Source organism: Ursus americanus, chromosome 24, assembly GCF_024610735.1.
Source record: "Ursus americanus isolate L20-20 chromosome 24, mUrsAme1.1.p, whole genome shotgun sequence".
NCBI lineage: Eukaryota > Metazoa > Chordata > Mammalia > Carnivora > Ursidae > Ursus > Ursus americanus.
In genome coordinates this window covers 46,348,114-46,409,061 of record NC_142150.1, presented here as the reverse complement: position 1 = coordinate 46,409,061, position 60,948 = coordinate 46,348,114, and the positions used below count along the sequence as shown (strand labels likewise).

Here is a 60,948-nt window from a genome sequence, read left to right as displayed (position 1 = left end):
AGCAGCAGAGGCCCATTCTGAGCTCTCACTAAGGTTGCCACCAGCCACGTGGGGCTGTTTATATTCAAATTGATGAAACATCACAGGACTAACGTGCTTCGGCCCCTCAGCACACGGGCCTGTTTCAAGTATGCAGTGGCCTCTTGTGGTCAGTGGTTGGCTTACAGGACAGCACACAGCACATTTCCATCAAAAAGCAGAAAGCTCTGTGGGCAGCTCTGGTAGGAATAGGAAAGAGCAGCATCCCAGGTGCGTCACCCAGACCCGACAGCTGGGGTCCATCCATAATTTCTCGATGTAAGTATCAGGTAGGTGGGTATGCTTGCTGTAGCAAATTACGTCACACTGGGGGCTGAAAACAAGAGGATTCATTCTCTCACACTTTCGGAGGCCAGATCCTAAATGGAGGTATTAGAACCACACTCCCCGGGTGTCTTTAGGGGAGAATCTGTTCTTTGTCCTCTTCCAGCAACTGGTGGCATCTTCAGCTTATGCTCATCTCACTCCAAACACCGTCTTTGGTCACACTGCTGCCTCCTGTTCTGTCTGTCTCTCTGCCTCACTCTTATAAGGACGCCTGATGGCATCTACATCTCACCTGTAATCTGGGCAACGCCCCCCCCCCCCCCAGATCCTTAACTTAGTTATATCTGCAAAGACCCTTTATCAAAATAAGATAACATTCCTTCTTTTGTCACATAAGGGAGCATTCACAGATTTGTTTGGGGGGCCACCCTTCAGCCCACTACAGTCTGCCTGCGGGCCCCACACATCTGCATTTGTCCCATGTGCAGGATACACTCACCGCATCCTAACTACCCAGCCCATTACAGCATCAGATCGTGTTAAACACCATTTGCTCAGAAGTCCCAAATCCCATCATTGAATCATCTGAACCAAGTATGGGTGATACTCTGGATATGATACACCCTGGGACAAATTTCCTCTTCATTTAAGGGCCGGGGAAACTAGAACGTACGTTATCTGCTTCCAAAGTACAGTGTGTGTGTGTGTGTGGGGGGGGCAATGCATATGTTCACAGGTACAGGCATCCTCGTTCCCAGAGGAAAAAAGGGAAGGAATGAGCAGGTCGTCAGTCCCAGGAAGGCTTGAAATCCAGCAGGGCAGGTCCCACCAGGGGCCTGGGAATACATGGGTGACCACACAACGCATCGTACAAACCCAAGGGCACCTACAAAATGTAACTTTTGTTTTGAAACGTTCAGGACTCACAAGAAATGCAAAGACCTCTCAGAGTTCCTCTGTACCCCTCACCCAGCTGCCTCCAATGATAGTATTTTTTTATTGTAAAATACACAGAACACAAAACGTACGGTCTTCACCACCTCTACGCCCACAGCTCAGGGCACCAGGTACATTCATGCTGTGCAGCCGTCCCCACCGTCCATCTCCAGAACTTTCCCTCTTCCCAAGTAGAAACTCTGTCCCCCGAGACACTGATGCCCCCACCTTCTCTGCTCGATTATAATCTCTTTCTTCACCATAGTACATTGTCAAACGGGAGAAGTCGACACCAGCACAGCACAGTGAACTCAGGCACGACTTCCTTGGGTCCCACCAGTTTCTACCTAGTCACGCATGGTCTGTGAAGCTGTATCACACTGAGCCTTCAGAGAAGCGTTACCACAGCCAAGACTCCTCACTGTCCCATCACCCTAAAAACACTCCCTCATTCATCCCTTGATAGTCCCGCCCTCCCCACAGTCCTGAGCCCTGGCCACCCCGGGAGTGACTCTGCCGGGGTCGTGTCGCATGGAGAGTGTTAGGTAAACATAACAGCACAGCATGTAACTCTGTGTGGGTGACTTCTTTCCCCCTTGGGCTAACACACTTGAGATCCCTCCACGTTGTAATGTGTATCAGAGCCGGGCTCCCTTTTATTGTTGAGTTGTCTTCTACTGTATGCATACATGAGGGTTTCGTTTGTTTGGTTTTGCCTCTCAGCCCTGCAAGGACAGGATGGACCTTCACGCAGACTTCAGTTTAGATGTCAAGACAGATGAAGCCACACACATGAAGACCAGCGTGTGGCTGCTATGGTGTATTGGCATACTGACAGGACACGACATGTATTACTCACATAAGGAGGCTTTCTGGGGAGAGCAGCATGGCTCCCAAGCAGGCTGGAAATGCTCTGAGACAGCAGGGCAAGGAGATGGTGTGGGGTTTTCAGGTGGTGAAGGGGCAAGGACAGGGGCAGGCTGGGAGTGCCCAGGGATGCTGGTGTGCACCGTAGTGGGGGGCACCATGCTTTCCTATCAGCTTGTCCAGATTTGGGGCAGAAGAGGAAGAGGAAGGGGCGGGTCTACAAGTTGTCAGCATCAAACGCCAAAGATGAAGTTACGCCCCTTACAGCTTGTTTGTCTGTTAACTCACGGAAGGGCATGTAGGCTGTCTCCAGTTTTTGACTCTTATACATTAAGCTTCATTATGCATATGTGTATGGATTTTTGTGTACACGCGTGTTTTTATTTCCTCTGGGATGAATATTCAGAATGCGGTCACTGGATTGTACAGTAGTGTTTATTTCACTTATAGGCAACACCAAACTGTCTTCCAGAGTGACTGCCCCATTCTGCATCCCTGCCAGTGATGCATAATAGACCTGTTTTTTTTCCATCCTCACCAACCCTTGGCATTTTCAGTAACTTTACGTCACTCTTGCAGGTGTGTGGTGGCCTCTGATTGTGCCTTTAATTTGTGTTTTCTTTTCTTTTCTTCTTCTTCTTTTTTTAAATTTTATTTATTTGACAGAGAGAGACAGAGAGCGCACAGGCAGAGAGAGAGGGAGAAGCAGACTGCCCACTGAGCTGGGAGCCTGATGCAGGGCTCAGTCCCGGGACCCTGATATCATGACCTGAGCTGAAGGCAGACAGACCCTTAACCAACTGAGCCACCCTGGTGCCCCTAATTTGTGTTTTCTAATGGTCAAGATGCTGAACATCTTTTCAAGTGAGTCCTGGCCATTCACACAGCTTCTTCATTGAAAAGCCTTTTTGTATCTTTTGCCCATTTTTAAATTAGGGTGTTTTTCTCACTGTTGCATTTGGAGAAGTCTCTATATATTCCACAGCCAAACTGTCACATTTTTGGTTTTCAAATATTTTTTCCCTATGTGTGTTTGTTTTTCCACCCTCTTAATGAGAGTTCCACAGAGCAACACCTTTTAATTTTGATGAAGTCCAATTCATCAGGTTGTTTTTTTGTGGATTGTGTCTTCAGTGCTACATCTAAGAATGCCTTCTCTGTCTAACCCTAGAACATGAACATTTTTCTCTGTTTTCTTCGAGACATTTTATAGCTTTGTGGTTTACATCCTATGATCTGTTTGGAGTTAATATTTAATAAAATATGAAGTTTGGGTCAAGGTTCTTTCTCCCTTACAAATGCCTAATTATTCCAATGCTATTCATTGAAAAGTCTATCCTTCTACCATTGAATTGGTTTTCTATCTTTGTCAAAAACCAGCTGGCCCCACCTGTGTGTGTCTATTTCTGTATTCTCTATTCTGTTGCATTCTATTCTCTATTTGTTACATTCTTTTTTTTAATTAAAACATTTTATTTATTGATTTAACAGAGAGAGAGAGAGAGCACACAAGCAGGGGGAGGGCAGGCAGAGGGAGAAGCAGGCTCCCTGCTGAGCAGAGAGCCCAAAGCAGGACTTTATCCCGGGACCCTGGAATCATGACCTGAGCCAAAGGCAGATGCTTAACCCACTGAGCCACCCTGGTGCCCCTTTATTCATTACATTCTAATCTCTATTCTGTTGCATTCTATTCTCTATTTGTTACATTCTATTCTCTATCCTGTTACATCGATCTATGTGCCTTTCCTTTCCTGATGCCACACACTGTCTTGGTTTTTGTAGCCATATAGTAAGCCTTAAAATCAAGTAGTGCTATTCCTTTAACTATATTCTTTTTCAAAATTGCTTTGACTATTTTAATTTCTTTATAAATTTTGAAATCAGCTTGTCTATATCTACAAAGAATCCTGCTGAGATTTTGATGGAAATTTCTCTTTAACTGTAGATCAGTGTGAGAGAATTCATATCTTAGGTATGTCGACTTTTCCAATCCATGAACATAGTGTATCTCCCTGTTTATATAGATCTTTTTTGGTTTCCTTCATTAGCAGTTTGTAGTTTTCAGTACACTGAGTCTATATTTTTTGTTGCATTTATGTTCATGCATTTTATTTTTTGGAGCAACTGTAAATGACATTGTGCTTTAAATTTGGTTTCCAATTCTTCATTGCTATCGAATAGACATATGATTGATTTTTGTGTGTTGACCTTGTATCCTATGACTTTACTAGACTCAGAACGCATTTATTAGACTCCAAGAGTTTGTGTTTGTTGTTTGTAGATTCCTGAGGATTTTCTACACACTCACGTCCTCCTGTGCATACAGTCCAGCAAAGCTCAGCTCCCCACAGGCTCCCAGGTCACTGGGCTTCCTTAGAGCTGCTCACCTCTGTGGTCCCCCATGACAGCTCCTGCTTCTTCTCCTTTTTCATCATCCCCAGATACTCATGCTCCCCAGGGCTCTGTCCTCAACTGCTCTTTTCTATACCCTCTAATTGACCTTAAGGCTGATGTTATCTGGCCTTGTTCATTCCTGGTTTTGCTGCCACTTTCAGTGTTGATAGCTTCCGGATCTGCACACAGACCCTGAACTCCAGGCCTGCTCATCTGACCATACTTGGGACGCCTCTGTTTTGATGTCCAGTGGACACTGTGAATGTGACCTGTCCCATTCTCCCTGAAACTTGTCTTTCCTCCTGTGAGAGGCAGAAGTATAAATGATGCTCCATGACCCTTGCCTTGTCTAATCTCCTCTTCAGCATGGATGGAACCTGTGCTTAGGGTGAGATATCAGCTTTGTGTTTTGTTCTACTATATGGCAAAACTAATGTTCACGGATGAGATCAGGGCTCCTAATCAGCCAAGTTCATCAAACAGAAGATCGTCCTGGGTGGGCCTGCCCTAATCAGTGAGTTCTTAGAAAGGGAGTCTAGATGCTGAGACAGAAGTCAGAGACGCACCTCCTGTTGGCCTGGGAGCCAAACAACCACGATGTGACATCTATGGGGGACCCGGGGCAAGGGACCATGGTTGGCCTCTAGTGGCCAAGTGCCATGGGCACACAGCTCAGAAGGAAAAGAGGACCTCAGTCCTGCAATCACAAGGAACACACTGAGCAGGCTTGGGAGTTCCAGAAGGGAACCCAGTGTAGCTGACATCCACACTGGCCTCATGAGAACCTGAGGAGAGGACCCAGCTTTGCTGTGCTTGGACACCAGGCCTTAGGAAACTGAGGTAATAAATGTGTGTTGGTTGAAGCCTCACAGTTTGTTGTAGTCTGTTACACAGCAACTGGAAACGAATACACCTCCTCTTAGCATTGAGTCTCCATTCAACCCCCGGGAGCCCCATCCTCATCTCCACACTGCCTTCATCTGACCAAACGCCAGTCCTATAATGTCGACCCCTCAGCATCTATTTGCTCTGCTGCTCTGCCTGCGAGTTCAGGCATCTGTGACCCCCACCTCCTGAACAAACTTACAGAAATCCCAGACATCAGCGGCCCCCACCTCCTGAACGAACTTACAGAAATCCCGGACACCCCCGCCCTGCAACCAGCTGCTGACTCTTTAACACCCAGTGAAAGGATCAAGCTCCCTGGTTGGGTCTCAACACTCTCCCCAATCCTGTCTGTACCCCTCCATGAACGGGTGAGCACTTTGCATGGACTGAACACTGTCTTCACCTCAACGTTTTGAGGCAGATACCCACTCACTCCATTTTACAGATGAGGAAACTGAGGCACCAGGAGGACACGTCACTTGCCAAAGGTCACAGAGCATCTGACACTGACTACCCAGCCTGTGCCCTTCCCACAGTCCCATGTGCCAGGGGGCATGCGTCTGTGCCCTCAGACATGTTCCCCTTGAGCCCCACATGACGTCACCAAATTCCTTTTTAAAAATAACGATTTATTTATTCATTTGAGAGAGAGAGAGAATGCACACAAGCAGAGGGAGGGAGAGGGACAAGCAGACTCTGTCCTGAGTGTAGAGCCCGACACAGGGCCCCATCACAGGACACTGAGATCATGATCGCAGCCAAAATCAAGTGTTGGACGCTTAACCGACTGCGCCACTCAGGTGCCCCTTCACCGAATTCTTTATCTGAGGAAACCATTTGCCCCACTTAGGGTCCTGCATTGGGTCCTGCACTCCCTCCTCTGCAGGAGTGAGTGGGCCAGAGCAAGACACTCAGGGGAGGAGTGATCAGGGTGGAGGTGAAGAGCCAGAGAAAACTTCACCATGAGAAAGTATCTTGTGCAGGATTTCACAATGTCTGGTTTGGACCAAAAGTGCAAGAAGAACAGCAGAAGGGACCACGGACTTGCAGGTGCTCAGGGAGACACCGGTTTGAGGGGTCCCGGGAGGTTCGGGGCTCAAGCTCCAAGAAGTTGCAAGGGTAGAGAAGGAGGAACATGGGGCTCATCTCCAGGTGGTGCTGGAGGTGGGGGATGCTGGCTTTCCATTAGGAGGTGATGGGCATGAGATTAATCCCCTCCCTATCCGCCTTCATCTGTAGCCAGACTGCCCAGCTGTGGAAACTGAGGAAAGAAAACTCCGGAGGATATGACAGTGTTACAGCTTTAGGACTACAACATGCATCCTGAGAGATCTGAAAATGAGTGAATTACCTGAGCCTGTGGCCAGTGTCTCAAATCTTGCACTGGCAGCAAACGGGGACACAGCAGCTGGACTGGGAGCAGCAGGGTTTACAGCAACTGGACTGGGAGCAGCAGGGTTTACAGCAGCTGGACTGGGAGCAGCAGGGTTTACAGCAGCTGGACTGGGAGCAGCAGGGGACACAGCAGCTGGACTGGGAGCAGCAGGGTTTACAGCAGCTGGACTGGGAGCAGCAGGGTTTGCAGCAGCTGGACTGGGAGCAGCCACAGGAGCCACAGCCCCCCTTGGAGCCCCCACATGAGCCACAGCCCCCACAGCTGGAGCAGGAACAGGCTGGCACACAGCAGCACACGGGCTTGCAGCAGCAGACGGGCACACAGCAGCTGGAGCCACAGCCCCCACAGCCGGAGCCACAGCCCCCACAGCCCCCACAGCCGGAGCCACAGCCTCCGGAACAGCCACAGCAGCTCATGGTTCTGGTGGGTTGAGGGTGGAGCAGGTCAGAGGAGCAGGTGCAGAGGACAGGTGTGCAGGTGTGGAGCCTCCTGGGCCGGGAGCCCTTTATATACCTGCCCAGGTGTCACATGGTCACTTCCCTGTTGCTATTAATGTACTTTCTGCAGGGAAATTCTGCTTTTTGCCTCCATGTTTAAAACAATCACACAAACATTTGTTTATATGCATTTTTTATGTTTACCCTTTTCCTTGCTTTCGTCAAACACTGGCCACATCACGAGCTGCCGTGTTTCCACTCTCGAGGGCTCGGAAGCTAGGAGAGATGTGACTGGCTCGCTTCCAGGTGGCAGGCTCCCATGGCTGCAGGGAAGGCTCATTCTGTTGGGTCCACCCATGGGGACTGTAGTCCCTCGTCTGCTCCTCTCTGACACTGAGCTGTGGCTGTGGTCCCTGCTCCTCTCTTGCACCTTGTCCCATTTGAGCCACCTGCTGTCTAGAGCTGCTCTTCTAGACAAGAATGGGGCCCCTCTCTGTCCACAGGCCCAGAGACCCGGGAGCTATGTGGGAGGCGCCTACGCTCTCCGTGGAGACACGGAAGTTCCGGGGGTGCATTGGCATTCCAGGAAGCCAGTGTGCAGAGCGGGGGGGGGGGGCAGAAGTGGTGATTAGAGGGTACCTCCTCCACCCAGTAAGACTGCTGACGCAGCCCCTCCCCAGTGAAGCCCCTCCAGCTGCCCGGTGCCCTACCAGCTCATTCCTCTCCTGGTTGTGGTAACCAGCCACATGGGAAACCTGGCAAAGGCAGGGATTCAGAGCCAGACGCCCGCAGCTGGACACTGGCTCTGCCCCTTTCAGGAGTGGACCCTTGAGCACGTCTGCCCTGCCTTGTTCTGCTCCTTTGTACACACAGATGGTAATGGCTCCTACCCCTGCAGGGAAGGTGGGGTTCACCGAGGGCCCCGACTGTGCATGGACAGTGCACATGGACAGTGGATCCCATTGTCCCACCCATGTGACCATAGTGTGCTCCAGGGGTTCAAGTTGGACTGGGTTATGTCTGACATTTACACACTCTGAGGTCCTGCCCAGGAAGCCCTCGGCTCGCCAGAGTCAGGACTGACCCTCTGGAGGCTGGGGGAGAAGGGCGCCCCGGACCAAGGGCAGGCCTCGAGCAAAGCAGGCAGCTTTGGGCATGGGAGCAGCTGACAGGGCCAGGGTTTTGGGGCTTCAAGTGCTGAACTTTGGTCCCAAGGATCGGCCTGCAGCTGGTGGGACCACGGGAGGGTTGCAGGGGGGGCGTCGGTGAGGGCAGGCAGGAGACTGACCTTCAGGCAGGATGGATGTGATGGTCCAGGGGCCGCAGGAGGCCTGACCCGGGTACCAGCCATGGGGTGGGGCAGGTGGGTTTCGCAGCTCTCGAAATGAGATCCCCGGGGAAAAGGATCCATCACTGTGTCCTATGGGTCATCGCCACTGTTCCAATGAACACATGGGCACCCACGCCCACCCACCCATGTAGCCGGGCACTCACGCACACTCACACCCACCCTCACACGTGCACGCTGCCTGACACAGGGGAGGGCCCGTTGACTCGTCTCTCTTTCAGGGTGCGTATCCACCTGGTCTCGCCTGAATGCCTCCCTTGGGTCCCAGAAGCCACACGGCGCCCTGGGGTTTTGTCACGACAGTAGATCGATCCTTGCTGGTGTTGGGTACACGGCTCCAGAGCCCATATTTCAAAGGAAGTTTCCAGCAGCAGCCCCGGCACTTGGAATTGGTAAGCTACAAGATGGGACACATCGAGTTTTTTTTTTTTAATTTTAATTTTTTTAAATTTTAATGTTTTTTTATTATATTATGTTAGTCACCATACAGTACATCCCCGGTTTCCGATGTAAGGCTCGATGATTCATTAGTTGTGTGTAACACCCAGTGCACCATGCAATACGTGCCCTCCTCACTACCCATCACCAGTCTATCCCATTCCCCCACCCCCGTCCCCTCTGAGGCCCTCAGTTTGTTTCTCATAGTCCATAGTCTCTCATGCTTCATTCCCCCCTCTGATTACCCCCCCTTTCTTTATCTCTTTCTTCCCCTACCGATCATCTGAGTTCTTATGTTCCATAGATGAGAGAAATCATATGATAGTTGTCTTTCTCTGCTTGACTTATTTCACTTAGCATTATCTCCTCCAGTGCCGTCCATGTTGCTGCAAATGTTGAGAACTCGTTCTTTCTGAAAGCTGAGTAATAGTCCATTGTATATATGGACCACAACTTCTTAATCCAGTCATCTGTTGAAGGGCATCTCGGCTCCTTCCACGATTTAGCTATTGTGGACATTGCTGCTATGAACATTGGGGTGCATATGGCCCTTCTCTTCACTACGTCGGGACACATCGAGTTTTTAAAACTTGTTTGGAGGGACGGCTGGGTGGCTCAGTCGGTGAAGCATCTGCCTTCAGCTCAGGTCATGATCCTGGGGCGCTGGGACCGAGCTCCACGCTGAGTGGGGGGTCTGCTTCAGGATTCCCTCTCCCTGTGCCCCTTCCCCCACTCGCACATGTGTGCACTCTCTCTCCCTCCCTCTCAAATATATAAATAAATCTTTAAAAAAGGGGGGGCGCCTGGGTGGCTCAGTTGGTTAGGCATCTGCTTTTGGCTCGGGTCGTGATCTCAGGGTCCTGGGATCGAGCCCCATGTTGGGCTCTCAGCAGGGAGTCTGCTTCTCCCTCTGCCCTCCCCTCCACTGCTCGTTCTCTCTCTCAAATAAATAAATAAAATCTTTAAAAAAATAAGAATTTATTTGGAGAAAATGGGACTGATTTTGCTTCGTATAACCTTGCTCTGTAAGGTCTTCCCACAGGAAATCTGAAAAAGACCCCATTTGTGTGACAGAGGAATGTCCTGTGTGTCCTGACCTGCACAGTCCAGACGAGCCGGGTAGAGGGGGTTCTTGAGTCCGGCTGCTCCCGCCACCTCACCTGGGTGAGGGTGAGATATGAAGTCAAGAGGTCCCCGTGCAGCAGGAGCCTCTCGGGTGTGGTCAGCACAAGGACAAGCCCAGGGCGCTGGACATGAAGGGGGTCTTCACTGCAGCCCAGGGGTGATCCAGCTTGGCTCGTGCAGTTTGCAAGAGGACAGTCCATCTGCACGTTCAGCTGTTCCTTCCCCTCCTCCCCAGCCATGCAAGCACCACGGGTCAAGACCCCATAGCAGCCCCCAAGGACAGTCCAGGAGCAGCTGGGTGCTGGTGTTCTGGTTGTGTGTGCATATTTTGTGTTTTTTTGTTTTTATCTCTAAAGCACTACTGTCCCATGGTGTGGGGGCATCTTGATTCGCTTACCCCGAGGTGGCCCCTGGTGCTTTCCCAGGGGACGCAGCGCCAGCCGCGGTCCATGGCCTCAGCCTCTGCTGCTCCCCCATGGAGAGATGCCCGCCAGCGCCCTGTATCCTGCTGAAACAGGGTGCATTCCAAGTCCAAACGTCCCCCCGCCAAACACGGTGGAGAACCCCTCCTCGTTCTCGAGGGTGAGGTGACAAGGAAACGGCGTTGCAGGTGTTTCCAGGGGGAAGCCGGGGCTCCAGGGGCCCCAGTGCGATGGGGCACAGAGGACGGGGTGGCAGCCACTTTATTCACTCGGAATTTGCTCCTGACAGACGTCTGCTTGTCCACAATTGTTTGTGCACGTTCGAACAAACAGGGTGGCCGATGATAACAGGAGCTGCCCAGGCCTGGCTTCTGTCTGCCCGCCGCCCAGCCGGGTGCCCAGGAGAATGTTCCCAGGAAGGAGGAGTGTGCAGTGGGTCCTGGCCCGCAGCCTGCCTCCACCGGGGCCCCTCATGGCACCCTACGCCCACGTGCTCCACGGCTGTGTGCTCTGTCCCTCTCTCCCTTCGTGTCTCTCTGTCTCACTCTCCCTGTCTCTGTGTCTCTCAATATGGACTCTGCTTGTTGCTTTTTCTGTTGTTTTTGTTCATGTTTACGGGTTTGCAGGTGTTCTTTATGTAAAGGGGATGCCAGCCTAAGTTCTGCAGTGCTGGACCACCCCCCAGACCTTCGTCTCTCTTGTTCCCTCAACGCTTCCCGATCTGGGCTGATGTCCCCCGAAAAGCTGTTTTCTGTGCCTTTCCCCTACAATCCACCCTTCCTGCCCCTGGGAACTCGCATGAGTGTGCATGTTTGCAGGTGCAGTGACCGGCTAGGGCAACAGTTCCACGTGATTCCTGCCTCTCCCCCCATCCCTCTGCTCCCCACCCGCTTCCTTAATCTCACAGGGTGACCAGCTTTGGGACTTTGTGTGTTGTTTGTTTCCTGTTTGTTTCTCCACCTGGGATGTAAAACCCACAGGGCTGTGCCCGGGGCAGGGGTGCGGGTGGAGAGGGAGGGCAGCCAACACCCCTCCCCCAGGACGGTGCATCTCCCAGGCCGGCGTCTCCCCCTGCACCCTGGGCCTCCACCCCAGCCTGGTTTCAAGTCTCTGTGGTCTAGGAAAGTAAACAACACAGCTGGCTAGAGTCCTTAATAAGTGGTTACAATGGCGCCCAATAAACTCTGATGGGATCGAGCGAGGGCTTGGATTGTGTCCCCCAGAATGTATGCTTCAGTCCTAACCCCTGGCGCCCGGGTGTGTGACCTTAGTTGGAAATAGGGTCTTTGCGGATATAATCGAATGAAGACAAGGCCACTAGGTGGGCCCTGATCTGACAGGACTGGTGTCCTTCTAGGAAGAGGAGAGATGGACACACAGGGGGCCAGGTGACCACAGAGTAGAGACAGGAGCGACGTGGCCACCAGCCTGGACGCCTGGAGCCCCAGGAGCTGCAGGAGGCAGGAAGCACCCTCTCCCAGAGCCTCCGGAGCTCGGCCCACACCTGCTGTCGGACTTCGGCCTCCAGACGGGAAAGATCACACTGTCGTCTCAGGCCGGCAGTGACGGCAGCCCCAGGAAGGGACGGTCGTGTATTACTGAACGTGAGCCTGTCCTCTGCACCGTGGCTGCGTGCGGCCCCGTAACGTGGCAGCGGGGGGAACAGGCACCGAGGAAGGTGCCCAGGCTTTGGCTGGTCACTGTGCGGCATGGGGTCTCTGCACTCTGATGGAGGATGGAAGACACAGGCCAACACAGAGGAGGAAAACCATGTGCAAGGGCCCGGGCGGGGCCGGCATGAAGAGGGAGGTGAGGAGGAGGACGGGGCCGACTCCGCCACGGGAGGCTTTGTCCGGGGGAGCACACGAGGGGGGACCTGGGGGGAACCCGGGCCTCTGCCCAGCACATGGCCCTCTGCTCTCCCTGCTGAGGCCCCTCCCGGCCCCGGTTTGGGTGCCTGTGACCCACAGCACCCGTCACCCCTAATTCCGTAGCACCTGCCTGCCCTCTTTATGGATGTGGCGCTCTCAGAAATACGTCGGGGACGCTGTTTTAAAGTTTCCTTCTAGCTGGCGGGCTGACCATCTTCTGCTGCAGTTCTTCGCTCAGCCGGTCCCGCTGCTGCTTTTCCAGGTTGTTCCATGACTCCAAGAGAGCTGACCTGTCACAGCTTTGGGCTCTCGGTCGGCTTCTCCTGGCCCCATGTGGGGGAGAGGCCGTGATGCCATTTCCCAAGGTCATACAGTAGCCCGGTGGTGGGTCCGACACAACTCCAGGCCTCTGGCTCCAGAACCCACCGTCCTCACCACTGTCCCAGTGTTTCTCAAACTGGGGTCCCTGACACCCCACCAGGGTGTCAGGAAGTCAACACTATCTTCACAATTACAACTGGACACTGGTTTCCCTTTCCCTCTGTCTTTTGTGAGTGAATGGAGGAATGTTCTGGAAGTTACATGACGGGTGGTATGGGCACACAATGACGACGACAGAGGCAGATGAGGGCCAGCTGTCCACCATTATGCCCTCTTACCACTGTTTCGGGGGGAGGAGGAGGCCGTGACTTCAAAACATGTGTCACGTGTGTTTACAGGCCATGGGCTTACTCATGTTCTTTTATTGATTTTTTATTTTTTCAAGGTTACCCTTTTATTATCAGGAAATAAACTCCCTGCTTGTGAAATTTAATTTTACTTCCCCCAAGTTACACCGAGCCGTAACTGACGCATAGCGCTGATCCGGGTACGTTGTGAAATAATCGCTGCAATGAGTTTGGTTCACATCGGTCACCATGGCGGCTGCACTCTCTTCCCCGTGAGGAGACCGGTTCCCATCCGCTCCCAGCAACTTCGCTACACACGGCACTGCGTAGGGAACGATTGCGGCCCTGCTGTGAGCCGCGTCCCCTAGACGTGGTTGTCTCGTAGCTGGAATCTGCCCTTTCCGACCACCTGATCAGCGTTACCAGAAACGCACTTGTGAACGAATATTCTAACACTTGGCCAGTGCTCATTCCCGCTGTCCTACCACACACTGACCCACACAAACAAAAGGGGCCCCGACAAGGGTAAGGGGGTGGTGCCGTGGGCCCCAGGTGACTGGAGACCACGCTTCGCCCCGTGTGGTCACAGTGTTCAGGTCCTGCTGGCCTTGGTGGAAATTATCTCCCAGTAACAGTGAGACACAGGTTTTCCACCTTGAAACCTTCCCTTTCTCGAACAGACACTCCAGACAATAGGGCAGCCTCCCGATATTTCTGGGGGGTCATGAAGTGTCTCAGATGTTGTCACGAATCGTTTGGGTCTTAGCTAGCTGCCAGGTGCTCTCGCCAACCCCTGCGCACTGTGTCATGCCACCGCCACTTATAACCCAGGAGAGACCAGCAGGGCCACTGCCCGCCTCTGCTGTGGGGCCGTGTCTGTGCCCAGACAAGCGCAATCAATCAGATACGTGTGTGTAAAGAGGTTTATGTTGAGGAATTAACTCATATGGTTGTGGGGGCTGGAAAGCCCTGAACGCGTAGGGCAGGCGGCAGGCATGCAGCTCAGGCAAGGTCTCCAAGTCACTGTCTTGAGCGAGTCCTTCCTTCTCAGGAAACCTCAGTCTTTACTCTCAGAGCCTTCACCTGATTGCACGAGGCCCACCCACGTTATGGAAGGTGATCAGTTTTACTCAAAGTCCAGTGATTTCAGGGTTGATCGCATCTACAAAATATCTTCACAACAATTTGACCAAACAAAACTGGGTACCGTGACCCACTCCCAGGTCCCTTTGAGACATAACTCTGCTGTCCCACAGTAGGGTGTCTGGACCAGGAAGTTTACTGAGGTTTACAGGGTTTACTGAGACTGAGCTTTTTGTCCATATAGTCTGTCTGCCGCCTTTTCTCCCAGGTGTTTGGGCCAAGAGGATAGGCTGGGTGGACCCTGACCTTGGCCGGCAGAGCAGACGCTTTCCCTCAAGGATGGCTGCTTCTCAGGGCTCCCGGGCCTCCTTCAACACCAGGGGAAATACCCATGTGCGTCCAGATCCTTTTTGCAAGAGGTCCCTCAACATCACGCTACTGGGAGTACGCAGATACCCGGAGGAGGGCTTGGGCCACCGTAGAGGCAGCCAAAGGCCGAAGCCCAATGAGGCAGCTTTCAGGAGGCCGCCCTGTGCCCACCAGAGACAGAAGAACCAAGAGCGCAGAGGGACTGAGGGCGGGCGCGTTTATTTGGAGGGACCCAGAGTCCAGCTGGGTCGTAGCAGATCACGAACAGCAAAGGCAACGCGCAGAGGCGCCGATGGACCGGACAGCTCCTGAGTGCTGGCGGAAGTTGGACCTCATAGGAGAGGCACTCAGGTCTGGGGTGCACCTGTGCCCGCTGCCCCCAGGCCTCTGAGCTGGACGCGGCCCTCCTCGGGTGGGGCTTGGAGGGCCAGCATCGTCTGGGTCCCTGCTAGTGGTGTGGCCGTTGTGACAGCAGAGGAGGAACGACCCATCCTCAGGATCCTGTGGGGGGGAGGGGCAAAAGCAGAGGTGCGTGGGGAGCAGATTGCTAGGGTGAAGCCAGGAGTAGGAGTGGGGGGCTCCGTGTCTGGGCCAAGAGCTGCAGACCGTCCTACTCCAGGGGGTTGCAGGCTGAGAACCGGGCTCCGGGGGCCTGGGGCTGAGCGTGGCCATTGCCTGGGGAATGCAGCGGATTTGCTGGCCACCTGAGGTCCATGGCCATTATATCAGCTCCTGCCCTGGCGGCAGCAGGGGACACAGCAGCTGGACTGGGAGCAGCCACAGCCCCCACAGCCAGAGCCACAGCTTCCGGAACAGCCACAGCAGCTCATGGTTCTGGTGGGTTGAGGACGGAGCAGGTCAGAGGAGCAGGTGCAGAGCACAGGTGTGCAGGTGTGGAGCCTCCTGGGCCGGGAGCCCTTTATATACCTGCCCAGGGTCAGCTGAGATGCTGGGCACACGGTCACTTCATGGTCCCTGTTTGTACCACTAAAACATCCACTGTTCTTCTGTGTTGTTTTGTACTTTTCTTCCGAGTTCTGCGTCTTGCCCTGACTGGTGCCAGGCCGCCTGCCACGGGGGAGATGGACCAGGGCCCTTGAGATTCAGCCGGAGGCCTGTGTGGCTCCTGCCACATCCATTCCCATGGTCGTAGTCCTAACCGGACTCCAGGCCGTCGGGGATGGTCTCAGGGGATCCAGAGCGAGGGTGAGGTGGACCCTGGGGAGCAGGAGAGCTTGATGGGTGGAGAGAGCTGGACCATCTTTCCATAACTCAGCAGTGCTCCGCTGAGCTGGGCGTGCACCTGGCCCAGACCTGCTCCCCATCTCGGCTTTAGGGGGACGGGTTCCAGGCACACATGCTTCTAAAGGGTTTGTAGCTGGAGCTGCAAGGGCAGGCGGGGTCAGGGCAGGGCAGCCTGAGCGTTCCCTCCTGCTCTTCTGCTCGCCCCCCCGGCCCCCACCACCCCTGCCCAGACCTTTGCAGGTTTGCGCAGACCTGAATTTGCACTTAAATTGCTTCGGAGCGTCAGTTAGTGCGTGGACAGGATCCCATCATTCAGGGGCACAGCGCACCGTCCCCTGCCACCTCCCCCTGCTCCCGCTGCCCCCATGCCCCCCTCGGGAGGGAGGCACCAACTCTGGGCCCCAAAAGCCTGTTCTGTTTCCTGCGCTGGAGACTTGTGGGAGGAGGGGCTTCGCGCACCTACGTGGCCGGTTCAGGAGGCGCTGCTATGCACGCGGTTTGTCGGGAGGTGGCGCCCTTGCACCATCCATGAGGCCGGCCCGAGGCTTGGCCGCCACTTTGTTGAGGTCTTCGGCTGGGGCCTGGGGCAGCGGCCTTCCTGTGACCACCTGACACCCACCGGGGCGGCCGCTCCGGGAGGGGGGCAGCGCAGACCCAGCCCTTGGCCTTGTTAGCTAAGCTCACCCCCACAGCCCTGGGGGAGGAAGGCTTTGCGCAGCCCACTTTACAGGTGAGGCACAGAGCCCGGGATGCCCAGGCGACAAGCGTAGGAGCCGGGTCTCAGGGGCAGGGTGCCTGGTGTGCGGACTGTGCTCCTAACTGCTCCTGCGTCTGCGCGGCCTCGGGGGGAGACGGGCCCCTGGGCCGTGATGTGAGACCTGAAGGGAACCCACCCCACCGAGCTCCTGAGGATTTTCTTGCCGTCAGCTGCCGGTCTGGTCTGGTGTCCCTCTGAGGCCACGAACAGTAGGCAGCCAGAGTGTGTCCCTCTTTGCCCTGGTAGCCAGGAAGCTCAGGATGCTGTTGTGGGAAACGCAGCGAGTCTCAAACCTTTCGGCTTTGGTTTTCGAACCTGACCTGTCCACGGACAAGCTGGCAGATGCATCCCAGCCAGTGCAGGGCTGGTCCAGCCGGAGAAGGTGACCCGAGGGCAGGGTCATGGGACCCTCACAGGCGGTGGGCTGTGTGTGTGGGCAGGGGTGTGGGGGGGGACCAGGATGAACAGGAACTTTACGGCACATGTGAAAGCATCCGATGTGGCTCTGGCAGCTGGGGGCCGATGGTGTCCCCGGGTCTGCACGGGGCAGTTCCAGGGGGCAGCTGTCGTTCTGGTAGGGGCTGCAGGGCCAGAGCCACAGTGGGGACAGGGCTCGGTGGAGAGCTCTTTGCTGAGAGTGGTCTCGGGCTGGTAGGGACGTGGGCCGGGGTCCAGCTTGGTTGTCACCTGCATAAGCTTGACCCTGTGCCACCAAGTCCGGCCAGGCTGCCCCGTGGTAGCAGCTTGCTGGGACCAGGCGGTCGGTTCACTCGGGGGGACGGGAGCCTCAGCTGTGCCCAGAGGGGACAGAGGTGGCTGCCTGGCTGCGGGGCGCCCCATGGGCCTGGCGGGGGAGCAGGACAACAGTGAGGGCAGCTGTCGGTTACGGACGAGGCCCTGGCTGTGGGGGCCAGGGTTACAGCTGGGGTCCGGGACTTCTTGCGGGGGCCACGGGCCTGCCTCATGCACGCCGGACACTCAGGCAGCAGGTGGCGCCCGCGGGGACTGTGGATGGTGGCCGGTGTCCCAGGCCGCTCGCTGCAGGGAGGTTGACAATCCCCGTGTCACCGGGGCCTGGACGTCTGTTTGGACGTTCTTGTCCAGCATTTGATCCCTTTCAGATGTTTTTGAAATCTTGCCGTTGCAACAATGCAGATGGACCTTGAGGGCATTGGACGGAGTGAGACAGGCCAGACAGAGACTAATACCTCCTGACGGCTCCTCCGTGTGGAATCCCCAGGGAGAGATAAACTCAGGGACGCCGCGGGCCGACTGCGGGCTCCAGAGGCGGGGGCGGGGGGACGTGGCCAAGGTGGTCAGAGGGTACCAACTGCCAGTCATGAGGGAAATAAAGCAAAAGAAAGTTCTCGTGTGCTTGTATTTAGAGGTGAAATAATGCCGGAGGCTTACAGGGAAAGCAGGCACTTAGCTCACCCTCCCTCAGCCTCCAGGCCCCACGCAGAGATCTCTTTCTGTCTCTTTCTCGGGCTGTCTTTCTGTCTCTCTGTCTCTCTCTGTCTCCGTCTCCGTCTCTGTCTCTCTGTCTTTGCCTGTCTCTGTGTCTCTCTATCTCTGTCTCTGCCCATCTCTCTGGCTCTATCTCTCTGTCTCTCTGTGTCTGTTCTGTCTCTCTGTCTCTTTCTGTTTCTCTGTCTCTCTGTGTCTGTCTCTTTCTGTCTCTGTGTCTCTCTGTCTCTGTCTTTCTCTGTCTCCCTATCTCTCTCTGTCTCTCTGTGTCACCCTGGCTCTGTCTCTCTGTCTCTCTCTGTCTCTGTCTCTGTGTTTGTGTCTCTCTGTCTGTCTCTCTCTGGCTCTGTGTCTCTCCGTCTCTCCCTGACTCTGTGTCTCTCTGTCTCTGTCTCTAGCTCTGGCTCTCCTTGGCTCTCTCTGTCTCTGTCTGTCTCTCTGCCTCTGTCTCTCTCTCTCTCTCTGTCTGTCTCTGTCTCTCTCGCTCCGTCTGTCCTCTATCTGGATCCCCCCTTGTCCAGCACCCTCCACTTGGAAAGCAGTTATGTCTCTTGTGATGATTCCAGTGGACGTGCACTTGCCACCCCTGAGACCCTCCAGTCACCTCCGAGAGAAGCTGAGGCCTCTGTGGTTCCCTGCGTGTGGCACCTGGTATCACTTGCATTATTCTGCTGGGGGGACCATGACAAACACCGTGGACGGGGCTCACACAGCAGGATGCTCTGTCCCCTGTCCTGGAGGCTGGAAGCCCGAGATGCAGGCCTGGGCAGGGCAGGTCCCCCTGAGGCCTCTCTCCTCGTGTGTGGACGGCTGTGCTCCCTCTGGGTCCTCACGGGTCGTCCCTCCGTGCGTGTCTGTGTCCTGATGCCCTTTTCTCATCAGGACCCCAGTTCCACAGGATCAGGGCCCCCCTGGTGGCCCCATGTTCCCTCCAGCACCTCTGTAAAGCCCTTGTCTCTAGCGGCGGTCCCATTCTGAGGTCCAGGGTGTAGGACTCCAGCTTATGACTTTGGGGGACATGGTTCAGTGGTAACAGCACTTTGAACATCCCTCCTTTTGGGGTGTATTTCCCCCCATTCTGCCTCCCAGAAAGCCGCACCAGCAACGGCTCTGAAGGGCTCTGGGTCCTGCTTTTGTGTGAAACCCTGCCTGACTTCTTAGCTGCCTCCCCAGGAAGCCCTCAGCAGAGCCCCAGGAACGGGCCGGGGTTACGGGGCAGCGAGTGCAGGGGCTGGCCCCTCGCCATCACAGGGGAGCAGCCTTGCATATGCCTGTATGGGGCCCCAGCGGGGAGGCATCCGCATCAGGACAAAGGGAGTTGGCACAGGAGGGTCCGGTGACCAGAGCCACGGGGAGGGGGCAGGAGCTCCCCCTCTGTGTAGCTGCAGAGTGAGAGACGGGCATGTGGCTGGACAGTACGTTCGCTCACAGGGGCCCTGGAGTCCAGCTGGGACCCTCCCAGAATCAGGCCTGGTGCCTTGGGTGCAGGCGCCCGTGGGAGAGGCTGGGCCTCTGCCCCCTGGAGGTCCCGGAGCGCAGTGACCTCCCGGGGCCCCGGAGCCGGCCTCCGAGGGTGGGCGGCATGGGGAAGGGGCGCCGGGGTCAGGTGGACCCCACCAGGCCGTAGGGGAGGCAGGAGAGCTGGGGCCAGGCGGGACGCCGGCCGGGGTGGGGATGGCGGCAGGGCCTCGGCAGGGCCAGGAGGGGACATTTGTTCCCCCCGCTGCTTTCCGGGTGACCTCCTCTTGCACTTTCTACATCCTGTGCGAAGGCCCCTGGCCTGTCCTCTCATGCAAACGCGCAGGCCGTGAATTCTCCGCGAGTCTGTACTACTTCAGGCCCGTCTCCCTGGTTTTGATGCAAAATCTTTTCTAAATATTGTCTAATTGCCGGAATTATTTCTTTAATCTATGCATTATGGGGAGGTATGTTTTTGAATTTCCAGAAATGTGGGGCTTTTCCAGTTATCTTTTTGATGTTGATTTTCAAAAGTCATTGAGGGGCTGGAGAACATTCCCTCCAGCTGTGCTGAGGTTAGCCTTATCGCGAGTAAGCGGACAGCTGTCCCGGCTTAAAAATGCCCGTTTCAACAACGGAATGTAGAGTCTGTACACACCCAGCATCTTTAACCTACTAATTGTGTGCTTCAAACGTTCTGCAAACTCGCTGACCTTACTGGCCATTGAATCCAACGGTAACTGAGATGTGCTGAAGGTTCTGCAAACGGACCCGCTGAACTCCCGCGAAGTCTCTCGGCAGGCCTCTGCCTCAGGGCCTTTGCGCTAGCTGGCCGAGAAAGCCCTTCACTGGGTCACCGTATGGGTCACAGCTTTGCCAAGTCTTTGCTGACGGACACCTTCCCCAGGAGCCCCCACCCTTTAGAACGGACCATCTTTCCTTTGGGAAGTCCTTTCCCCTTCCTGTTTTGTTTTCTTTCTTGGAACGCACTAATATAATTTAACGATCGAATTTGCTTTTTGTCTGTCTCTCCCCATAGAATGTCAGCCCAAGACTGGAATTTCTGTTGTCTGTGTTCACCTCTGCGTCACTAGCCCCTTGATGGTGCCAGGCACAGAGCAGATGGCCTGTCAGGGCTGCTCGGAAGGACGGCTTTACTGTGCCGACTGTGTGGGTTTCTATAGATCCTGTTTGGGACCCAGAAAGCTCAGTATTAGCATTTCTCGTAAATTCTGGAAAATTCTCCCACGTTATCTCTTTGAACGTCACCCCATCTGGAGGCCTGGCAGTCTGTGTCAGGCTTCCTCCCTCGCACATCCCCCTGCGTCTGTGTTCCCGTGTGGAATTGCAGATAAAGTATCGGTGTTTACGCTCCTGTGCACGAATTCTCTTTGCATCTGGCCCGGCCAGACCCAGCGAGACTGAAAATTCAATTAGTTTGGGTTTCCTTTGTAGAATTTCTGTGTTCGCTGCCCCAGTGTGCTTGATAGCGCTTGTGTTCAGCTCCCTCCTGCTCCCGCTTCCAAACGAGTTTTATTTTCTTTAGTTATTTCTAAAGCACTTATTTTGCACGGAGTCTGATAGTCTCAGGGTCCGGAGCCTGGGCTTGACAGAGCCTCCTCTCTGTGGCTGTTGCTGGCTGTCCCACGAGGCCCGTGTGTGTGTGTGTTTTGTGATTTTTTTTTTTAAAGATTTTATTTATTTATTTGACAGAGATAGAGACAGCCAGCGAGAGAGGGAACACAAGCAGGGGGAGTGGGAGAGGAAGAAGCAGGCTCATAACGGAGGAGCCTGATGTGGGACTCGATCCCAGAACGCTGGGATCACGCCCTGAGCCGAAGGCAGACGCTTAACCGCTGTGCCACCCAGGCGCCCCATGTTTTGTGATTTTTGAGTTGTGAGTTGTGAGTTTTGGCTCCGGGGACTGTCATCTGTGGGGATCGGTGACATCTGCCTAAGGGCACGTTTCTTCATGGGCTCAGTGCTTCCATATCTTCTCCCCTAGAACATCCCAACCTGGGCTGACTTTACACGAAATCTCGCAGCTGAGGTTTTCAGGAGACACTTGCAGGGCCGGCTTCGGATGACACGTTTCGGGGGGGACGCCTCCTGGCTTCCACCCTGGCCAGGGCCGGTCCCGGCGAGCTCCCCGGTATTGCTGTCGCCTGCTTCCAGGCCGTGTGGAGGCCAGGGGCACTGGTTCGCCTTCCTCTGTGGCCGCAAACTCCCTCAGCATGTGGCTCTGAGGATTCTTCACTCTTTGAGCCACGCAGTGACCCTTCCAAATGGCATTTTGGGACCCAGCTCTTTTAGACGTTTCTCGTGGGACGGCCGTGGTTGGCGTCTGGTGAACCGTGATTACTGAACCAACTGAACTATAACTGAAACTCAGAAGAATGTTTAGAAATTTCCACATTGTTGGGTGGACGAGCGCTGGTCGTGGCCGTCAGAGGGCCTGCCCTCAGAGCGGCCTCCAGGCCTGTGTGGGGCCGGGCTCCTGGGGTGGGGGGCTCCAGCCATGCAGTCCCCCCCCAGTGTCTGTCTGCCTTGCCCAACGAGACCCCAGTGTGTGTGAGCTCCTGTGAGGACTGTTCTCACACGTGGACGCGGGGCCTTCTGTGGAACGGGGCCGTGCGACATCATTAGTTAGGAGGAAGTCGAACTGCCGTAGGGAGCCCCTGACCCAACAGGACTGGCGTCCTTATAAAAGGGGAACTTGGACACAGAGACGAGCTATGCACGGAGGGACGACCCCGTGAGGACACAGGGAGAGCACGGCCATCTGCACATGAGGAGAGAGGCCTCAGGAGGACCCGCCCTGCCCTCGCCTGGACCTCGGCCTCCAGGACCGGGGGACAGAGAGTGTCTGAGGCATGAGCCATGGTTTGTCATGCTTTGTTAAGGACTCCCGAGCAAACTCATACAGTAGGGACCATGTGGGGCAGGGGCGTTGGTCCCAAAAGTATGAGGCGGGGGTTATGTTAAAGTTATACATATTTTTACTCCTGTAGAAGCTGAAACAAGGACTCACAGAGTAAACTCTTGGGAGGCACGGGTTGTGTTTATCGAGAAGGTTCAGACTGAACCCTTACCAAAGGGAGGATCCCAGAGACAGGCAAAGGACCTGATCTGTGACCAAGAAGGAAGGGCAGGGCTTGGAGACCCCCTTGGTCAGGGAGGACCCCAGGGACTGATGCCGCTGTGCCCTCTGGCTAGAGCTCAAGGGCCATCCAGGTTCGGGCCACCCAAGTGGTTTGGAGAAGGAGGGACGTGGGGGCCGGAAGAAGGCAGGGGTGGGGGGCGGGGAGCAAGGGCCCTGGTCAGAGGACATGCAGCTCAGGCTGCTCCCAGTGAGCTCACTGGAGGTGCCAAGGGGGCTCGCAGCCCTGAGAGGTTTGAGTGGTGAGCCCCGGAATGCTGGCAGAGGGGACAGGGGCCTGCGGGCGCTCATGACCTGAGGGTCTCGGGAGCTGAGTACCAAGGTCTGGCCACTAGGCTGCCACAGTCCAGAGGACGATGGACCCAAGGTTGTGCAACAGGAGTTTAGGACACACTGGTCATTCCAGGAGAGCCCCGACCTGTAGGAGCCAGAGCTCTGCTCTGCGGGTCTAGGATGCAGCCCTGGTCACTGCCTGGAGGGCCCGGGTGCGCAGGGGCCACCAGAGGCCTGTGGCCAGCACCTCAGATCTTGCACTGGCAGCAAGTGGGCACACAGCAGCTGGACTGGGAGCAGCCACAGCCCCCACAGCCGGAGCCACAGCCTCCGGAACAGCCACAGCAGCCCATGGTTCTGGCGGGTTGAGGGTGGAGCAGGTCAGAGCACAGGTGTGCAGGTGTGGAGCCTCCTGGGCCGGGAGCCCTTTATATACCTGCCCAGGTGTTTACACTCAAGACATGATTACTTCCTGTTACGTGTTTACACTATTTCGTATGGACAAGTGTTATGTTTTAAACCTCGCAATCCCATGAACTGCCAAGAGCTCAAGCCAAGTCAACTTTCTTTGGTCCCCAACTCTGGCTTCTTCCTCAGGAGTGTTTTTCTTTAGAGACAGAGACCGCGCTCGGTCCTCAGGGGAGGGGTCAGCGGCGGGTGGGCTGGGCGGGGGCTGCCATCCTTGGCTTCCCCAGTTCGGCTCTTTGGTACGGATCCTCTGTCCCCCTGACCCTGGGCACTGGTGTTTATACCCCTACTTACAAATCAGTTGCTGCTTATTTTTGTAAATAAGAGTCTCAAGTACAAAGACAGTAGTTACACCGCCCCAAATGCTCCGCACAGATACTGTTAAATTGGTAAAACAAGATCTCGAAGCACTGAGCTTTTCGTGCACCCCCCGTCATTCCTCTTTCTTCCTCGCTGGGCTCCCCGTCCCTGTCTGGCCAGCCCCTGACACCAGCCAGGCCCGACATTCTCTTCAGGAGACCCAGTTCACAAATTCCTGCTACCGTGCCGATGCTTCGGGAAAACCCCACACGTCCGCTAAAAACATAATTCAGATTCATTGTCTTGGAAGGCTACGCCGGTTTACCAAGTGGGTGGGCCGCAATTTGGTCAGCCGTCCTCTCTGGAGGACTTCCATTGTCTAGAAGATTCGTTTGAATTTGTTTTATTGAGTTAAAATTTACATCCCGTGAAATGCCCGTATTCTCAGTTCGGCTCAGCGTGTTGCTGATGGAGCCGCTGCCCATCTGGGTAGACCCCTCCGCTGTCTAGAAGGCTCCATCTCTTCGGCCTGCTCCTCGTAGCTGGTGTCAGACACCGTCCCCGTTCCGCACGGTAGGCGTCCTCGTGCAGAGAACCGGCCCCATGCCGACCTTGATTTGTGGACTAATGTTGTCCAGCATCTTTTCAAATGCTTGTTGGTCACGGACATGTCCTTCCTGGGAAAATGTTCAATTTTTTGTCCCTTTTTATTGTGGTTTTCTCGTGTCTCTCTGTTCTCGTCTGTTGGAGCTCCTCACGGATGGTGGCTACATGCAGGGCTGGACGTACACGCAAGCATCACGTACAACAAGTATCATTGCAGATAGTATGCACGATTCCACAGTTATCTTCACAGTTATCATCCTCGGAGAGGGAAACGTGGAAGGTGAACGTGTTACTCCGACCGCTCTGAAAACTCGGGGTTTTCTTCCCGGAGCGATGGGGGTATTTTTGTGCTTATTTCTCTGGTGGACCTTGGACTAATTTTTGGACGCACTGTGAGGCAAGAGTTCTTCATTCAGCGCATTGGAGCAGCCCTTGCGGAAGCAGGCGGGGGCGGACATGCAGGCACGGGACAGGTGAGGAGGGGACACACAGGGATGGACGCCAAGGGACAGGACGCGACAGGCGGGGGGTAAAGTGTGCTGTCAGGCGGGTGAGCTGTTCCAGTGGGAAGTGATGTTAGACGTGTCAGCTCGTCTGTGACTATTTTCTTTCTTTCTTTTTTTTTTTTTAAGATTTTATTTATTTATTGGAGAGAGAGGGGGAGAGCCAGAGAGAGAGCACGAGTGGAGGGGAAGAACAGAGGGAGAGGGAGAAACAGACTCCCTGCTGAGCAGGGAGCCTGACGTGGGACTCGATCCCAGGATCCCGGGATCACGAACTGAGCGGAAGGCAGACGCCCAACCGCCTGAGCCCCCCAGGCGCCCTTCATCTGTGGCTATGTTTAAGACATGATGGCCTTTCCCGGCTCCTGGGGACGTGGGTCTGGGGTGCTGGGATAACGAGGGCCGGCCTTGACTGGACCTGGCGTCTGGGCTGGGCCGTGAGTTGGACAGTGAGCAAGTGTGTTTTTTCTTGAGGAAACCTCCAAGTGGTGGAGGGGCCGTCCTGAAGCCAGGCGACGACGCAGGGATGGAGCTGGGGCGGCCGCTGTGGCTTCTGCTTTTGGAACCCAGGTGGGATCTGTCTAGTACCGCTCTCACCGCCACCCCGGAGCGCGCGGGGCATTTCTCGCACGCCAGTCACCCGGCCGCGCTCTTTGGAAGCAGCGGCTTCAGGGACTCAGCATTTTAGCCTCTTATTTGGGGATGACTTCAGGTTCCTGGCCTGTGGCCTCACGGAGTGGTACCTTCAAGGTGGGTACGTTTTAACTTGACTTTCAACCATTCTTGGCTGCTCAGGACCCTCTGAGGGTTACCGCTGAGCAGTGGGGGGTGAGAATTCTGTAGCTGCTCCGGTTTCTGGGCCGACTCCATCCCTTCCCTCTGGCTTGCACACCAGCCAGTTCTTGCAGCTGACCTCCGTCTCGTAATGCTCTGCAAGATGTGGCCACAGTGACCGACCGACACAGAGGCAGCCCTGAGCTTCCTGAGTTTCCCCTCCAGAGATACACGATCTGGGACGGCGATATCAGCCCCATAATAGCCATCTTTCCAGCCTCTGAAAACAATTTCCTTTCCACTCCCGCCCTGGCCACTGAACCAAGGCCACAGCTCTCTGCTTTCATTATATTACCTTTCTGGGTCAGGCAGGGTGGGTCAACCAATTATGCCGCTGAGCCAGCTCAGTTCAGCTGAGCCCCCACGGTTCAGTGCTTATTTCGGGCTTGTCCTACACGCCACCGCAGGCCAGCTCCCAGCTCAGTGCACTTCCTCCCCTGGGACTCGGGCTGCCGCAGCCTCCGCACTGGGAACGCTAACGAACTGCAGGAAGGAAAAGCGTACGTGGGAAACTACACTGAAGTTTCTGCTCACGGGCTCATGCAAATCACATGACCACGTCCAGCTGCTGGGGGGTGGGGGGTGGGGGCTTGCCACCTGCCATCTGACCCTGTCCCCAGGAAAGGAGGGACAAGGGACCTGCAAATAGCCCGAATTCAGTGTTCCATGTGGCAGCTCTGTCCACACTTTACGTGGTTTTAGCTAATGATCTCAAGCCTATCTTTTCAAATACGCATTTAAAGCTAGAAGCTTTCTCTCAGCCTGATTGCATCGTGCTCAGTAAATTTAATAGGTAATGATTCACTATCATCACCCACACTGCTTTTTTCCCACTGGGGTTACACAGCGGGGGGTTTCTGATCCTGTGGGTCCTCACTGACAAGCTGGAGTTGGTCCTCTCGCCATCCACCTGCCATACAGTGCAGTCCGGGTATCAAACGCAGGAAAAAACACGACGCTTTCCCTTATTTCCCCCTTGTTCAGAATAACAGATTGCTTCCCAACGTCCTCCAGAGGCAACTGAGGACCTTGCCTATTTTTTCCCGCTTTACGGAGGGGTGACTGATAAATGAAGGCTGCACGAACGTAGTCCGTGCCCTGCGACTTGGGATGTAAGCACACACTGTGAAGGGACTGCCACGATCCAGGTAATCTCCATGTCCTCACATACTTGCCCTCCCCCTTTCTGTAGTGAGAACACTTAAGACCTGCTCTCTTAAACTTCCAGGTGCACAACACAGCATTGTCAGTGACAGCCCCGCGGCGTGCGTCACATCCTGGGGACTGCTGGTCCTACAGCGGGAAGTTGGAACCCCTTGACCGACATCTTCACTGCTGTGTGATTTATTGCCGTGAGTTCAGTGCTGTTAAATCCCATCTGTAAGTGAGATTATGCAGTATTTGTCCTTCTGGGTCTGGCTCCTTTCACTGAGCGTAACGTCCTCCACCTTCATCCATGCTGTCACGAATGGCAGGATTTCCTTCTTTTTAAATATTGTGTAATGGTTCATTGTACATACAAATGCACCTTCTTTATCCATTCATCTGTTGACAGACACTTAGGATGCTTCCATAACTCGACTACTGTGAATAATGCTGCAGTGAACATGGGGGTGCAGGGACCTCTTCAAGCAAGTGTTTTCATTTCCTTTGAGTCAATACCCAGAAGTGGGTTTACTGCCTCACAGGGCAGCTCTATTTTTAACTTTTGGAGGAACCTCCATACTGTTTTCCAGAGTGGCTGCACCAGCTTGCATTCCCACCAGCCGTGCACGAGGGCTCCCCTTTCTCCTCATCCTCGCCAACACCTGTTGTTTCTTGCCTTTTTGATACCAGCCATTCTGACTGGGGTGAGGAGATATTTCACTGTGGTTTTGGTTTGCATTTCCCTGATGATGAGTGATGTTGAGCACTTTTTCATGTACTTGTTGGCCGTTGTATGCTTTCTTTGGAAAAATGTCTATTTGGGCCCTTTGCCCATTTCTTAATAGAGTTATTTGTTTTTCTACTATGGAGTTATATGAGTTCCTTATATGTTTTGGATATTAACCCCTTAATAGATATATGGTTTACAAATATTTTCTCTCATCCTGTAGGTTGCATGTTGACTCTGTTGATGGTTTTTTGTTTTTGTTTTTGTTTTGTTTTTGCTGTGCAGAAACTTTTTAGTTTGATGTGGTCCCACTTGTTTATTTTGCTTCTGTTTTCTGTGAAAGCAGTCTGTCCTGGGCTTTTCTTTGCTGGGAGGTTTTTGATTTAGTCTCCTTACTGGCTATTGGTCTGTTCAGATTTTCTGATTCATTCCTTCTTCCCTAACCTATCTTCCTTCCTCCCTATCTCTCTCTCTCTTCCTTTTTTGAGAGAGAGGGAGAGCAGGCACAAGCAGGGGTGGGGGAAGGGCAGAGGGAGAGAGAGATTCTTAAGCAGGCTCCACACCCAGTGTGGAGCCAGACTTGGGGCTTGATCTCATGACCCTGAGATCATGACCTGAGCCAAAATCAAAAGTCAGATGCTCAACCGACTGAGCCACCCAGGCGCCCCCAGACTTTCTATTTCTTGATGATTCAGTCTTGGTCAATTGTATGTTTCCAGGAATTCATCCCTTTCTTCTAGGTCATTGTTGTATGATAAGAAATATATACGGTCGTTGTCTCCGGTTTCTGGCAAGAAGCTCCTAAAAACCTTAGAATTTCCTGAGTGATAGCAATGTCTTTTGTCACTTATTAGGACTCTCAAAAGAGAACACACCTAGGTATATCCTGATGAGGTGACTCAGAGTGGGACTTGGAGCTTTCAGCCTCACCCACCCACCTCTGGGAAGGAGAGGGGGGGCCCTGCAGATTAGGTTCTATAAAACTCTTGAACACTGAGACTTGATGAGATTCCAGGTTCGCAAACATGGGGAGACTTGGGGGAGGGTGGTGTGCTCGTCAGCACAGAAACTCCACACCCTTTCCCCATACCTGCTCCCTGCATCTCTTCCATCCACCTGTACCTGAGTTTATCCTTTTATAATCAACCATTAATCTAGGAGGTGACATGTTTCTGTGAGTTCTGTGGGTGGCTCCAGCAAATCAGTCAAACCCAAGGAGGGGTTGTTGGAACCCTGGATCTCTCACTGGTCAGTTAGAAGCACAGGTGACCCCTGGGCTTGCAACTAGCATCAGAAATTGTGGGGCAGGGGTAGGGGTTCCTGTGGGACTGTGCCCTTCACCTGTGATATCTGATGCTAACACCAGGTAGAACGTGTCAGAACAGATCTAAGTTAACTTTGTGGGACACCCAGTCAGTGACCGCTGAGAACTGGAGGATTTTTTGGTGGTGTTAAAAAAACTCATGTTGGAGGTATCCGATCTGTTGGTGTATAATTGTTCAAGGTAATCTCTTATGATCTGTTGTGTTTCTTTGGGATCTGTTGTAATGTCCCCTCCCTCATTTCGGGTTTTATTTGAATCTAAGTCAATCTAGCCAAAGTTTTGTCAACCGTTTTCTTTTAATCTTTTCAAAAGCCTAACTCCATTTCACTGATCTTTTAAATTGTTCTTCTATAGTCTCTTTCATTTACTTCCACCCTGAGCTTTGTTATTTCCTCCATTCTGCTAACCGTGGGCTTAGTTTGTTCTTTTGTCCCCTAGTTCCTTGAGATATAAGATTAGTTGTTTACTTGGCATCTTTCTTTTTTCTTAATCTAGGTGTTTGTCACGTAACCATCTGCCTTAGTCTTTTAGGGCAACTATAGCAAAAATATCATAGACTGTGGCTCGTAAACAACAGAACTTATTTCTTATGGTGGTGGGGCTGGGGAGTCCAAGATCATGGTGCTGGCAGATTTGATATGGCAGCTGGTGTGGGCCCACCTCCTGATTCATAGGTGATGCTTTTCCCTGTGTCCTCACGGGGTGCAAGGGGCTGGGGAGTGATGTGAGGGTCTCTTATAAGAACACTAATCCCATTCAGGAGGGCTCAACTCTGATAACCTAAGCATCTCCCAAAGGTCCGACCTATTAACACCATCATCTTTGGGAGTCAAGATTTTAATAGGAATTTTGAGAGGACACAAACATTCAAACCATAGCAACTTACTACCTCTTTTGCTGCATCCCATATATTTTGGTATGATGTGCTTCCATTTTCTTTTGTTTCAAGATATTTTTTGATGCCCCTTTTGATTTCTTCTTTGACTCATTGGTGGTTCTGGGGTATGTGCATACTTTCCACTTATGTGTGAATATTTCCATTTTCTTCCTATTACTGTTCTCTAGTTTCCTGAGATTGCTGTCAGAGAAAACACTTGCTAAGATTTCAATCCTCCTAAGTTCGAGATTTGTTTTGTAACCTAACAAATGATCTATATAGTTCAAGCTCAATTTTTCCTCACTGATTTTCTGTGTGAGTGATCTGTTTGTTGTTGAAAGGGGGCACTGAGGTTCCCTACTATTACTGCGTCTATCACTACTTTCAGATCTGTTGGTATTTTCTATATTTAGGTGCTCTGATGCTGGGTGGATACATATTCATAATTGTTATATCCTCTTTGTCATTAATAATGACCTTCCTTGTCTCTTGTTACCATTTTGACTTGAATCTATTTTCTCTGGTGCAAGTACAGCTGCCCCCACTCTTTTGCTTTCCATTTGCAGGAAATATCTTTTTTCCATCCCTTACTTTCAGCCTATGTGTGACCTTGAAGCAGAAGTGGGTCCCTTGTAGGCAGCATAGAGTTGGGTCTTTTTTTTCTTCTTTAAGTCCAGCCACTCTATGTCTTTTGAAGAATTTAATCCATTTACATTTAAAGCAGTCATTGATAGGTAAGAACTTATTGTCATCCTGTTAATTATTTCCTGACTGTTTTGTAGTTCTTTGTTCCTTTCTTGATGTCTTCCTTTAGGATTTGATAATTTTCTGTAATGATATACTTTGAACCTGTCTCTTTATCTTTTGTATATCAACTGTAAGGTGGCTTGCATAAAACACCTTATAATAATGACACTATGCATTTTGTATATTATTTGTATTATTATCTGTGCATGATTATGTGCTTATAGATTTAAGCATACTTGATGCATATCAGTCCATTTATTTTTTAAAGATTTATTTATTTGAGAGAGAAAGAGTGAGTGAGCAGGAGGAGGGGGAGGAAGAGGGAGAATCTCAAGCAGACTCCTTGCTCAGCACACAGCCCAACTCAGAGCTCCATCTAATCACCCTGAGATCATGATCTGAGCTGAAACCGTGAGTCAGATGCTTAACCAACTGAGCCACCCAGGTGCCCCTGTATCAGTCCATTTAAACATCGGTGTTCACATTACCCCAAATTTATCTACTGGAGACCTCTTTGAGTTTCATGCCCGGGTTCTTTTGACATCACCTGAGGACTCTTTATTATCTCCTTGCTTTCTGGGATAATGACATGTTCCAGATTTGTCTTGTTCATTTCCAATCCCATTTCTGCAGAGAACCCAGGTTTCATTTAAGTACAAGAGATGGTATTTCACAACAACAGGCTTGGTGCAAAGAGTGCTCATAGCTACCATGTTGGCCATTTTTCTAGGTCTTTCAGCGAAATAGGAAGCCATTTTTTTTAAAGATAATATATATCATAATTTCATACTGACACATTTAATTCAAATTCAGTACTATAGGGTTTTTACTCAGTTTCATCAATCCCACACCCACAACCACATTTCTGATCCTGACCTAATATGCATTTGCTCTTCATTGAGACAGTCACAGCCGTCTCAGAGTGATAGTACCAATGTTACCACCAACAAAATGATTACTGGAAACAGCTTAAGATTTCTGTTTTTGTGTTTTTCTGCACTGCGGGCATATCACACTAGGAGATTACTGTGTTTTCAAATGACTTGAAATAACTCATCTCTATTAATACTGCCTTTTAAGAATTTTGAAAGAATGTGGTTGGAGGCCTCAAAATAACAAGGGAGGCCTCAGAGTATGATTTCCCAAGGTCCTCAGTCTGGGAAACAGCCACTGTTTTTCTTTTTTTTGACAATCCCTTATGTATTATGCAGATTGGAACAGATAGGTTAAGGGCTGGGACACGGATACAGAAGGTGAACTCCCTTCCTTAAGCCAGTGTGTGAGCTTCCTGTGGCAAGAGGCTGGTTGCACCATAGTCCTCAAATGTGGAATAAGAGTGGCAATGTCTGGTTCCCAGGCCCTGGCCGCTTGACTAAGACTCAGGGATTCAGCTCTACCTGTGATCAAGAAGAAGGAGGAGGGAGGCGGCAGAGGCCTGGAGGAAGCGAGGGGACAGTCTGGAGCCCCAGGACTGTCCCACAGCTGCTAGGCCTCTGTTGGCTTGGCCTTGGGGACTGTCCTGTCTCTAGCACATCAATGGCTGGTAAGATGTGAGAAAGTGAGTGTCCTGAGGATAGAAGAGACAGACCATAGAGATGTGAGGCCAGGGTGACTGTGGGGGTGGGGCGTTCGCACCCTCACCAACAAATCCACCAACCCCCTCAAGTGTGGAATAGAACGAGAATGAGAACAGCAGTGACCATATTGGTAGTAATGACCAATGAAAGAAATGCACAAGCCATGGGTTTCCATGTGTCAACACGGTATTTTTATTGATTTGTAACATAGGATTTAAGATAAAGCAGAGTGTTTGGCATGCAAAGCAGCTCCGAGGAAGTTTCTTTAACCACAACCTTGCTCCCAGTGGAACAACAACACTAACGTCTTCCTACAGGAAAATGGGACATCAGGTGAAGCACATGCCTCTCGGTGGGCCGACCAGGATGAGGTCAGGGGAGGAGAAGGGTGCAGCCAGAAGGTGACTTGGGCAAAGACTTGTCAGCAGACAATGAACATTAGAGTGGCTTCTCCCAAGGAACTGTCAGCCAAATCTGGCTTCTTTCTACAAGGGCAATGGACCCTGGGGTGTGATTTGGAACTTAGCAATAAAGCACATGTCATAGCTTGGGAAACCTGGATCAGCCGGAGTCACCTGAGACCTGAGGTCAGAGCCTCAGATCTTGCACTGGCAGCAGATGGGGACACAGCGCCTGGACTAACAGCAGCAGGGCTTACAGCAGCTGGACTGGCAACAGCAGGGCTTACAGCAGCTGGACTGGGAGCAGCAGGGTTTGCAGCAGCTGGACTGGCAGCAGCAGGGCTTACAGCAGCTGGACTGGCAGCAGCAGGGTTTGCAGCAGCTGGACTGGCAACAGCTGGACTGGCAGCAGCCACAGGAACCACAGGAACCACAGCCCCCATTAGAGCCCCCACAAGAGCCACAGCCCCCAGAATTGGAGCAGGAACAGGCTGGCACACAGCAGCACACGGGCTTGCAGCAGCAGACGGGCACACAGCAGCTGGAGCCACAGCCCCCACAGTTAGAGCCACAGCCCCCACAGCTGGAGCAGGAACAGGCTGGCACACAGCAGCACACGGGCTTGCAGCAGCAGACGGGCACACAGCAGCCGGAGCCACAGCCCCCACAGCCGGAGCCACAGCCCCCACAGCCGGAGCCACAGCCCCCGCAGCCGGAGCCACAGCCTCTGGAACAGCCACAGCAGCTCATGGTTCTGGTGGGTTGAGGGTGGAGCAGGTCAGAGGAGCAGGTAGAGAGGACAGGTGTGCAGGTGTGGAGCCTCCTGGGCCGGGAGCCCTTTTTATACCTGCCAGCATCAAGTGAGATGCTGGGCACACTTCCTGGTCCCTGTTTGTGCCACTCCCCCAGGGAAATTATATTTGTTTGTTTGTTTTTAATCTTAAAATAACCTCAGTGGTATCACAGTTTTGCACTTTTTCTTTAGTCCATGATTTCCCCTCATGTGTTCCCTGACAAATAAGAGAGCCTCCATTTCTGTGTCAGTTGAAGGTGATGGGAACAGGGTCCGTGGCTTAGAGGCCGTGTTCATCTCTGCTACCTGTGTTGGTTTTCTGTGGCTGCCAGAACAGATGACCACAGGCTGGATGGCATGAGGCAGCAGACATTTATTCTCCCGCCGTCCAGAGGCTGGAAGTCCAAGATGGAGTCAGCAGGGTCGTGCGCTCCCTGAAGGCTCTGGGGGAGGACCCCTGCTGCCTCTTCCAACTCCTGGGGGCTGCCGGCATCCTTGACGCTCCCTGCCTCGCGCTGGTGCCTGTCTTCACGTGGCCTTTCTCCCTGTGTGTCTGCACCTCACCCCTCTTCCTCTTTTCTCTTACAAGGACACCAGACATTCAATTAGGGCCTCACCTCGTCCAGGACAAACTCAACTTGATTCCACCTGCAGAGACCTGATTTCCAAATAAGGGCGTCTTCTGAAGTTCCAGGAAGACACTGTTCAACCCACTGCACTGTCTCATCATGTTCCTGATGTTGCCCCTGATGCCGCCCTGGCTGTGGAAGCCCAGGGTGTGTCCATAGAAGGCACAGGGGGAGGGAGTCCAGGGAAACACTCTGGAACAGTCAGTCCCATCCTGCCTGTCACCTCTGGGAAGAACAGGACTCAAGGTCAGGACAGGACCCAGGACTAGGAAAGGATTCAGGATCAGCACAGGACAGAGGCCTAGGAAAAGACTCAGGATCATCACAGGACACAGGACTAGGAATGGACTCAGGATCAGGACAGAATTCAGGATCAGAACGGGACTCAGGATCAGGACAAGACCCAGGATCAGAACGGGACTCAGGATCAGAATAGGACTCAGGTGTGCTTGGGTGGCTCAGTTGGTTAGGCGTCTAAATCTTGGTTTTACCTCAGGTTATAATCTCAGGGTCCTGAAACTGAGCCACATGTTGGGCTCCCTGCTTAGCTCTGCTCCTCTTCTGCTCATGTTCCCACTCTCTCTCTCCCTCAAATAAATAAACTTAAAAAAAAAAAAAAGAACAGTACTCAGGATCAGGACAGGACCCAGGATCAGGACAGAACCTAGGGTCAGGTTAGGACTCAGGATTAGAATAAGACTCAGGATCAGAACAGGACTCAGGATTAGGATAGAACTCAGGATTAGGATAGGATTCAGGATCAGAATAAGACTCAGGATCAGGCCAGAACCCAGGATCAGGATAAGACTCAGGACTAGAATAAGGATTCAGGATTCAGAATCAGGATGGGACCCAGGATCAGGATGGAACTCAGGATCAAAATAGGACTCAATATCGGGATAGGACCCAGGACTAGGAAAGGACTCAGGATCAGGAGAAGACTCAGAATCAGGACAGGACTCAGGATCAGAATAGGACCCAAAATCAGGATAAGATCCAGGGCTAAAATAGGACTCAGTATCAGGATAGGACTCAGGATCAGGATAGGACCCAGGATCAGGGTAGGACTCAGGTAATGAGCTGGGGTTCCCCTTCTGGACTTCTAGGATCCTGGGGTGTCTCCATTTAGTGGGCAAACTTGTTAGGAGAGGCTTCTAAAATGTTCCAGCTGAACTATCAACACGGCGGGGGACCCTGTCCTTTGTGATGGGAAACTCCTCAAAAACAGCTTTTATTAAACACCATGCATGCCTGAAATAGGTGTAGTTCTGTAATATATATATGATCTATCCAGTCATATATTGCATATTGCCTAAATTTTTTCACATTTTTGAAGCTGAAACGCAACTATGTATTAATATGCTTTTCTGTGATCCATGTTGGGGACCACACTTGTAGACCCATTCTTAAGTACTTGTGGTTCATATACCCCTCTTTAAAATTCAAATGAGGGTCTCCTTAGACAAGTCTATACATATGCACATAAACATAGAATTTTGCATAAAACTTGCGAGAATTCATGTAGGACCTGACGTCCATCCGTGGTCTGTAGCTGCAGATCAGGCACCCACTAGAAGAGGAGATTCCAAGTGAGGGGAGCCATTTCCCCCAGATAGTAACTGTGGGCTTCCCATGAAGCTTGCAGGATTGATCACATGGGTTTTCTCACCTCCCCCACAATTAGAGGAAAGCAAAGGTGCCAGGGCAATATGGTGTCAGTTGGTGAAGTGCTAAGTGAGTTAGCTGAGCAAGGAAAAGTGACCTGAAGACCTGGGGACAGGGCTGCAGATGAGAATACCAACAACATAGTGATTCACTTGGAATAAACTGATGGTGTGTGAATCAGAGAAGAGGTCACGAAAGGCAGTGTAATCTCTCACTTGTCATTAACCCTGCTGGGGGGAGCCAGCTGCCATGTCACAGCCTACAGAGAGGCCCACATGGTGAAGAGCTGAGACCAAGAGCCATGTGGGGCGCCATCTTGGAAATGGCTCCTCCAACCCCACTCAAGCCTTCAGATGATGTAGCCCCAGCCGAAGCCTTGCTGAGAACCTCAGGAGAGATCCTGAGCCAGGGCCATCCATGAAGATTAAGAGCTTGACAGAAAAGAATGAAACAAGGCAAGCATTCAAATAAAGATGCTAGAAAAGCACAGAATGGAACCAAAACCATAAGGAAGAAGCAAAACAAAAATAACAACTGAGTGATAGTGAACTTTGAGCAGTGTCTTTGAAAAAATTAATAAGGGAGATAGCCAAAAAACTGAGCCACAGAAGAGGAAGCAAGATGCAGATAAACAAAATACAAGCTGAGCAAGGTTGAATAATCTGCATGTAGCAGATATTACAAAAAGGAATTTGGGGAGCAGATTTTCTGGTAATTTGAAATCTAGAAGAAATGGATACATTTCTGGAAAAAAAATGAAATGGTAAAATTCACATGAACACATACTGAAAACTTGAACAGATCAATAACCATCAAAGACAGTGAAATTATCACCGGAAATATTAAGCCCTGGAAAGCCCCAGACCCAGAGAGCTTTACTGATGAGTTCCAACAGCCCCTCTTCAAATGTTGGGAATGAGATGGATGGGAAGCTGGGCAAGCTCTCTCCCGAAGCTATTACAACTTCCATTTCAAAATCAGGCAAGCTCTGTAAAACAAAAGAAAAATTGCAGATCCGCTGCATTATGAATAAAAACGCACAATTTCTAAATCAAATATTGGAACAATCAGGTAGGTTATTGAAAACAGCCAGTCATAGTCGAGGAGGGCTCACTGTAAAACGACTGAGGCGACTCGCCGTCAGAAACTACATCAGTGTAACTCGTCACCATGTGGCTCAAAGGTGAGAAGAATTTACACAGTCATCTCAGCAGGTGTAAGAAAAGGGTCAGTGAACAACTGATGCCTTTTCTGCCCCTAAGTGGAGAGACGAGAGAAGAATCTTCTTTAAGAACTCGATAAAAGCTGCCTGTGCAATCCCCACACATGTGGTGAAGAAACAGACACATCCCCTCTACATTTATATGTAGGATGAAGACATGTCCCTCATGACTGTGGGAAAAAGACGAGTCGGTGGTTGGCAGATGACGTGTGCATCTCCAAAGAAGAGCAACCAGAATGGACAGAGAGAAAATCGGGATAAAAGAGCTGAGCCAGGCTGCAGAATTCCTCAGTATTCTGCATCAGGAGGTTCCAGGTGAGAGGACATTTGCACAAGAGCAACAAAAGCGGGACTGCTCCCAGCCAAGACCTCAAGGGCATAAACACTTCCTTGACAACAACGGAGCAAAGGAAAGAAAAGTGTCATTCTCTCCAAAGCAACCTAGGAAGCCGATGCAATTCTAACAATCCCAGAAGGTTATGGGAGAATTGTTGCTAATTCTTGAATTACCTGGAAGAATGAGGTTTCACAGATCATGAGGAAGGGAGAGCCCACCCGTCACCTCAGTGATAAATCAGGGCAGGGCCGAGGTGGGACAGGCAAGGAGATGGGGGGTGGCGGGCACTTGGCCCACGGTGGATAATGATTGTAGGAGATCACACACATGGCATTTCTCTGTGTGTCAGGAGATACTCGCAGGGCTTGCTATAAGGTGCTGCGCTTAACCCTGCCAGCAAACCTCGTGGGTCGGTCCCAGCACTGAGCCCCTTTCCAGGTGACCAGCCCCAGGCACCTCTCGGCCTACACCCTGGAGTGGTGGCCACATAGGACAATGCTCCCAGTGGCCAGTCCATGGTCAGGCCCAGCTGGGAGCACTGACGGTGTCCAAAACGAAGAGAATAAGCAGAATGAGGCATGTGCTTATGCTAGCAAACTGCATATCAGAGAAAACATGGGCTAGATTTATGTAAAGAAATGTGGCTTAATTTAAAAAATGCAGGACTCTGCAAGAGGAGGGGCTGACGTAGACCTGGAGCTGACCTCCGTGTCAGTTTAAAACTAAGAACATACAAATGACACTACATTTGTTCCTCCACATGGACCCACCTGCATGCACATATTTGAAGTGCACGGTGGGCTCTTTTTTAGGGGAAAGAAGGGATATGGGAAAATCGAGAGGGGCTTCAGCCCCCACCTTGTCAGAGAGGCAGGAAGGTCACAACCAGCAAGGAAGCAAACAAGACACAGTTTCAAAGGAACTTGTGATCCCAGCCGACTCTAATCCCCCTGCTCTCTTGGAAGATAGAAGAAGAACTGGAGCCGGGAAGGGAGGTCCTGTGGTCCGTAATCTGCACTCAAGGATTACAGTTAAGGTCTCTGGTGCAGCCATAACCCCTGCAATTGCTCCATGTTAATCCTTGTTTTGTGGGATTCTGCGCTCATGGCTGTCTCCCCCGTGCTTTTCCCCGCCGCCCTTCCTCCCCTGGAGTCGGTCCCAGGCCAATGGCCTCTAGTACCGTTTGATCAGGGCGCCCGGGGGTGCTGTGGGCTCAGACATGTTTGGGGCCGCCTGCCTGTTCTCCTTTGATGGGATGGTGTTTTGCAGAGACACACACAGCATCCCAGGGGCGCGCTTAGCTTTTATCAGGTGTTTGTAGATACTGCTCCAATGTGTTTGGGCTGGCGACGCTCTGGGAGGACATCTGCAGCCAGCCAGATGTCCTCCCACCCCACCCATGCCACGGAGGCCTGGGAATTTGCTGTTTTGGCAACATTTTGGGGGGTTAATCTTCAGAATTCTGTAACTCGATAATCATTATGTCTTAGTCTGCAGCATTCGGCCTTCATTTTTTCCCAGAACATGTCACTCCTTTTTTTTTTTCAGATTTATTTATTTACCTTAGAGAAAGAGAGAGTGGGGAGGAGGGAAGGAGAGAGAGAATCCCAAGCAGACCCGAGGGGCTCGATCTCACGACCCCGAGATCGTAACCCGAGACGGAATCGAGAGTCTGATCAATCGACCGAGCCACCCAGGCGCCCCAACACGTCACTCTTTCAGATTAAACGTTCAGATCTTCCTCAGGCCACGGAGGGCTTCCTGTATTTTTAGCTTGGTTCAGCTCCACTGACCCAGGTCTTCCCCACTTCTCCGGGGGCTGTATCATCGCACCCTCCGCCTCCGTCGGCCCCTCTCTCTGCACTGGGAACTTCTCACGATTTCCTTTTCTGTGCGCTCTTCAGCCCCTGGCCGCCCCTGTGGTGCTGCGGGCTCTCTGCCTCCTCCAGCCTCGTGGGGGTGCTCGCTGGTGCCCAGCTGATGCTCTCAGGCCTTCTTCCTTTAGTTTTTAATCTTTCATGTATTTTCCATTCTATATTTAAATTCAATGTAGTTAACATAGAGTGTATTATTAGTTTCAGGAGTACAATTTAGTGATTCATCAGTTACGTGTAAGCCCCAGTGCTCATTCCATCACGTGTCCTCCTTAATGCCCGTCACCCAGTGACCCCAGCCCCCCACCCCCTCCCTTCCAGCAACCCTCAGTTTGTTTCCTACAGTTAAGAGTCACTTATGGTTTGTTTCCCTCTCTGATTTTGTCTTATTTTATTTTTCCTTCCCTTCCCCTATGTTCATCTGTTTTGTTTCTTAAATTCCACATGAGTGAGATCATATGGTCTTTGTCTTTCTCTAACTGACTTATTTCACTGAGCATAATACCCTCTAGTTCCATCCACGTCAACACGTCTCCAAAGGCAAGGGAAACAACAGCAAAAATGAACTATTGGGACTTCATCAAGATAAGAAGCTTCTGCAAAGCAAAGGAAACAGTCAACAAAACTAAAAGGCAGCTTACAGAATGGGAGAAGATACGTGCAAATGTCTTATCAGATAAAGGGCTGGTATCCAAACTCTATAAAGAACTTGTTAAACTCAACCTCCCCCTACCCAAAAAAATTCCAGTCAAGAAATGGGCAGAAGGCGTGCAAAGATATTTCTCCAAGGGAGACATACGAATGGCCACCAGACTCATGAAAACATACCCTGGGCATCAGGGAAATACAGTCAAAACCACAGGGAGACACCACCTCACTCTGGTCAGAATGGCTAAAATGAACAAACTGGGAAACGACAGGTGTTGGCGAGGATGCGGAGAAAGGGGCACCTTCCTCTTACACTGTGTGGGAACGCAAGCTGGGGCGGCCACTGTGGAACAGTATGGAGGGTCCTCAGAAAGTTGAAAATAGAGCTACCCTACGACCCAGTGATTGCACTCCTGGGTGTTTGCCCAAAGGAGCCAGTCCTCCTTCTCACACTGTTCTTCAGTGCTACTGTGTCATCTGCGAGCCCTGTGAAAACTGTTACGCCTACTTTCATTGGCTACATAGCTCGACCAGTTGTAGGAAACGCATTTTGTTTCCTAGACGGTGCTTAGACTGATGTGTCTTCTGTTTACTTGCTCCCTCTTCTTTTTTCTACGGCTTGTGTGCAAGGGGATCAGGACATCCTTTTACCTTTCTCAGGTTTGGGCAGTCCTGCCTAGACTCTCCGCTTATGTGGAAACAGAATGGGACATTTCTTGTTTTCTATGGCCGGTGTCTATGGGCGGGGCTGCAAGCTTTGGTGGGTGGGGGCTGGGCAGATATTCCGTGCCCCCCGCTGCTGCCTGGCAGCCCTGGCAGGGGGAGAGCTTTGTTAGACCAGCCAGGCTCTGCTGTCACCCTGTGGTCCTTGGATGTCCCCACCTGGGGCTCACTGCACCTGGCGGGCCGTGTGAGCTGTGTTCGCGGACCGCTCCAGCTTCAGACCCAGCCCCCGTCGGAAGGCTGTGCTGGGAGGGGTGTCCTGGCTGCACAGACAGCTGCTGTTTGTTTAAAAATTTCCTAGGGGCGCCTGGGTGGCTCAGTTGGCTAAGCCTCTGACTCTTGGTTTTGGTTCAGGTCATGATCTCAGGGTCCTGGGATCAAGCCCGCTTCCCTTTTCCCTCTCCTTCTGTCCCCCCTGCTCTCACACTTTCTCTAAAATAACAACTAACTAACTAACTAACTAACTAAATAACTTACTATATCCTGACCTGAACTCCCACATAAACACCTGTGGAAAACAAGCTACATTGTTGGAGGACTAGAAATGTATTTCCTCAATATGTAAACAACTTCCCAAAGCAATACAAAATTCAAAGAAAATATAATTAATAGTAAAGTAACAAAGGATCACCCTCTCACTAAAAGCAAATTCAAGCAATAAATGGAATGCCCCTTCCAACTGTGAAACCCACAAAGACGAGAGAAATGCACGGGAACATCCAGTGCGGCGGCCGGACACAGAGCAGCCAGGAGCGGTGAGCGATCTGCCGTCCGAAGAGGCCGGACGGCAGAAGGAGCAGGTGCCCAGCTGTGTTTTGAGACTGGGTAAGGCTGTAAAGTCTCCTCTTCAATTAAGCCTCTTTCATGACATGGATCAAAGTTCGGCGAAAATACCTGAAACCCAGGTTTCCACAGAGATTATAATTTAAAAGGAAATATAGCTATCTAGGGGGACAGCTAAGATGGGGAGAGATTAATCAAAATGTTACCATTGTGTGATGGGATTTATTGGTTATTTTAACATCTTCGCTTGTATTTTGAGTTTCTTTTTTTTTTTTTTTTTGCACAACCATCTTGTGTTTCAGGAGTTGGAAGTAATATGAAAGTATAAGTGTTATTAATCAGGTTTGAGAGACTGTGGCCAGTTCAGTGGAAGGTGTTTTGTTGGGGGAAGGAGATCTTCTAAAAACCCGTCATCGGCATGTCACCTGGGGAGAGCAGAGAAGACAGGTGATCAGGATAATTACAGGGTCCAGCAATAGGGACGTGGCCAATGGGAACCCGAAGTCCAGAAACAAATAAGCACATCCCAGGAAGTGGTGTAAGCAGCCACAGCGAAGCGAGCAGGTGTTCAGAGACACCTGGGCAGGTATATAAAGGGCTCCCAGCCCAGGAGGCTCCACACCTGCACACCTGTCCTCTGCACCTGCTCCTCTGACCTGCTCCACCCTCAACCCACCAGAACCATGAGCTGCTGTGGCTGTTCCGGAGGCTGTGGCTCCGGCTGTGGGGGCTATGGCTCTAACTGTGGGGGCTGTGGGTCTGGCTGCTGTGTGCCCGTCTGCTGCTGCAAGCCCGTGTGCTGCTGTGTGCCAGCCTGTTCCTGCTCCAGCTGTGGGGGCTGTGGTTCTAGCTGTGGGGGCTGTGACTCTGGCTGTGGGGGCTGTGGCTCCGGCTGTGGGGGCTGTGGCTCCAGCTGCTGTGTGCCCGTCTGCTGCTGCAAGCCCGTGTGCTGCTGTGTGCCAGCTTGTTCCTGCTCCAGCTGTGGCTCCTGTGGGGGCTGTGGCTCGTGTGGGGGCTCCCAGTCCTGCTGCTGTGTCCCCTGCTGCTCCCAGTCCAGCTGCTGCAAACCCTGCTGCTCCCAGTCCAGCTGCTGTGCTCCTGTTTGCTGCCAGTGAAAATCTGAGGGTGTGTCCACCAACCTCAAGTGGCCTGTGCTGAAGCAGGGGCCCCAGCTGCCCAGCCCACTACACTGGGTTCTCTGACTTCCTCATCTGCACACCTCCGCCTGGGCAACATATTCTCAGGATGGACAGGACCCTAGGACTCCCTCCGAGAGGGCCTCCTCCTGGCTCATCTCCCCCCTCTCCTGCTGGACCTTCCCTCTCTGCCCCTCACCAGACTGAAGACCCAAACTGGCCCACAGAGGCCCGTGAGGCCTCTCTGACTCCTGGGACCCTGAGAGCTGCCCCTCCTCTTGGAAGCTGGAAGGATCCCCTGGCTCTCTGTGTATCAAAACCCGATCCCCAGTCTTCCAAATAAACAGTGAATAAACGCGAAGCTCAGTGCCTCCCTTCCTCCCTGTAACTCCCCAAAGCACCCTTTCCCGGCCCCAGTCCCGGGCCTGTCCATCTCTCCTGCCCTGACCTCCCTCATACACTAAATCTGACATTTCTGGCTTTCAGCGTCTCTGCCCCCATGGCCTCGGGCTCTGAAGGTCAAGTGTGGAATAGAACCTCACAGTCTGGAGTGCGAGGTGCCGGTGGGATGGTGGGGTGGGGGCAGCGGAGGTGGTGGTGGCCGTGGCAGGGTCATCCTGTGGGAGGAGGGGTCCCAGAGGCTGAGGCTCTTTAGTTGAAGAAGAAGAAAGTTGGGCACAGAAAGAGCTGGTGGTGTTTCTGCAGGAGAAGAGCCTCTGGGAGCCCCTGGTGCTCGGAGGAAGCCGTAGGGAAGTGGCTGATGGACTTGGAGTTTTACCCTCCGTGTAGCATGGCGCCCCAGAGAGACCGGGATGGAAGGACAGGATGTTCACAAGCTTGTCTAAACCGTGACATGAGGTCTTAGCCAAGTGGGTTGGGACCTGACCCACTATGACCAGGTCCTTAGGAAAAGGGGAAACCCAGGCAGACACGGACACCAGGAGCGCCTAGTGAGGACGGAGGCAGGGGGGTGAGGCTAGTGCCAGCGGCCCATCAGCAGCTCGGGGCGGCCGGGACAGACCCTCCCTCACAGCCTCAGACAATCAGCCCCCATGGCGGGCTCCCAGTGCCAACAGTCTGTGGTCTACCCCCCCAGGTGGCGCTTGGTTTCAGCAGCTCCAGGAAATGTGTGCCACGGCATTCGGAGCCTCAAGGGGTTTAATACGGAAACTGGGTGCTTACGCGGTTGATGGCGGTTCCAGAGGCCTCGACCCTAGAAGGACTCCCCGAAGCCCACAGCGCGGGACCCAGGGGACGGACCTCTGTCTCCGGGACTGTCACAGAGGCCCGAGCGCCCCCTGTGACCATGGCCCCGGCACCAGAGCCACCTTGCGATGCCCATGGGTGGTGGCAGCACGTGGTATGGTCCGTCCACATGTCTCAGCAGCAAGCGGGGGATGGGCCCCGACAGGTGCTGCATGCGTGAACCCCCACAGCAGAGCTGCTGACGGGGAAGAGGAGCCGCCTCCCGCCTCCAGCCCCCTGCTGAGGGCACGCGGTGGCAGCACCTCAACCTCCGGGATCCGGAGTCGGTTTTAGCGACCACAGCGACCACCCCAGGTCTGACCTGCCCGTCTGACCCGCCCCTCAGTCTCCGGCGCCACCGCGACCCCGCCAAGCCACACCAGTGGTTGCGATCTGCTCTGCTCTCAGGCCGTGGACGCCACTTCCACCGACGCCAGAGGAGAAATGGCTAATATACGCGCATGAGGAAACTCGCAAGGTCAGCTGCCGCTACGGCCGGTCTAGCAGAGAAAGGGCAAAGGACTGTCTGAGTCCATTGGGATTAGGTGGGGCCTCACAGGGAAACATGACAGTGACGAACCATAGACCATTTCTCCTGGGACACAGCAGTGGAGGGAGGCTGGCTGGGTGGGCTTAGAAACGGTGACATAAAAATGAGGAGAGCCACGGAGGGGTCGCCAGGTGAACGCAGACAGGTGCGACTTAGAAACGTCGCAGCTGACAGGTGACCACAGACAGGTGCTTGGTTGCTCTGAGAAATAAAGCTCACGGAACCAGAACATCGATGTAGGAAGCACCGTCCCAAAAGTAAGAGAGGAAAGGGTGAGTCACCATCTTCGAGGACACGTAGCATTACCAGGCTTGGAAGGGAAGCATTTTCTGGGGATGTGTTTGTTAACATCGCACTTAATGGGGCGACGACCCGAGAGTCCGCTAGAATATTGTCAGGGCCGCTCTGCAGAAGGGAAGCGGACTTGGGGGGCTTTGCAGGCGGCTCCCCCTGGTTCCTCCACCAGCAAACGTGCAGGTACCTGCAGAATGCTTGGAGCGCTGAGGACACGAGCTGCGGCCACGTCACCGTCGCCAGGCCAGTGCCACGCGGGTGGGGAAAGCTGGCGGGAGCGAGGTGGCAGCAGTGACGCTAGCCTCCCCGCCTCACAGAGACAACACCCTGTCGCTGGACGGAAACGCTGGGACACTGAGTCCCACGGCACCTTGGCACAATAAGTCATCGTGGGAAGGAAGGGTCGTACCAAGAAGGCAGATAGGCTCGACGTTGATAAATCTGTTAAAACATTCACCACATTGAGAGCAGGGGAAAATACTGGAATATTTCCACAGTCCTGAAAAGGTATTGATAAGAGTCACCAGTACTGGGTAAGCAACGACACGACAGCAATCGATAGGAGGTCTGTCAGTACGGCGGACACACGCGCCCAGAGAACACGTGCAGCTGCGTGTGCAGCACCTGCCTCTCCCCGCCGGGCTCCGGGACGAGAGCTCTGCAGGCAGCGCTTCAGGGCTGCTGCCTCACATGCTTCTCTCCCTGCCCCAGGGGCCCTGGCCTCCCCTGGCTGAGCCTCCGCCGGGCCCAGGGGCTCTGCTTGAACCAAACATATCCACGATTGCCGCTTCCTGGGCCGAGAAGAGAGAGATCAGTCAATTCTGGTAAGAAAAGAGGAATACAAGCAATTGTCTTGTGTGTCCAGCATGTGGCTCCCTTAGCTCGCAGATGCAGGACTTTCTGGTCCCTTATTTAAAAGGCGCTAGACACAGCCTCTCTGGGTGTCACATTGTCTCACAGAGACAAGCAACACTTACAAGAAGGTAAAGAAGAGCTTGCGGCTAGTTGCCCCTTTGCCTCCTTATTTCTGCAAAGTTGGAATCAGAGCGTGTGTGCCTCCTGTGTCTTCTTCCTTCCCCCAAACCGGGGCATGCTCAGGAAGGCTAGGGGTCCAGCTCCTGGTGCCAACACAGGAGTGAGCCCCCTGCTCTGCACTTGGCAGCCAGCTCGGACCCCCTCCTTTTTCCACGTCTGTCTGTGCACGTGAATGCAAGCGCTTCAGCTCACCGGTGCGCGGGGGACGTAGCACCCCTGCGCTTGCCCCAGACCTCCTTATCGAAATGTGCTGTTTTTTCCCATCCTGCTGTCTCTCCCGTCTCCCCGAAGACGAGAGCCTCGGGCACAGGTCTCTTTCGTTCTGGTCACTGCTCTGGGTCAACAACGCTGCCCTGCGTGTGTAGACATTTGATCAATATCTGTGGAAGGAGTGCACAGACTCGCATGACCCTGGCCTGCAGTGGACGGGGGTTTCAGTGCCCAACCTGTGCTTCTGGGGCTCAGGACGGGAGGACCGCTGGACGTGGAGGGACCAGCAGGGGGCACTGCTGACCAGGAGATGGCGGTGGAGTCTGCCACGCAGGGAGGTTCCCAGGCTGCGGTCCAGCCCTGGACCTTGGTGACAACATTGGCGTGGCAGTCGCAAAAGGGATGCCCTCCCTCCCTCTCTCACCCCTAATTCTAGCGCTCACACCCCTCCAGCCCCGGGGCAGGTAGATGTCCCCAGGTGCAGCCTTCCTGACACCACCTCAGCCACCAGGGCCCTTCAGCGAGAAGCAATGACTCCTCCGTCTGCACCTGGGCCCCAGACCACTCATCTCACCCCCTTTACCCCCTCCTCCCCCAAAAAGAAGAGGGGAAACGGGCTGGGAGCATCCCTGAGAGCCCCCCCGCAAGGCTGCCCCCAAGTCCACGCTGGGTTTTCGGGAGCACCGGGACCCACCCCCTCACCTGAGGCTTCAAGACTCTCTCTTGAAACGTCTCTTCAAGAGCTTCGTTCAACCTCCTTTCCCACGTCTGCTGCTCTTGCTCAGTATTTACCCACTCACTGCCCCCGGGGCCTTGGCAAGCCATGCAACCGCCCTGCCCTGGCCTCACGCCCAGCAGCTGGGGAAGGGTCTTCCTTATGCCGCAGGACATCAGGTCCAGGTGGGACCTGGGCTCTTCCTTGTCAATCCCCATTGCTGAGACAACTCCTGGAGTTTCTTCCCCTCCTGCGACTGAGGCTGAAATGCAAGGCCGCTGTGAGGTCAGACACCGCCTGAGCACCTGGGGGCTGTTGCATGCAGGTTAGACAGGCTGTGTGTGAGCCCCCCCCCCGCCGCCCGTGGGGGCCAAGGGAGGTGCCGCTGTCCTCAGGGTCGCTCAGAGGTGATCTCCAGAGGGGAACCAAGGGGACACCTGTGCTTCGGAGCCAGCAGACGACAGCCGCTCTGACCCATCTGCTCCGCTTACCAAGAGCATCCCCAGTGGGCCCCTCCCGGTCCCCCGCACATGCTCCCAGGGGCACCTGACTCCCTGAGGGTGGACCTGGGGTGGGGAGGTGCCAGCAGCCCAGCACCCTCCCTAGGGGTGGGGCACCGCTGGGACGTGGAAAGCCAGACACCCCCTCCCACCTCCCTGCTTATGGATGGGGCCCAGCCCAGGTGCTCCTGCTCCAGGTCCCCCAGACCCCCAGGCCAACAAGAGAGGCTCCCTAGGGTCAGGGACTTGCCAGTGGGGGTGCAGGCTTTCCCAGGTACGAAGCCCTCACCCACGTTCTGCTTCTCTTCCTGGGGCTTGGGCCTCCCCTCTGTGCACACCTGCTTAGCAGGGGGCCAAGCCCCAGGTGGCAGGTTGCCCCCAGAGCCTGCAAAACTCCGGGAAAGGCTGGGTGGGTGGGAAAGAGCCCCCCACCCCCACAGTCAGCAGCCACCCACCCGACACCGCAGGGCACTGCCACCCTCGATCAGGACTGTGGAACTTGCCCGCCCACAGGACAGGGAGGATATGTGGGAGCAAAGGCCCGGCTGGGCGGGGGTGGCTGCTCCAGGGAACCCTGCGGATGCCTGCTGTCCACATCCTTCTGCTTGTGCTGCCTGATGCCTGTGGGAGGGGACGACCTGGATTGCCACCGAGGAGCCACCTGGAGGAGGCGTGGCAGGGAGGGACGAAGCTACCACTCTCCTCCCCCTGCACCCCCCCGCCCCCCGCCGACACTTCCACTGGGCTGGAGAAGGGCCAGGGCTGCTGGACTCAGCGACCCTGACTCGGTGGTCCCACTGACACCTGAGGCTTCTGCCCATCCAGGGGATATGACCCCCCCCCAAGCCACATGCAACTAAAGGGATACACTCCTGAGAAGTGGGGGCCTGAGGATGCTGGGTTTGGCTTCCTTCAGCTTGGGGGTGGGGTTTCCTACCAACAGACTGTATGTGGTCCAGTCCACCGTCTGCCTGTGATCAGCCCCTGGGGCCTACCTGAGGTCCCCAACCATCCGGCCTCGATAGAGGGGAAAGGGGGAAGTCCACACACCTAGGACCTGCGTCCTGGGGTTCCCTCTTTTAGAGGGAACACGTGGAATCCTGAGTCCCCTCAGGAGTGGCAGCCCCCAACCGGGGAGGCACCCAGACAGGCCCTGTAAGCCCCCGTAGGTGGTTGCCGCAGCCCCACACGGGGGTGGGGGGGGGCGAGTGCACCAGTCCTTGTGGGACGCTGTCCTCGCTGACCTTGGGGGGTCCCACAGGGAGTCCCAGAGCCCCCTTCCTCAGTGAGTGGCGTGATGGTAGGATCTCCGCTAACGGATACGCAAAGGCAGTGTCAGAAGATGGCCACGTCCTGAGCCGAAGGAGACAATGGGCCCACAAACAGTCATCAGCAACCCTAAAGCAACCAGGTGAGGTGTTGAAGGGGACTGGACCCCCAAGCCCTTCATCAGTTTTGAAACGAAGTTGGGACCATGCGACATTGACCCCCTGACAGAGGGAAGGAGCAGGGAGGACGCGTCCCCCGCCCCAAGGAGATAAACCCGGCTCTGACGGAGTCTCCTCCAGCCCCGTGGACCGTCTGCAGAAATCCCGGAGAGGGGAGAGCGTGGTCAGCGGCCCCGCCAGGTACAATCAGCCAGATTCAGACTCGGAAAACGGGGGAGGAATCACCCCGTCTGCTTCGACAAGTGATGAGCAACAGAAAAGCAGCCCAGGTGCCCAGAGGTTGCGGGAATCATTGCACCGCAGGCCGCCTCTGAGTCAGCGGGGGACTCGAGCATCCCCGGGGAGAGCCGACATTCCGAGCTGCCTTCCCTGCGTCGGGGGGCCTAGGACGTTCCCGTGGCATCAAGGAGCGGTATTCCCTGTGGGACACACACACAGGTCTCCACGGGAGCAGCGGAGTGACGTCTGCTTTATGACGTCACAGCAAAGACGGTGCGCGGGGGAGCGAGAGCAGATCCGAAACAGCGGCGGGAGTGGCTGGAGCTCAGATGCTCCGGGCACCCCGAGCCCTCGTCGGTTCTGGGTGGGCGTTTGTGTTACCTGCGTTTTACCGTGTGGGGCTCCTCGCCCTGAGATCTCTGCAGTCCTGCTGGGGAAGCGCTGCCCGTCCGCCCCGAGCCGACGTCCCGCGCAATCCTCCCGGCGCGCTGTGGGGCCCGCGCCCTCCCAGAGCCTCAGCAGCCTCCATAGTCCCCGCTTGCGTTCGCTAGTTGTCGTTTCTGAAGGGATCGCTCATCTCAAACCTCCCTAGTATTATATTTCTTAGTCATAAGTTTGTGACTTTTTAACTTTTTAGCAGATTAAGCATATTTAATTTTATTTTTCTACAAGTTCCAAAATTTCATGAATTTCTGTGTCTGTTTCTCCCTCCCTTTCTTTCTTTCCTTTTCCTCTGAGGCTCAAAGAAAATAGCCCTTTTCCCTGATATTTTTGGGCGTGTGGCTGCTGGTGCTGGGAGCGCCTTTGTGACTGGGGTATGTTTGTGGAGATATTGGGGGCGTGGGCGCCAAGTCAGGTCCTACAGGAATCAGTTGCCTTTGTTTTTGCTGGGGACCCCGGGGTTCTATGAAGTTGTGGCATCTGAAACCACCATCTCTGCCAGAATTTTTGAGCCACACGATGTTAAAATTCCAACTTCAAGTTCCTATATGGGTTACACTCATGTTCCTTTCCTGTTACACCCAGATACACAAGGGGACCCTCAGCTTCCTCGCCTTTGGACACCTTACTTTATAGTTCAGGTTTTCAGAGAAGCTGTCCCCTCTGGGGACACGTGCTCACATGGAGACTCTGCCGTGGCCTTCTGTCCTGTGGTCACTAGTCCTGTACTGGGACTTGCCCCTCTGAAGCCAGGGCACCCGGTCACTAGAACTGGCTGGTGTCCCCTCGGTGCCACTGGCTTCACTAAACTGAAGTATGAGTTTGTTCGAGCTGTCGAAGCAGACGGTGACCAAAACCACAGAAATGTCCCTGTTCGGGAGGCTGGAAGTCCATGCTCAAAGTGTCTGCAGGTTCCTTCCGAGGCCGGGGGGGCGGGGAGAACTGCTTTACGTCCCTCTCCTCATTTCTGCTGGTTGGCTGGTGATCTCTGTGGGTCTTGACTTGTAGAGACATCCCCCCAAATTCCGTCTGTATTTTCATACCGTGGTCTCTCCGTGGGTAGGTCTCTTTAGAATTTTCTCTTTTTATAAGGACATCAATCTTACTGCATTAGGTCCCACCCTAAGGACCTCATTTTAACTGGATTAGTTCTGTACAGACCTTACGTCCAAATAAGGTAGGCTTCTAAGGGACTGGAGCTAGGGATTTCCACCTGCTGTTTCTGGAGGGAGGGCACAATTCAACCCATAACAACTTACAGCAATGCAATCCTTTTTGCACATCACTCCCTTATTATACTGATCTGGAAAAAAAGATTTAGTACAGTTACGCCCAAAATGAGTACGGGGCCGGAGGGGTCGGGCCAGACAACCTGAGCGTGATCAGAAACAGAAACAGAAACAGAAACAGTGAGAGACACACGGCACGGTCGGGAGGCGCTTCCCTGCCAGAGGACAGCAAGGCGGGGGCGGGGGGGGGGGTGAACGCCTAGGTCCCAGGTCAGGGGGTTCACCCCACGTTGGTGTGAGGAACGGCTTAGTTTTGCACGATCTCACGCGGGACTATTTCCACTGCCGCTAGAGACCCCCGGAGGGTTTTTGTGTGATTATATGTATGTATTTATCTGTAAACGTAAATGCAACACGCAAGCGTTCAGGTTGATCCCCGTCTTCCGGAGCCGGCTCTTCCGGAGTCTGAGGGGAAGTGACTGCTGTAATCACCATGCCGGTTACCTTCATCCTCCTCAGGAATGACCTGAGCTCCCGGGATGGTCACCTGACTTGAGGACAGGACTGGCTCCTGGGACCACGAGTAGGCTGTCTTGCTTCTCACTGGTCGCTCCTTAGCACGGCTCCTCCCCACCCCCACCTCAGCACGTCCTTGGTAATGAACAGAGCAGTTGCAGGGACCCCCGAGTTACTACCTCTCTACGCCTGGATAGAAGTGTTTCTCAGCTTGCACTGAGGACCCGTGTCCCAGAAGTGCCATTCTGACTGGAGTGGGTGCTAGAGACAAAACGGCTCATGGAATTAGGAGCCACGGGTCCCCATCTGCAGCTAAAACTTAAGAGGCCACAGATGTGGTCCGTGTGACAGGTGCAGGGAGGAAGGGCAGAGGAATGGGACGGGGCAGGGGAAAGCAGCGGCCTGCTCGCGTTCACCTGTCGGGCTTACCCCGGCGGCCACAGCTTCCGTGGCTTTACTCACAGCCTCTTTATCCCCCTGGAACTGCACGGGCTGGAGGGGCTTCAGGTTCTTGTCCAGTTCACGGACCATGGGAATCCCAGTCGGCAGGCTCGGCACCGTGACAGCCTCTTCAGAAAGATCTTCCAGGTGCTCGATGATGTCTTGCAGTCTGTTTCAGTCCGTGCCTGTTTCCCCTCCTTGATCTGGGAAATGATTTCTTCATTCCAAAAGGGCAGAGCTCTGGCAATCGCGTCCTTCAGACTCTCCTAGGGGGCAGCTGATCTTCGGTGAGGTCCACATCCCTGAGATCCTTACTGATGTTGTTCTAGAAGGGTTGTTAGGCCCCATCGGAGGGGGTGGGGCACCCAGGAGCGCCTCTAGATCTCTGGCCCTTGCCGTGCTTGGCAGCAGCTTCTGCTTCATCGGGGCCAGTCGGCGTCCCGCAGCGCTGTTCCTCCAGGCACCAGGTCCTCACCACTGGCAGCCACGTTTGGTCAGTGGCACCAGCACTGCCCAGAGAACCCAAATTGCTGTCCTCTGCACTGAGGCGAAACAGGTGTCAAACTCACAGCCAGCACCTCACCGTGCTTGCCCACCGCACTTCCCAACTCGTGCCAGGCCGGGTTCAGATTGGCATCATTCCAGCCGGTGAAGCGGATTTCCAGGTTCCAAGAGCCGAGATTCCAGAATCGCTGTCTAGCCTCAGCTGTGCCTGGTGCTTGGACCCCACCACCGGGCTCCCACGCACTTGCTTGCCCCAATTTTTTAATGGATTTTGGCATCTGCCAATCTTATTTTCTTGCCAGGCTAACTATGCCTTGGGAAAAATTTGTAGTGCAATCAAGAAAAAAAGAGAGAAAAGCAAATTTCCAATACAAGGAATGAAAAAGGAGACATCGTTACAGATCCCACAGCCATCAGAAAGAGTATGAAAGGATTTGGCCATTTATGTAAGTGGATAAACTCCTTTAAACTATAATTTATACAGTAAATGAAGGGGGAATAGGAACTCTAAATAGTTCTGTCAGTTAAGCCAATTGGATCCGTTATTAGAATCTTCCCACAAAGAAAACCCCAGACCCAGTTTCATCAGTGAATTCTAAGAACATTAAAAAAAAAAAGTTCAAGAGTACTAAATTTACATATATTTTTCTGGAGAATAGGCAAAGGTGGAAGACATGATTTTTTTTATGACCCCCAAATCTCCAAGGCCATTTCAAGAAAGAAATATCTAAAGCCAACTTCTGTGATGAACACAGATGCAAAAACACTTAACAAAATATTAGCTAATAAATGTAACAACATTTAAAAACCTAAGATATTATGATTAAGTGGAATTGATTCCAAGTTTGTGAATAGAGTTTAACGTTAATGCACCAAGATGAGGCTTTGCTGCGGGGGCTGTTCTGGGCATCGTACGTTCAGAGGCACCCTTGGCTTCTTCTGCTAGACGCGAGGAACACCACACACTCCAAGCCGTGACATGTCTCCAGATAGTGCCAATGTCCTCGTGGGGCAAATTCGCTCCCAGTTGGAAACCAAAGCATAACGAAAATTTTAGAATCTACGACTAGATGTAAACAATACTGTCTGATTTTTTAAATCTACAAATTATACTAAATGTTGAAATGGTAAACATTTTGTCTTAAAAACATGAACAAGACCAGGATGTGCTTCATCACTGGGTTGGTTAAATGTTGACTGATACGACCCAGCCAGTTCCATAGGCAGGGAAAAGAAACGACACTATAAGTATTAGAAAAGACGAAGTAAAATTGGTATAGTTAATAGCATAATTTTTAATGTATAAAGTTCAAATAAATCTATTAGAACTAAAAAGTTAATATAGTAAATAGATGAATACAGGAACCATATAAAAATTAGTCATGTTTTCATGACAAGTGACAATCTCTTAATAAAATTTAAAACAGATAAAATAAAATTTTAAATTCTTAAATATTAAAAAAATCAATTACCAAGATATAAAACCAAAGAAAGAACTAATGAAAATTGCAACATATTTTTGAGGGAAATTAAAGATCTAAGTAAATAAAGCCGAATATTGTATTTATGGACTTGAAAAGTCACATGATAAAGATGTCAATTCTTCCAAAGCTTTTATGTGGAATCCATGTCATTTGTATAAAAATTCCAGGAAGTTAACTTTGCTTACGTTGTTAAGCTGATTCCAAAATTCATATGGAGACTCAAAAGACCAAGAAAAGCCATAGCAGTCTTAAAGAACAACACTGGTTTACTTTACCAGATATCAAACCTACTAGGAAGGGAGAGTATCTAGGAGGATGTGGCCGTGAAGGAAGGTAGACCAGATGACTATTGGAGCAGCTCACAGTCCCGTCCAGTGGCAGTTCTAGGATAACAGACACCTTCCACAGAGACACTAGCTGCACGAGTCTATTGAGCATTTGAAATATGACTAATTGGTCTGAGGAAATGAATTTTGTGTTTAATTAATTTGTAATTAATTCAAATGTAAATAGCCACACGTGGCTATGGTATTGGACGGTACACAGTGTCCAGCACTTGTCCTACATATTGTATGACAACCTTATTTATTACCAAGGTGATTTTAGTGAAGTGCGCAATAAATGGTTTGCGATAAAGAGAATATCCAGATTAAAAAAGGTAGCTTGACCCTTACCTCACATCATACAGAAGTAATTCTAGATGCATCGCATTTCTAGGTGTGAAAGATATAAAAATAATAAAACTTTTATAGGAAACCTAGAGCAATTTTATGCTGTTCCATGTTCTCTTAAAGGGTAAAATATAATAGTTTGGGACATTTAATTTTAAGAAATCTATCATTAAAAAGAAACCTCTAAGGAAATGAAAAGGCAAGCAGAGAGCTGGAGAAGATACTGAAGAAGCAAATATTTGACGAAGAACTAGTATCAGGATCTTGCGAATTACTTAAATATAATAATCATAATAATGACTCTGACGAATAATTTTTAAAAGACACATGACCTAATAGAAAAATGAGCAAATGATTCGAACAGACATTTCACAAAGAAAATAGCCAAATGGCTAAACATAGTGAAAACTGCTCAGATTCGTGAGTCATCAGGAAAGTACAGAGTTAGTCACAGTGTGCTACTACCACATCGTGGTAAGGATGTGGGTCAGCGGGGCTCTCGTGCATTGTTGGAAGAAGCAGACTTGGCACAATCACTTTTTTTTAAAGACTTTACTTATTCATTTGAGAGAGAGAGTGAGCACGAGCCAGGGGGAGGGTCAGAGAAAGAGGGAGAAGCAGACTCCCCACGAGCAGGGAGCCCAACGAGAGGCTTGATCCTAGGACCCTGGGATCATGACCTGAGCCGACGGTACATGCCCAACTGACTGAGCCACCTAGGTGCCCCAGCACAATCCCTTCTGAAAGTGATTTCCTTATGATTCAGCAAATCCACCCTGGTTATACACCCAACAGAAATGAATGCTAATGTCAACCAAAAAACCATGCAAAAATATTCAAAGCCACTGTATTCCTAATACTCAGAACTGGAAACACCTCACATGGTGGACCTACAGAGCAGATAAGTCCATTGAGATGCATTTGTGTGATGGAACTCTATGTGTCAAGGGAAAGAAGGAACTGACACACACAGCAGTAGGGAAAAATTTCACAGTCCTAAACGTTGAACCAATTAGCCAGCCACAAAAGAGTGTATCCCTTATGAGTCCACACTTACGATTGTCAAAAAAAGACAACATTATCTGTGGTGATACAGGTGAGAATAGTGGTTAGGTCTGGAGGTTTTATGTGAGAGGAAACAGGTGGGAGCCTTACACACATAGGTAATCTCAGCAGGGCTATGCAAACTATAAGAAAAAACAAAATAAAAATGCTGGTAAAACATGGTAACAAATAAAAATGCCTCCAAAGGGCTCAAACTAAAATACAAAGAATAAAAAAGAAAACCAGCACATCCAGGAGCTGTGTGACAATACCAAACAGCGTAACATATGTGTAATTAGAATCCCAGGTGTTAAAAAAAGAAAAGAAAAAGAGAAGACAGAAGAAATATTACAAGAAATTATGGCTGAGAATTTTCCAATCAACGATAGTTACCACACCAATTCAGAGAATACCAATCGCTGTAAACACCCAAACACACAGACACACACACTGAAGCAAATCATACTTAAATTTTCCCACTGTCTTGGGAAATCTTGAAGGGGAAAATCCTGAAGACTGCTGGAGCATAAGAACCATGTCTACCGCAGGACAACAAGGATGAGAACTATATCAGGCTTCTCATCAGAAACCGCATAAGAAAGATAATGGGGGTGACTTCTTTAAAGTATTAACAGAAAATAACAGTCAACCTAGAATCTATATTCAATAAACATATCTTTCAAAAGTAAAGGAGAGATAAAGACTTTCCTAAACAGAAACAGAGGGGCTTTATTTCCAGCAGGCCTACCCTATAAGAAATATTTAATATTTCTTCAGGTGGAAGAATGTGATATAGGTCAGAGACTTGGGTCTACAAAAAGAAGAATGTTGGAAATGGCCAAAATGAAGGTAAAATATTGTCTTTATTTTTAATTGCTCTATAAGATAACTAGCTGTTTAGGGGCGCCTGGGTGGCACAGCGGTTAAGCGTCTGCCTTCAGCTCAGGGCATGATCCCGGCGTTATGGGATCGAGCCCCACATCAGGCTCTTCCGCTAGGAGCCTGCTTCTTCCTCTCCCACTCCCCCTGCTTGTGTTCTCTCTCTCGCTGGCTGTCTCTATCTCTGTTGAATAAATAAATAAATAAATAAAATCTTTAAAAAAAAGATAACTAGCTGTTTAAAACAATAATAGTAACAATGAACTGGATGATTACAACTTATGTAAAAGTGGGGTGTGAGATGTTACATAATGATAAAGGAGTCAATTCACCAGGAAAACAACAGGATCATAAACACTGTGCACATAATAACAGGGCTCCAAAACACAAGAGGCAAAAGTTGATCTGAAAGAGACATCCTCGATTACAGCTGGAGTCTTCAACACTCAGTACTCGGGAGAGGAAGTGGGTGGAGGTCAGTAGGAACGTGGAAGACCTGACAACACTATCAGCAGCTTGACCTAATGACATTGCTAGACTATTTCTCCCAACAATAGGGAAAACTTAACCTCTTTTTATAATGGTTTTTAAAACTTGAAGTCCGGTTAGCACACAACATTAACTCTAGTTTCAGATGTACGACACAAGGATTCGACAAGTGTATGTGCTGTGCTGTGTTCACAAGCGTGACCGCCACCAGCCACCATGCACCGCGAGTCCAATACCATTGACTGTATTTCCTGTGCTGTACCTTTCATCCCCGTGACTCATTCTCTCCCAAACCGGAAGCCCGTACCCCCAACCCCCTTCACCCGTTTTGCCCATCTCCCCCTCCCACCAAGCCCCCACCAGTTCGTATTTATGGGTCTGCTTCAGCTTTTTCTGTTTATTTGTTGAGAAAACGCATTCTTTTCAAGCACACATAGATCGTTTGCCAAGATTATCTTCTGGGCCATAAAACAAACCTTAACAGATTTAAAAGAATAGAAATTGCATGAGGTATGAGTTGAGCAAGTGGCGTCACTGGGAGCAGACGTCTAAGCACTTCCGTCCTCTGCCTCTCCATATTGGCATTGCCAAGGAAAACACGCCGCAGTCACGTGCTGGCTGGGACAATACTCTATTCACAGGAAGAAGAGACAGAGTGAGGTCAGTTTCAGCAGTGGCTGTTGGTCCCTCATGGCCAGCTGGTCCCTCCTGGCAGTTGATGCGGGGCCATTGGCCTGGATGCACCCCTCTTGGGCCACAGCAGAAAGACCCTGTCCTCTCCCCATGGGGGACAGATAGAGCAGTGGGTTTGGCCAGGCACCATCAGGCACACACGCTTAAGCAGAACCGAGGAGCACACAGTGAGTCTGCAATAGGGAACGATATTCCCACCCAAGGTGACAAGGCTGGCACAGGCTGTGTGGCTCCTTACCTCCCAGGGAAGACACGCTCCAGGCCACGGCCCATCCTCATGTGGCCGAATGGGGGTCTGAAGACCGCCTCCCCCAAAAGTAACGAGTCAGATGAAGATCTCCCCAGCTATTTGGAAATCAAACCAGACACCTCTGGATAGCCCAAGGGTCAAAGAGGGAGTCTCAAAGGAAATTTGAAACTAGTTTGAACGGAAGTGGAAATGAGTATTCAGCATCGCGAAGTCCGTGGAATGCAGCAAAAGCAGTGCTCACCGGGGGCCTTACAGCCCCGAGGGCATAGAAGAGGAGAGAAAGGCCTGATCAGTAGGTGAACAGGCCCCCCAGGCAACCGGAGAAAGGAGAGCGCTGATGAAGGCAAGCACAGGCCTTAGGGAGGAAGTGAGGAAGCCAACGAAATTGGAAAGAGAAAGAATATCAGTGAAACGAGAAGCTGGGTCTGTGGGCGTCCAGCAAGGTTGAAGACTTCTTCTTCTACTTTTCTTTTTTTAAAGATTTTATTTATTTATTTATTTATTTATTTATTTATTTATTTATTTATTTGACAGAGAGCGAGAGAGAGCACGTGAGCACAAGCAGGGGGAGTGGCAGGCAGAGGGAGAAGCAAGGTCCCCGCTGAGCAGGGAGCCCGATGTGGGATTCGATTCCAGGACCCTGGGATCATGACCTGAGCCGAAGGCAGACACTGCACCGACTGACCCTCCCAGGCGCCCCGAAGTTGAAGACTTCTAGCCAGGTGGACCAAGAGCGGAGGAGAGGAGACACGGACTCCTGTGTCCGGACACGGTAGTGGACAGACGCCTTGAACACGCCCGCGCCCACTGGAAACAGAGCAGTGTTGTTCAGGTTCAGCTGGGGTCCCCTGGGGCACCCAGGACAGCTGGGGCCTCTACATTCTCATTGACCTGTCCCAGGTGCCTTTGTCCTGGTGGGTGTGGGCTTCTGTTTACAGCCCTCAGTTTGGTCCAGGTTTGCCCATTGGTGGAGTTGGCTCTGGGTGGGAGGGGTCTTGGACTCAGGAAAGAGTCTGTGACCCGCTGGTGCTCCCGTCGGGGGGCTCACTGCCAGCTGCCTGCGTGTCGTGGGTCTTGGCCCCTGAGCAGTGATGCTGGGGATGCCCGGGCCCTCTTCTGGGCCCGACCTACTTGGTGGTGGGCCACCAGACCGCATTTCCCCACAGAGGCCGATGTCATGGCGGGACCGGCCCTGGTGGTCCTTTCTATGATGACAGGACACACTTCAGCAACAGCTGTCAGGGGGCTTTGACGAAGCTTTCTTACTCACAGGTCCTGGAGGTCATACGCACACCTGGGGCCACACAGCTCGGTTGCAGGGAGAGAGGGAGGCAGTGTGGACCTCGGGCTCTAACTTTTGGGTGTTGGGGGTGGGGGCTGGGGTTTCACGGGTTCACTCTTTATTGGTGAACTTACAGCATTGGGTGCAGGGAGGGGACTGCGCGGTCAGTCAAGGGTCTGCTATCTTGGTCACCCAGGGCTTTCTCGAGCAGAGGTTCGTGGGTAGGGGTCCTGGCTCCTTATCTTGGCCGCATAGCTGGCAGTGTGATTGCTGGACCGGGCATGCTTTGAAGTGGCCGCCTCAGCTGTCAGACCTGCTTGCCAGGCTCCCCTGGGCTCCCTCCTGCCCCACGGCCGTGGCCCCCGAGGAAGCGGGGATGACTCAGGCCTGCCTGCCAGTGGCCCTGCCAGGGCTGTCTCCACGGGGGTCGGCCCCCCTGGCGCTGCCAGGTCTGGTGGCACATGCGGAGGACCGCCTGCTTGGAGTCCTCACGGCCTCTGAAGACCCGCTCCCAGTCTCTGCACTGACAAGGCTGCATTTCAGAAATCCCACGGGGAGTTTCCCAGGCTACGGATCTACTGATCACATTCAAATGATGTTAACTGTTCGCACATCAAAATACCAGAATCTGGCCGGTTTGGCATTAAGGAAAGGGGTTGCGTCCGGCTGCAGCGTCAGACGGTGCGTGTTTGTCCTCAGTCACAGCTGATCGATCATCGATGTTGAGGCAATATTCCGGTGTCGGCCAATGTGAGCCCGAGGGGGAGGCTCCATGTTCGGGTGCACGGGGCGCAAATCCAGCGAGCACGTCCGGTCGGTGGCAATGTCTCCCTCACACCAAACTGTCGTTGTGCACCGTGCTCTTAGCCGTGGGGACGGGATTTCACGATATGTTGTTGTAGTGCGTTCCTCCCACCCATGTCCCGCGTGGGGTCGGAGCCATGGTTCGTCCGCCTTTGAGACCCCTGCCCCCGTGCCTGGGCCCTGACAGCAGCCTTCTGAAGCTCGGGGGAAAGCTGGCCTGACTCTTCAGCCGCCTTCTGCACAGAGCTGCAGAGGCCAAACACCTCTCGCTAAGGGACCGTGGCAACTCGGTGTGACATTATGCTTGAGACTCTATCTTCAAACGTGTCAGTCTTGCTCGGAAATCTGTACAATCCAGCTCATGCTGAGAAACAGTCCCGGCCGCCGCCCTGCTTACAGTCCAGACCCGCTGTCCCTCGGGCGGGGACGGGGGCCTTGGGAGGAAGTTTGCTAAGGGGCAGGAGAGGAGCAGTGGTGTCCCAGGCCTGGGGCACCGAGGGCAGTCACGGCAGGGGAAGGAGGCATCCTGTCCGGCGAGGAGTGGTAACCTTTCCGGATTCTTGATTTTTGAACGTAAAAGCACCATGAACAATTGTGTTTTTGCTTGGGGTCTTGCTGGTCTTTGAAATGCTATAAAAAATCATTTGAATTTTGTAGTCCCATTTAATGCAGAAACGTGGAATGAGGACAGACGCAGACAGGGCGCTGGGAAGAAACCCACCCTCGGTCAGTAGCTCTGGTTGCCGAGGAGCTGAGCCTCCCTGGTTGGCAGTTCTGCTGGTTTGGATGCCCCGCGGCACTGAGCAGCCTCTGAGCCCACCTTGCAGGCGCCCTCTGGCGGCGAGACGGTCAGAGTCGTCGCCGGGCCTCCGCATCGTGGAGCACCAAGTCCGGCTGGGAGAAGCTTCCTTTGGGGGAAACCGTAGCTGCTTGGGTTTACAGCTGCAGCCTGAGGACCCGGACAGCGGTGGGTGGCTATCCGCACGGCGGGAGAGAGGGGGCAGACCGTTTCCTGCCCACCAGCCGACGCCCCAGTTTTACGGTGGTGGCCGGGTCCATCAGGGCCTGTGTCCCGTCCCCGGGATGGTGCTGCCGGCCGCGGGGCCATCCTGGCTGCTCCCCTCACTCCAGGGAGGGACCAGAGTCCTGAGCCCTGTCCTCTCGGGGTCTGTGCCCCTCGCTAACCGGCCAGCACCTGCAGGTCTGTCCGGGGCTGACGCGCTCCTCCGCTGCTCTTGGCGGGGCGCGGGCCTCACTCGTTCAGCCTTCAGCATCATCAAGTCAGAGACCCAAGAAGACAGCATCGCACGGTGATATGTTTCATTAATAATAAGTACAGATTTCTAGCCAGTTCTAACACGCCAATAATCAGCAGAACCCCAGAAGGTGATGGAAGGAGGAAATACGATCCCCGTGAGGCCCGTCTGGAGTCAGACACTCAGGCTCCGGGACGGGTTTGTGTCCTGCCCCCGGCTCGTGCATCTGTTTCCAGAGGTCGTAGGTCAGAGTTCACAGGGTTCACTTAGGGTTTCCCTGTGGCACCGAATCATGAAAAACAGCACTCTATCTTTCTTGTTTTGCCAGCAGAGAACTCACAGTTCAGAAAAAGCGCCCAAATCACAAAATTAAAAAACTACGGGCCCCACTGTAGGCCCCTGGGTTTGTCTGCTGCCGGGCCAGGTGGAGGCATTCAGTGGCACTCAGCAGATGTGTGCTGAGAGGTTCCCTGGAGGAGTCTGGATTCACGAGCGTTTCCCAGTCCTAGGCTCCCGCTGCA

General features: G+C 52.6%; 1 protein-coding gene and 1 pseudogene across 1 annotated transcript; both read right to left on the bottom strand.

Moving 5' to 3' along the window:
* Nucleotides 1-6,762: 6,762 nt before the first annotated feature.
* On the bottom strand, nucleotides 6,763-33,168 carry LOC148107905 (uncharacterized). The gene is made up of 4 exons (XM_087855217.1): nucleotides 32,917-33,168; nucleotides 32,660-32,820; nucleotides 7,072-7,138; nucleotides 6,763-7,014 (listed from the first exon to the last, which is right to left on the bottom strand). The coding sequence occupies exons 1-4, from the start codon at nucleotides 33,166-33,168 to the stop codon at nucleotides 6,763-6,765; spliced, it is 732 nt and encodes a 243-aa protein (XP_087711343.1).
* An 8,334-nt stretch (nucleotides 33,169-41,502) lies between these two features.
* Nucleotides 41,503-51,853, bottom strand: LOC123775526 (phosphoglycerate mutase 1 pseudogene; annotated as a pseudogene).
* Between the last annotated feature and the right edge of the window lie 9,095 nt (nucleotides 51,854-60,948).

Excerpts from the sequence above, each read along its gene's own strand:
- LOC148107905 (XM_087855217.1), bottom strand. The coding sequence starts at position 33,168 with ATGAGCTGCTGTGGCTGTTCCAGAGGCTGTGGCTCCGGCTGCGGGGGC. Across the intron at positions 32,821-32,916 it reads GCAAGCCCGTGTGCTGCTGT|TCCAGCTGTTGCCAGTCCAG; the intron begins GTGCCAGCCTGT and ends GGCTGCTGCCAG. Across the intron at positions 7,139-32,659 it reads TGCTGTAAGCCCTGCTGCTG|CGGCTGTGGGGGCTGTGGCT; the intron begins TTAGTCCAGGCG and ends GGGCTGTGGCTC.